This window comes from Nycticebus coucang, chromosome 12 (assembly GCF_027406575.1).
Source record: "Nycticebus coucang isolate mNycCou1 chromosome 12, mNycCou1.pri, whole genome shotgun sequence".
In the NCBI taxonomy this organism is placed as follows: Eukaryota; Metazoa; Chordata; class Mammalia; order Primates; family Lorisidae; genus Nycticebus; species Nycticebus coucang.
Genome location: NC_069791.1, coordinates 71,291,479 through 71,362,183, shown reverse-complemented (window position 1 = coordinate 71,362,183; position 70,705 = coordinate 71,291,479). Strand labels below are relative to the sequence as shown.

Sequence of the window (70,705 nt, the reverse complement as noted above, 5' to 3'; positions counted from 1 at the left end):
TGCCAGCCCCGGTGTATGTGGCCGGCGCCCTAACCACTGAGCACAGATGCTGAGCCTTTGGTAGCATTCTTTATTGGCACAGTATGGGCATGTCTGTGGGGCTCTGCTCATCTGTGCATTACCTATCTGTGTACTTGCTAAAACTTTGGTCTAGGAGGGACTGAGGTGGGTGTGATGTGATGGGGGGTAAATAAGACCCCAAAGGGTGAGAGGATTGAGTTTCTAGGGCAACAGGAGAGTGGTGCCAATTGCAGTGTCCTGCACATGCAGGGTGGACAGGGGCAAGGTGTGATATGGGGCCATTGTTCCTAGTGTGAGACCTCTCTCCAACCTAGTTTTTTTGGGCTGTCCTAGTGATTCCCTGAGCTCCCCAATTTCCTTTTGTGCTTTAGTTAGCCAGAGGTGGCCTCTGTTGCTTATAGCTGAGAACTCTGTCAGGTGAGAGTCACATGAGTCGATGTCACATTGTCCATTGGCCACATATGTGGGTCTGCCTTGTTTCTTCAGTTGACTGTAAGCTCCCTGTGGGATGGAATCATTTACATCTGTCATGTCTTCCTGGCACTCAGCACAGTGTTTGTTGGTTAGCTTCAATTATGATCTGTATAGATGGTTACAGGTATAGATAAATATCACCTGTTATCTAGCATATGCCAAATTCTATTTTCATATTTAATATTAGGCATTTTCTATCTGTTATTCCTGCTAAATGATAAAACTGTCTTCCCCTGCTGTTTCTGTTGTGCCTAGTGTGGTACCTGACATGTAGCAGGTACCCAATATTTGTTGAATGACTGTATACTGGCCCCCCAGTGAAAGTTCCTTTGTCATCCTAAACTTCACTTGCCAAAAATAAGTCATGTCTTCCTTCCGTTTCCCCCTGAAATCCTCCCATTTCTTGGTTTCCTGCTGTCATTGACATTGCTGCCTTCTCTTAGATTGCTGCCTGTAAGCCTGGGACATAAAGGGTAACAGGAAAGCTAGTTGACTTGCCCAACTAGATTAGAAGAGGGCATGGAAGAGTGGCTGGATTCTTAGAGCCGGGAGAGAGCAGTCTGAAACTAGCCTGGCACCTTGAGACTTCATCCTCACACGTGTCCCTTGAAACTGCCTTGCTATATGTAATCTTTCCTCTGTGATTTTATCATACTGCTTTTTGGAATGCCTTACCAGTAATTCCTTCCTTACAGACCCAAATCCACCTTATTTATCTTTTAAGGTTTCAATGAGCTAATACTCTGATGAGCTTTTATTTATTTATTTGCAGTTTTTGGCTGGGACTGGGTTTGAACCCGCCACCTCCAGGCTATGGGGCCGGTGCCCTACTCCTTTGAGCCACAGGCACCATCCCTGATGAGCCTTCAGGTTCTAGTTCAGACCATAGCAACTGTTTCTACAATGTTACTTTCAATTTAAAAAATTATTTTATTTTTTAAGACAGGATCTTGCTGTCACCCCAGCTAGAGTGCAGTAGTGTCCTTATAGCTCACAGCAACCTCAAAGTCTTTGGCTCAAGTGATCCTCCTGCCTCAGCCTCCAAGTATCTGGGATTACAGCTATGAACTACTACACAGCAAATTTTTTTTTTTTTAATTTTTGTAGAAATGAGGGTATCACTGTGTTGCCCAGGTGCTTTTGAACTCTTGGCCTCAAGCAGTTCCCCTCCTTGGCCTCCCAAAGTGCAATTATAGGCGCAAGCCACCACTTCTGGCCCCTTTCAGTTATTTTTGCAGTGACTTGCATAGCTTTTCATTCAGCTTTTTGGTGTTGGTTCTCCTTAGGTACTTTATATAAAGAAGCATCACTTAAGACACTTTCTTTGTCTTTACAGCTGAATGGCACCTGTGGCTCAAAGAAGTAGGACGCCGGCCCCATATGCCGGAGGTGGGGGGTTCAAACCCAGACCTGGCCAAAAACTGCAAACAAAAAAAAAGACACTTTCTTTGTAATGCTCCACGATACCCAGTATAAAGTTCGGCTTTTAAATAAATGCTTGTTAAATTGAATGGAATTTCAGCTTGGCAAGACTTTGGTTGAAGCCACAGCTGCTTTGCTTCAGAGAAGAGCTTTCCATTGGAGTCAAAGCGACATCTGGTGGCAAAGGGATCAGTGACTCTGTTCAGGAAGTGGCTGTCAGGTCCGAGAGACAGCCTGTATAAATGTCGAAGGTGCTGGTAACTGGGACTTGAGGACAGCACTTGGCGCCGGACCATGCGTCCTTTTTGGTGTTCAGAGAGACTTGTTCCTGTCACACCTGCCACAAGGAGAAGCTCCCATGGTGTGGTGAAAGGAACAGAGGTGCCCAATTACTTGGGACTGTTAAGTAATAACAATAATAAGTTACCCAACCTCTCTCTGTCTTAAATTTCCTTATAAATGTTTGCTACTATTGTTATAACTGAGACTTACTTGAGGAACCATCTTTAAAAAATGCTTTGGAAAACAGATGATGTCACCTTGACAAGTTTCATTTGCATAGAGTATTTTTTGCCATGGAGGGATTTATGACCTTCATACTCTTTGCCCATGTGTGGGCAGATAGAAAATTCCATTGGGTGAGGTTCCGTCTTCAGGATGATGGCTGAAGGCAGATCTTGTTAGTTTTTCATTTCTTTTTTTTTTTCTTTTGGCAGGGGCTGGGTTTAAACCCGCCACCTCCGGCATATGGGACTGGCGCCCTACTCCTTGAGCCACAGGCACCACCCCTAGTTTTTCATTTCTAAAGACTGAGAAAGGAAAACTAATATAGAACAGCTGAGGAAGGATCCCAAGGCAAAGTCAAACCAAACAGGGAGGCTGCACCCGGGCTTTGTGCTCACAGTGTCTGAGAGGAGCAGAGAGCTCTGTTAAATCGGCCACTTCATCTATGGTGAGGGGGCCTTTATTTTATTGTATTTATTTGAATTAAAAAGTTTTTTTGTCTTTTTTCTTTCTTTCTTTCTTTTTTTTTTTTTTTTTTGGGACAGAGCCTTTTACCCCTTGAATTTGAGGGTTTTTTTTTTTTTTTTTGTAGAAACAGAGTTTCACTTTATTGCCCTCAGTAGAGTGCCGTGGCGTCACACAGCTCATAGCAACCTCCAACTCCTGGGCTTAGGCGATTCTCCTGCCTCAGCCTCCCGAGTAGCTGGGACTACAGGCGCCCACCACAATGCCCAGCTATTTTTTTTGTTGTTGCAGTTTGGCCAGGGCTGGGTTTGAACCCGCCACCCTCCATATATGGGGCCGGCGCCCTGCTCACTGAGCCATAGGCGCTGCCCGAATTTGAGGGTTTTTGTTTTGTTTTGTTTTGTTTGAGACAGAGCCTCAAGCTGTCACCCTGGGCAGAGTGCTGTGGCATCACAGCTCACAGCAACCTCCAACTCCTGGGTTCAAGTGATTCTCCTGCCTCCGTCTCCCAAGTAGCTGGGATTACAGGCACCCGCCACAATGCCCAGCTATTTTTTTTTTTCTTTTCTTTTTTTTTTTTTTTTGTGGCTTTTTGGCCGGGGCTGGGTTTGAACCCACCACCTCCGGCATGTGGGACTGGTGCCCTACTCCTTGAGCCACAGGAGCCACCTGCTATTTTTTTTTTTGGTTGCAGCCATCATTGTTGTTTGGCGGGCCTGGGCTGGATTCGAACCTGCCAGCTCAGGTGTATGTGGCTGGCGCCTTAGCCACTTCAGCACAGGTGTTATTTTTTTATTTTTATTTATTTATTATTATTATTTTTTTTTGTAGAGACAAAGTCTCACTTTATCACCCTCGGTAGAGTGCAGTGGCGTCACACAGCTTAAAGCAACCTCCAACTAACTCCTAGGCCTAGGTGATTCTCTTGCCTCAGCCTCCCAAGTAGCTGGGACTACAGGCACCCGCCACAATGCCCAGCTATTTTTTTGTTGCAGTTTGGCTGTATATGGGGCTGTTGCCCCACCCACTGGGCCACAGGCGCCGCCCGAGTTATTTTGGTTTTTTTTTTTTGCAGTTTTTGGCCGGGGCTGGTTTTGAACCCACCACCTTTGGCATATGGGGCTGGTGCCCTACTCCTTTGAGCCACAGGCGCCACCCAAGTTATTTTGTTTTAATTGGTTTATCATCTACTAAAATTAGCAACTCACATGCTATTTTTCCACTTTTTCTACCAATTACTGATAGAAGATTAATGAAATCTCCAAATATAATTGTGAACTTTATATTTCTCTCCTTTTAGTTCTATCAGTTTTTGCTTCAAATATTTTGAAGCTCTGTAAATCGATGTATAATTTAGATTATTGTCTTCTTGGTGAATTGACCCTTTAATATTAGACAATGGTCTTCTGACATCTACCTTGTCTGATACTAAAATAATCTTTTCAGGGCTGGGCAGGGTGGCACCTGTAATCCTAGCCCTCTGGGAGGCAAGGTGGGTGGATTGCTTGATGTCAGGAGTTCAAGATCTGCCTGAGCAATAGAGAGACCCTGTCTCTCCTAAAAATAGAAAAACTAGTCAGGCGGCACAGGCCTGTAGTCCTATCTACTTGGGAGGCTGAGGGAAGAGGATTGCTCAAGCCCAACTTTTTTTTTTTTTTTTTTTGTAGAGACAGAGTCTCACTTTATGGCCCTCAGTAGAGTGCCATGGCATCACACAGCTCACAGCAACCTCCAACTCCTGGGCTTAAGCGATTCTCTTGCCTCAGCCTCCCGAGTAGCTGGGACTACAGGCACCCGCCACAATGCCCGGCTATTTTTTGGTTGCAGTTTGGCCGGGGCCGGGCTTGAACCCACCACCCTCGGCATATGGGGCCGGCGCCTTACCGACTGAGCCACAGGCACCGCCCAAGCCCAACGTTTTGAGATTGCTGTGACCTATGATGACTCCATGGCACCCTACCCAGGGTGAAAGAGTGAGACTTTGTCTCAAATAATAATAATATTGGCAGCGCCTGTAGCTCAGTGGGTAGGGCGCCGGCCCCATATACTGAGGGTGGCTGGTTCACACCTGGCCCCGGCCAAACTGCAACAAAAAATAGCCGGGTGTTGTGGCAGGCGCCTATAGTCCCAGCTACTTGGAAGGCTGAGGCAAGAAAATCGCCTAGGCCCAGGAGTTGGAGGTTGCTGTGAGCTGTGATGCCACGGCACTCTACCTAAGGGGACAAAGTGAGACTCTATCTCTAAAAAAAAAAATAAATAAATAATATTCTGGGTGCAGACACAAAACAGGGACTCTTCCTAACAAATGCAAACATTGTAACCTAATCATTTGTACCCTCAGATTAATCTGAAATTTTTAAAAATCTCATTAAAAATAATAATAACAGGGCAGCACCTGTGGCTCAGTGAGGAGGCCACCGGCCCTGTATACTGAGGGTGGCGGGTTCAAACCCAGCCCTGGCCAAACTGCAACAAAAAAAAAGCCAGGCGTTGTCATGGGTGCCTGTAGTCCCAGCTACTTGGGAGGCTGAGGCAAAAGAATCGCCTAAGCCTAAATGCTAGAGGTCGCTGTGAGCTGTGACTCTAAGGCACTCTACCGAGGGCGACAAAGTAAGACTCTATCTCAAAAAAAAAAAAAAAAAATATATATATATATATATATAATAATAACAATGTTTCCAGTCTTTTTTTTTGGGGGGGGGACAGGGTCTCAAGCTGTCTCCCTGGGTAGAGTGTTGTAGCATCATCACAGCTCACAGCAACCTCCAACTCCTGGGCTCAAGCAGTTTTCCTGCCTCCGCCTCCCAAGTAGCTGGGACACAGGCGCCCACCACAATGCCTGGCTATTTTTTGGTTGTAGCCGTCATTGTTGTTTGGTGGGCCCGGGCTGGATTCGAACTTGCCAGCTCAGGTGTATGTGGCTGGCATCCTAGCCGCTTGAGCCATAGGCACTGAGCCTTTTTTCTTTCTTTTTTTTTATGAGACAGAGTCTCACTTTATCGCCCTCAGTAGAGAGCTGTGGCATCACAGCTCATAGCAATCTCCAACTCCTGGGCTCAGACAATTTTCTTGCCTCAGCTTCCCAAATAGCTGGGACTACAGGTGCCCACCACAATGCCCGGCTATTTTTTTGTTGCAGTTTGACAAAGGCTGGGTTTGAACCCGCCACTCTTGGTATATGGGGTCGGCGCCTACCCACTGGGTCATGGGCGCTGCCCGTTATTTTTTTCTTTTAAACTTTATTCAAATTAATATGAGGGTACAATATTTAGGTTACATTGTTCTCACTTCCCAGGGCAAAGTTCCATTTGTAGAAGAGTCCCTCACCCGGGGGCGTGTTATACACCCTCACACTGTGCACATTAGGTGAGATCCCGTCTTATGCCCTCCCTCATGATGGGGCTTTAAGAACAACTCTTTTTTCTTGAATCTTCTTAGCATGTATGGACAGTTTTTGACCTGTATACTGCACAATTAGGGCTAACATTTTGTGCAAAAAAGAGGCTTTTTAGATTTCTAAGCAAATTGGTTACAGAGGGGTAACTTGTCAGCCACTGACCCAGGGCCTGGAATTGGTCGTATTTTCAGAGCATAAGGAGATTGAAAGATATGCCTATGTCCCAGTGTCCTGGATTTCTTGGACTATGATTGCCTTCATGACTTCAGTTACCCCCATGATTCCAAAGGGGGCATCTGTATAAGAGGGTGAGGCAGGAAGAGGAAGGTTTTGGCCATAAATCTCAGTGTAGAGTGACCTTGTGAACCTGATTGGGCCACATGAAGTGTTAGCATCTCCAGGCTAAGCTGGCTGAAAGCAAGCCGAGTGGTCTTTATGACCTTTTTCCCTTCAAGTTCTACAACCATATTTTGGTCCTGCATAGCTTGCCAGTTGCATACTGAGGATAGAAGAAGAAAGCTGAAACACTCATTGAGGTTAAAAGAGAGCATCTGTCTCCAAAGCTGAGAGTAGTACTAGCAAGCTACACATTCCAAGCCTCTTGCCCTGGTTCCCACTGGCTTTCTTTCTTTTTTTTTTGAGACAGAGTCTCCCTTCTTTGGCATGGGTAGAGTGCTATGGCATCATAGGTCACAGCAACCTCAAACTCTTGGGCTCAAGAGATTTTCTTGTCTCAGCCTCCTGAGGAGCTAGAACTACATGCACCCACTACAACACCTGGCTAATTTTAGAGGTGGGGTCTTGCACTTGCTCAGGCTGGACTTGGACCCATGAGCTCAGGCAATCCACCCATCTCAGCCTTCCAGAGTGCTAGGATTTCAGGCGTGAGCCATCATGCCCGGCCCCACTGGCTTTCTAAGGATAGGGTAAGACTCTTCCTTCCAAGCTCAATTGGACTTTGGGGCCTCTCTTATGGCATTGGTGTCAGGATAGAAGAGAAAGCTTGAAGACGGCAAGACCATTCTTCAGAGGCATTCAACACTATCTCCTTTGAGACATCACATTGGAGGCACTCAAGAATGCCCTGGGATTGACCCTTGGAAAGGAACCAGGAATGGGAGGGGCAGGTATAAGGCCTTTTGTCCATGTTGAATGAGTAAGGAGTGAGTAAATGAATGAATACCCCTTCTGGATTTATTTTCAAAAACACTATGATCAGAATTTTCTCCACGGAAGTCTGACATCATTTTAGAGAAAAAGATAATGTGAAGGTTCTCTCAGTTCAAAGTCTAAAATCTATCTTTAATTGACGGCAGTGGGACTTTGCAAGAAAGTTGTGAAGTCTTATTTAAATTTGAGAAAAATGTAAGATTCTAAACAGGTGAAGTGATCACTTTTGATTGTTTTGTACCCTTTGAAATGTTTGTATTACCAGAATAACACAATTTCAGTATTGGAAGGTTGTCGAAAGAGACACTTAGTCCCATCTCTTGAAAGTTACCCTACAGGTACATGAGCACATGAGCACTGGAATGAAATTGTAAGGATGGCACTGTTGGCAACAGTACCAACCATGACAACGGCCATGAAACAATTAAAGTGTCCATTATGGGTGATTAAGAGATTATAGTACATCTATATATGCAGCTGGTAAAAAGAATTAGGGACAGGTGTCTAGGATGAATCATTAGGCAAATAAGGCAAGCTGTAGAATTCTATATATATCTATGTATCTATATATAATATTTTTGTGTGAAAGAAAAGAATATTTAAATATGCTTGTTAAATGCTTAGTAGAGTTCTAAAACAACACCCAAGAAACTGAGTGCTTATTATGTTTCTACTTTTACCTTTTTGAACTATTTGAATATCTTACTGTTAGCATTATTTTTCATAATTTAAAAAAGTCACTTCATCTTATACCCTAGTCACTGAAGAATCCCCATCAGGCAGTCATCTCAGCCGTCTGTCAGTATTTCCAGTGACAGAGAACTTACTACCTCTTAACTATCAGACATTGTTTTGACCAAGAACCCCCAGACCATAACTACCCATAGTTTCCATTAACAAATGAGCCAGGGGGTGGCACTGTGGCTCAGGCGGTTAAGGTGCCAGCCACGTACACCTGAGCTGGCAGGTTCAAATGCAGCCCCTGCCCACCAAACAACAATGATGGCTGCAACCAAAAAAAAAAAAAAAAAAAAATAGCCGGGCATTGTGGCGGGTGCCTGTGGTCCCAGCTGCTTGGGAGGTGGAGGCAGGAGAATTGCTTGAGCCCAGGAGTTTGAGGTTGCTGTGACCTGTGATGCCACGGCATTCTACCCAGGGCGAAAACTTAAGGTTCTGTCTCAAACAAAAGGGAAAAAAAAAAAAGAAAAGAAATGAGCCAGGGGCTCAGCGCCTATAACTCAAGTGGCTAAGGCACCAGCCACATACACCGGAGCTGGCGGGTTCGAATCCAGCCTGGCCTGCCAAACAACAATGATGACAACTACAACCAAAATAAATAAATAAATAAATAAAATAAAATTCATGATAGCTCACTGTAACCTCAAACTCCAGGGCTCAAAGGATCCTCCTGCCTCAGCCTACCATGTAGGTGGGACTACAGGCACCTTCTATCACACCTGGCTATATTTTCTATTTTCCGTAGAGACAAAATTCCATAGAGACCAGCTCTTGCTCAGGCTGGTCTTGAATTCTTGGCCTCAAGTGATCCTCCTGCCTCAGCCTCTAATGTACTAGGATGACAGATGTGGGCAACCACACCTGGCCTATTTTTTCAGTTTATACACTTATTTATTTATTTTTTTTTTTTTGTAGAGACAGAGTCTTACTGTACCACCCTCGGGTAGAGTGCCGTGGCGTCACACGGCTCACAGCAACCTCTAACTCTTGGGCTTATGCAATTCTCTTGCCTCAGCCTCCCGAGTAGCTGGGACTACAGGCGCCCGCCACAACGCCCGGCTATTTTTTTGTGGCAGTTTGGCCGGGGCTGGGTTTGAACCCGCCACCCTTGGCATATGGGGCTGGTGCCCTACTCACTGAGCCACAGGCGCCGCCCTATACACTTATTTTTAAAATGAATAGAAACTAATGAGAGGAGTGTGTCCTCTGCTAAGAGCCTTTAAGATACTAGAGGAAGAGAATAAAAGACATTTCAGAAAGCCATTTTTGGAAGGATAGTATGAGTATATATCACAAAAGAGTCTTGTTTTTAAGGAATCTGATGTCTAGATTCGATTTGTAAGGTGTGTACACAAAATTAAAGAGCAGACATGAGTGTAAGTATTGTTACAGTAAATAAAAACCAGTAAGGTCAAGTTGGGAGTGATATTGTTGGCTAGATTCATGGGGATACCCGAGGTGGAGGAAATGGAACTTGGACTGGGTTTAGAGAAATGGGGGGTGGGGTGGGGATAGGTTTTGGGGTGGTATTTGGTGGTGGGAAACAATGGCATGAACAGAGTTAGGAGTTAGGAGCCCAGAGGGACAGTGACCATGAGCAAGCCTGACTGGGTAGCGGGGTAGTATTTGGGGAATCCCTTTTTCCTTTTAGAGGGTGATGCTTGGGGTCTTGGGAACTTGTGGCAGAGCCTTGGTGACCAGTCTTGTGGACTTACCCATGGTAGGTCAACATGCCTATGCCTGTGGGTGTAAGTTTCACAAAGGTCCCTTTTACCAAGAGGTCTATGAACCAACAATATTTTGATTTCTTGTACTGCAAACAAAAGGCAAGGACTGTTTTGGCATACTCTTTGTATTTATTTTATTATTTTTAAAAACATTTTTATTGGTTTATATATCAAAAGTGAAAAAGCATACAATTCAACACAATTTTGATTTGGCCCCACCCTCTGTAGGTACTATGTGTGTGGCTGTCACTGTCCAGTGCATAATTTAAAAAGGAAAAAGAAACAAAGTATGAAGATTTTTTCAGTGCAGAGTATGGTGGGATGATTAGGTTTCTATTCGAGTACATTTGTTTGAGATTTATGTGCAATTCTTCAATAAATTAGTCTTCGTGCTATTCCCTCTAGCTTTTCAAAGAAAATGTCTAACTAAGGTAGTTGAATCTGAGCTCTCTGTCTCTTTCACTCACCCCCCCTCACGTGTCCACTGCTCACACACAGCAGCAGGAAATGACACATTGTAGTGAGTCACCAATGCAGTTGTGAGTCACCCTGTAATTGGGGAAAGTTCTGTCCTGGTAGGTCGTGCAGCCCCTTGCATTTCTGTTCCTAAATATATTGAAAAAGTTTGAAACCACTCTGTCCTCACTGAAGTGTCTTTCACCCACCCCAACCTTTTGGTCCCTAAAGCAGGCTGAAGTTGGAACGTCTTGGCAGGGGCCCTGATCCATCAAGTAGAAAAAGACCAGGCAAGGAGAGGAGTGAGGGGGCTCTGGCAGCCACAAGGTGGCAGTGCGGGCCCTATCCTGCTTGCCGCCCAGAGGGGTGTGACAGTCAAGTGGCCAGACTCCTGAGATGCAATGACACAGACCACAAAGCAACACTATGAGCAAGTTTAAATAATGGTTTTTTTTTTTACACTGTTTATAGTATTATTTCTCACTAACAAGGGCAAGGATGTGATAAATATTTGAGCATACCCCTGGCATCCCACCGTCCCCACAACAAGATTGGGGATGAAGAGCCAAGCACACATCTGACATTTCTTCCTCTATTCCTGTAAAATAAAGGGAAGCAAAAACCTGCTTCCATGAGTAAACAAGTCACCTACACTCCAAAATAATATCTGTACACTGTTTCTGTATGTGGGGATGTCTCAGCACCCCCGCACTAGGAAAGGGTGGTCAGTGCCAGAATGGGCCTTGAGATGAAAGGATGTTCCTCCTAGTGGCCTTCTTTGGCCTGTAACCAGCCTCTCTGGCAGTGGCAGACAGAGCAAGAGTGACAGCAACATGACTGGAACGCAGATCATTTCTACCAAGCACATAAAAGGTCCCGTAAGCTTGGTGGTTCCATCCTGCCAGGGCCCCAGTAGGAACCAGGTCTGAAAACCTGAGTGGGCAGAAGCAGCTGCACCGATGGTTCTGTGGGTGTTACAGTCAAGTCTGGAGACCTGCAGGCCTTTGTGCTCCAGGCTTCTCTCCCAGGGTCCCCATCAGAGACTAAGGAGTTTGACCTGAAGGGCCTCTTTCCAAATCCTAGGAGAGACTGAGGTCTAGGAGACAGATTTGAAAATTTTACCATTTTTAAAAGGCAAATATCTTCTCTTTCTCCAGAAAGAGTCAATAAAACTAAAATTCTTTCTTTCTTCATTTCTTCTTTTCTCCAGTTTTCTTCCAGATGAAGGCTGCTTTTCCCAGGGTCAGGGCTCCATCACTTGGCCCATGAAAAGGACTGCACCTAAGGATGGGAGAGTCATGGGGTTGGGAATTTGAAGGGACCATATAGCTCCCCAAGCTCAATGTAGATGGAGGGACTACGATTCAAGAAAACTGAGAATTATCTGGAAATGCTGCTGCCTAAGGGATGTGGTTGGGACTGGCGTGGATAGAGGATGCCTCCTCTGAAGAGGCAATGGAATAGGACTATGGACTCTCACCCAGAGTTCTCTTGGGGCTATCTGAGGGGTGTCTATCTGTGTTTGGACTGGTGTCGGAGATAGGTAGAATGGGTGGGGGGGGGACATGGGATGTGGTGGAGCTCTGGGCTTACCTGTGGGGTTGTGCCGAACCACAAAGAGGAAGGGTCTGTCCATAATGATCTCCTCAGGGGCCATCCGGGCAGAGACTGAAATGGCTGGAAGAGAAGGGACAACATCTTAGAACAGAGGGACATTGGCTCTGGTGCCTGAGTTGATCGCAAGTGACATGTGGACACTAGCTTTCCATCTGATGGAAATGCTGGGAGGTGATTTGTAGGAGGCTTTTTTGTTCTCTTGAATATAAACCCTAGAAGTTTAGGAGTGTTCTCTGATACCTAGTTTCCTCCAGGAGTTTGGTAGAGATAGATCAGTTATTCACTCATCAATATTTATCTAAATGCTTTTAGGACAAGTTTCTTAAGTTTATTGCCTGTTGTGGGAACAACTGGGGCTTTTCGTTGGGAGGGCTTTTTACCTTGAGGGGCCTTAGGAGCAACGAGGTAAGAGAAAATTATCCAGGGGAAGTAGGCCCATTTGCAGGCCAAGAGAGGCCCATGCAGAGCTACAGAGACTGTTCTGGGTTCCGGTACTAGTTATCCTGAAGGGTGATTGGGGCACCGGGCAGAGGCCCCTCCCGAAGCCCTGGGCTGAGACTCACCGGTGGAGGAGGATGCTACCGTGCCACTCTCGTTCACCTCAATCTTAACTTTCTGCAGTGCCTGCGAGACGTGGAGAGGCTCTTGTTCTAAAACAGATACGGATACAAAGGTAGATCAGCTGGAGAGAAAGAAGCTTCTTTGTCCTCTTTGGGGCCCCATAGTCCACTGGGATAAGAAAATGAGAGGGAAAATCCTCTCACCTGAAAGACTCGTGAAGTCGGCCTGGCCTGGCCTGAACATGTTGGTCATCCCCAAGTTCTCCAGAGGCCTCCTGAGGTCAACTTCACTCTCCAGGGAGAACCTGTAGACAGCAACAGGAGGCAGCTCAAGCTGTGGTCTCCTCTGGGCACAGAGGAGAGGGCAGCCCCTCTTCTCTTCCCTTACCAGATCTCCCCCAGAAGCAGAACTGACGTGCAAGTTGAAGAAGGGCTGTTTTATCAAATCTGTTTGCAAAGTCTCTCTTGTTGCTAGAGATTTCTAATATTCACAATCATTCTTTTGAAATCTACCCACCCCCTCAAACCTATGACTAATTACTTTCCTCAAATAAGACAGTAGTTTCAGCATAATTTTATTCAATCTAGCTGGTGGGGGTGGAGAGACGAGGGCAAATTCCTCAGCAAGGATGTTTGAACAAAAGTCTAGTCTGTAGATTGTGTTCTGAGAGCTAACCGTGAAGAGGATTCAAGCAGTGAGGCTTTGGCTTTGGGGGCACTCTACTTCTCATCAGGGTGCAACCATTTACCTCGATTTTTATGAGCTAGAGAAAGAGAGCGCATGCAAGTGAGAGCACGCACCAGCTAACAACTAAATTCCTCTCTTTCTCCAAGCCTGGCGTTATAGCACCTGGATAGGCATAGTGGGAGGCTTCCCCGTAATTCAGGAATTACCTGGCCTCTCCACTCCCTTTGCCTCTCCACTCCCTTTGCTTCTACAGAAGCATTTAAAAAACCTACTTCTGGCCAGGGGAGGAGGTTCACCCCTGTAATCCTAGCACTTGGGAGGCCAGAGTAGGTGGATTGCCTGAGCTCACAGGTTTGAGACCAGCCTGAGCCACAGTGAGACCCCTGTCTCTAAAAATAGCTGGGCATTTTGGGGGATGTCTGTAGTCCCAGCTACTCGGGTGGCTGAGTCACTTGAGCCCAAGAGTTTGAGGTTGCTGTGAGCAATGACGCCACAGTACTCTACCAAGAATGACAAAGTGAGACCCTGTCTCTAAAAATAAATAAATAAATAAATAACCTGTTCTGTTGCAACCCCAGCCAGAAGCTGTGATTTGAGCTGGCCCGTCTGCAGAAGTGATTCCTTTCGTTTGTGTTGTTTGGATATTGACTTGGGAGAATGGTGGTGGGAGTACAGGGCATCATAAGTGGATGTAGACTGATTCAGCCCCTCATCTCCATCCTTTCCCTGACTTTCCTTTTGGCTAGCTTTCACTGGGTATTCTGGGGGTGGCCAACGTGGGGGCATGGTCTAGAAAAGCTCTCCCCTGCTCTCCCACAGAAACAGGATGAGGGATCATTTAAGGAGTCATAATCAAACCCAGGCCTGAGTGTTTCCCATCAGCCTCCCACACACACACACATAGCCCCTGCCCTGCAAGCGTCATGGATCTGGGAAATTTAACATGGGGGTGGTGATTTCAGGAAGCCAGGAGAGAGGGGAGGGGGAAAGAGGGAGGTCTGAGGTGTTGGTAAATGTGGCAGGAGCCTTACTTGGGCAGAACCAGGAGTCGGGGCACTCTGGTCATGTTGCCTTTCCACTGACTGATGAGCTGAGCATCGAGGATGTTGGTGAGGGCAGAGAGTGGCACCTTTTTCTCATAGGGAGCAGCAATGAACATGCTGAGGGTGTCCCCATGGTATGGCAACTCCAGGATATCATAGTAATGGCCACCAGGGGTGGTAAACTCGGCTGTGAAGACACCAGATGGAGCATTGGAAATGGCTGCGTCTCTCATTGGCTCCCAGCCAACACTAGTTTTCACCTAGTTCTCTTGTCCACTCACTCTTTCTGGACCCCAAGCTCTCCATGGTGGCTTTTGGGGCTCCTCCTCCCACTGCTCCCTTATTCAGTACTTTCACTTCCACTTCCCTTCTCTCCCGCCAGTTCAGGGCCTTCTGGTTTCTCTGTCTCCTTGGGGCTTCCTCACCTTCACTCCCTTCACCCCAACTCCCAGCCACCAACTCATTCTAGTCCCCATCCTCTTAATCCCACCCTCCCATATCCTCTCTCAGCAGAATTTGCTGGCTCCAGGCTATCACACTTGAAAATCAGAGACAGCAGTCCAGTGTGCAAGTGTTGGCCTGAGGGAGTTTCTGGATTTTAGCTGCCTCTTATATGAGATAAAGTTTCTTTCTTCTGTTCCTATTATCCCTGTGGCTCCCCTTGGGAGATCTGTGTCCCTTGGGGATCTCCCCCTTGGGGAAATCTGTGTCAAAGCCCAGCTGTATTGTAGGTTTTTCTTCCCTTTCAGGGGAACATTCCCTGTGGTCTTCCTCCCTCAGGGGGTGACACTTTGGGTGCTCCTTGGGAAACCCCAAGGATGAAACACAGTGGCCATGGGTGACAGGGAGAGGGGCTCTTGTACTTACTGTAGTTGAACTTGTTGGTTTGAGTCATCATGGGCACAGAGACAGTGCTGCCGTCGGACTTGTGGAAGAGGCGGTGGTGGGTGCCCTTGGTGGGGAAGGGTGTCTTCCAGTGACCATTGAAGTAGAGGGCGTTCACCAGCACCAGGCGAGTCAGCTGGTCCACTGCCCCTTTCCCAAATAAGTCACTGATCATACCTATGGGAAAGCCATTGACCAGGAAATCAGATTTTTTTTTTTTGAGTCAGTCTCACTATGTTGCCCTCTGTAGAGTGATACGGTGTCACAGCTCATAGCAACCTCAAACTCTTGGGCTTAAGCCATTCTCCTGCCTCAGCCTCTCAAGTAGCTGAGGCTGCAGGTGCCCACCACGACGCCCAGCTATTTTTATTGTTGTTGCAGTTGTCATTGTTGTTTAGCTGGCCCAGGGCCGGGCTTGAACCTGCCAGCCTCCGTGCGTGTGGCTGGCGCTGTAACCACTGTGTACAGACGCCGAGCCTTTTTTTTTTTCTTTTTTGAGGCAGAGTCTCACTTTGTTGCCCTTGGTAGAATGCTGTGGTGACACAGCTCACAGCACCCTCCAACTCTTGGGCTTAAGTGGTTCTCTTGCCTCTGCCTCCCAAGCAGCTAGGACTGTAGGCGCCTGCCATAACGCCCGGCTATTTTTTTTTGTTGCAGTTGTCATTGTTGTTTAGCTGGCCCAGGCCGGGTTTGAACCCGCCAGTCTGGGTGTATGTGGCCGGCACCCTACTCACTGAGCTACGGGCGCCACCGGAAATTAGATATATTTTAAAAGCCTTTTAGATGGTTCTCTTCAGCTCCTAGTCCTCAAATGGACATGTGTTGAAAGGATCCATTTCCCTTCTCTCCTGCCAATTCAGGGTCTTCTGGTTTCCCATCAGAGGGCAGAAGGGGATTTAAATAAACCCATCTAGCTGCTGTCAACCTGTTCCATCTTCTCATAGTCTCAGAACATCTTCTAGTTCATCCCAGTTTCTTGTTCTGTCATCCCGTCCAGGGTCAGAGCAGGAGACTTACGTACCTCCCTGACTTTGCCCCCTCACTGTAGTTCTGAGGGCTGTGTGTACATCCTTAAGCTGTTGTTATTAAATCTCACAGGACTTCTTAGGAAAGCCTGAGAGCTCACAAGAAAGCCTGAATATGAAAGCTACTAGCTATTATACTTTGGTTCTTAAGGCATTTGGCCTTTTGTCCACAGAGAAGAGAAGGGAGAGCTTAAAATGTATGAATTTGTTTCCAAATTCCCTTTCTCTTTGGGCCCTTCAAATGGGCTTTCTCCCTGCTGCTCACCTTTTGTGTGTGTCTTCACCCAGTCGTTGATGATGAATCGAGCTCTCTCCACCTCTGAGAAGTCCACCTGCTTGATTGTGGTTCGGAACAGCCTAAAGAAGTGGGCCATGAAGCCCTGGACCAGCTTCAGATCCCGCTGGACGAAGATGGCGTCAGTGGTGCTGATCTCATCCTTGTTCCATGGCCCTAGGAGCTGTTTGTGCAGGTGCCGGAGGGCAGGGGCCACACCTTTCTCTGTGCCAGGAAGGGAAGAAAGGATACATTGGGCCTATGGTAGACCCAGAGCTCCCATCTGGGGCAACTTCTTCCAGGAGGGGCTCAACCCTGCCTGGATGGATGGGGCTCTTCTGCTGTCCCAGGGCTCTCTGGAAGAAGACTTCGTTGCACACTTTAATCTCTTCTCTGCCTCTCTTACTTTTCCTCAAAACTCTCAGGTCTTGACCTTTTCTTGGGGTTGGAATATTTTTCTCTTTCCTTAAGTTATGAACCCTAACTTTTTTTTTTTTTTGAGACAGAGTCTCAAGCTGTCACTCTGGGTACAGTGCCGTGGCATCACAGCTCACAGCAACCTCAAACTCTTGGGCTTAAGTGATTCTCTTGCCTCAGCCTCCCAAGTAGCTGGGACTGAAGGTACCCGCCACAATGCCTGGCTAGTTTTTGGTTGTAGTTGTCATTGTTGTTTTGGCAGGCCCCTGGCTGGATTTGAACCTGCCAGCTCCAGTGTATGTGGCTGGTGTCCTAGCCGCTGAGCTACAGGTGCTGAGCCCCTAACTTTTTTCTTATGAGAATGGCTGTGCTAAGCATTTCATGCGCATAATTCTATATAATCTTTGCAGCAGCCCTTTGTGGCAAGTAGTTTTTTTTTTCTTTTTTTTTGAGACAGAGTTTCACTTTGTCACCTTGGGTAGAGTGCTGTGATGTCATAGCTCACGGCAATCTCAAACTCTTGGGCTCAAGTGATTCTCTTGCCTCAGCCTCCTGAGTAGCTGGGACTACAGGCACCTGCCACAATACCCAGTTATTCTTTTAGAGGTGGGGTCTTGTTCTGGCTCAGGCTGGTCTCAAACCTGTGAGCTCAGGGCAATCCACCCACCTCGGCCTCCTAGAGTGCTAGGATTACAGGTGTGAACCACTGCGTCTAGCCTGTGGCAAGTATTTATATTATCTTCATTTTATAGATGATGAAACTGAGGTTTAGAGGGGTTAAGACTACAGTTAACAAGTGGCAGATCCATAGGCCAGCATCCCCTTGGTGGGTAAGGGGTCAAGTGGCATAGGGTGTGGTGGGAGGAAGATGGGGTGGACCCCATAGCATGGCTGTCCATGGGTGGACTTGGCTAAGCCGGAGTCAACTTTTCCTCAGCTTCTGGGTGGTTCCATTACTGTTCTGTGAAGACGGGGCTACCCTCTCCACCCCATCTCTCACCCTCAATATTGAATCCCATCGCTGTTTGGATCTGCTGCCGGGTTTTTCCTCCTGTTGTCACCTGCAGCATGGCCAGCACTGAGGCTACCCCGTAAGGGGAGAAAATCACATTGCGGTCCTTGGAGTCCTGCGCCACCTGCTGAAATACCTTCACCCCAAAGTCTGTGGCCAGTTGGGTCTCCCGGGACTGGGGAGGATACAGGGCGGACACTTCATCAAAGATTAGAGCCAGGCCCAGGGTGAGACAGGCAAGGACTGGAGACATCTGCATCCTAGAGCAAGAGGAAAAATAGCTGATGAGGGAATCGTGCTGGAAGAGTGGTGAGTGGGGAGGGCAGATGGGACCCCTGTCATGAGCCAGGATGCCTTTATTTGCTGGTGGCAGGTGAACATAAGAGTGTGATATGTTTGAGAAACCACAATACATTTAGATTCTGAGCCCTTCCTACTGTCTCAGACGGTGAGACACTGTGTATCCCCAGTGGTCAGCCCAAGAGAGTTTTAAGCCCATTTCCCCCTGTCAGAATCTTGGAAACAGCTCCAGTTCATTTCTCTTCCCCTCCAGGGGTTGAAAGACTAAGTTATAATGACATCTTTGATTTGCATGAATGAAAGGCCTCTTATAATGCTTTCCCAATGACCATTTCATTCAAGTTAGCAGGCATGTGGTGGGAAAATGGATTATCTTGGCCGGGCATGATGGGTTACACCTTTAATCCTAGCACTCTGGGAGGCCAAGGTGAGCAGATCACCTGAGCTCACAGGTTTGAGACCAGCCTGAGCTAGAGCAAGACCCTGTCTCTAAAAAAAAAAAAAACTAGCCAAGCATTGTGATGGGCACCTGTAGTCCCAGCTACTTGGGAGGCATAGGCAAGAGAATCACTTGAGCCCAAGAGTCTGAGGTTGCTGTGAACTATGACACCATGACACTCTACTGAGGGCAACAAAGTGAGACTCTGTCTCAGAAAAAGAAAGTAGGGTAGGGCGGCGCCTGTGGCTCAGCGAGTAGGGCACCAGCCCATATACCGAGGGTGGCGGGTTTAAACCCAGCCCTGGCTGAACTGCAAAACAAAACAAAAAAATAGCCGGGCGTTGTGGCGGGCACCTATAGTCCCAGCTACTTGGGAGGCTGAGGCAAAAGAATCACTTGGGCTTAAGAGTTTGAGGTTGCTGTGAGCTGTGATGCTACAGCACTCTACAGAGGGTGATAAAATGAGACTGTCTCTACAAAGAAAAAAAGAAGAAGAAAGTAGGGTATCTTGATAGAGAAGGACGGAGTCTTTATTTCTGGGTGAAGGGCTTGTTGGTGGGGGTTACATGACACTGCTCCTCTGTGTCATTCCCAGGGCAGGATTGACTCAAGTCTGTAGGCCCCTGGGGGGTCATGGATGGAAGAAATTCTGGGGAGGGGTGAGCTCTGCATTAAGGCCAAGGTAAGAGGCAGAGGAAGTTTGCTTTTCTCCTACCTGAAGTTCCCAAGGGCTCCTGGTGATTGGCAGTATGTCCTGCTGCTGTTGCTGCTGTTGCTGGAGGCTTGTGGAGATTTGGCAGCTGGTAGAGGGGGCGTGGCTCTCTTTCTTGACAGCACTCTTGGCCCTGCAGCCAGACACAGCTGTGCTCTTCCTCCGGCTGCTGCCTCCCTTTATACCAGATGTGGACAGGAAGTAGATTAACTCATGTTCCAGCCCCACCCACTTTCTGGCTCTGGGAGTTTGTCTGCACAGCTGGCCAGGCCCCGTTGGCGCCTCCCTCTCCAGGACTTGCTGAGGCATGTGTGTGCGTGCTGCTCCGCGTGTGTACGTGTGTAAGAGGGATCGGGAACAATTGAGCAAACGCTGATTACCTTGGCCCCAGGACCTCCTATGATTTTGCTGCCCATGTCCTTCTCTTTGTAAGTGTCCTGCTAGCTTGACCCCTGCAATACGAGATGGCCACAAAATGCCCGATATTCAGGATCACCTTCCCCAGTGCTCAGCTTAGACACTCTTTTCCTCTTTCCCCTCTTTGGGGGAAAGAATAAGGATCCTGCAGACTTTTTAGGCTAGTGCTGTCTGCCGTGCCAACCTCCAGAGAGAATACCACTCCCTCCACTTGGCCCCTGCCCAGCAGCCAGAGGGCATGCAGTGTGCCAGGTGTTTGTCTGGGTTTTATCTGTCTGGTACTAGGACCCAACAGAGGACTCCCAGTCTTTCCCTCGTCCCTGCCATGTGCCTGCCCAGCTGCCTGTGATGATGTGCAGCTGACTCCCCCACGTGTCCAGACTCTCTTGGTGCCCCTTAGGGCTCTCTTTGTGTCAACACCCCTGTCTGGCTGGGTTTTGAGGTGTGCTGGGTGGGGTGGTGGTGGCTGAAAGGGACCAGGGCAGGGGTTACCATAGTAAAGCCTTGGGGAGGAATTAGGAACCTAATGTGTAAGTTTTGTTTCTTTGAGCTGCTGCTGTGACTCTGGAGACCTCATAGACACTGTGGGGCTGGAAGAGCAGGAGGAGGGATAGAAGGAGTGTCAATTCATAGGGTTTGTGGGGTGTGCTTTTAGGGCAGGGAGTTTAGGGGAAGAAGAGCGATGGATTTTATTGAGGGTGGAAATTGGCCAGTGGTGAGTGAGGGTGTAGGAACAGACTAGTGCCTTTAAGGTTTGGGCAGGGTCAGACACCCTTGGCCATGTGGCCTGGCTGTTGTGGATGGAGGGGTAGCTGGGTGGTGCCAAAGGGGCCCTGCAGAGGGGAGATGGTACACTTGACCTTGGGGTCCACACACCATCATGCTCTGTTTGGGGGTTCAACTGGGTGTGTCCATGGAGACGGCTGATAGCCGAGTCACAGGAAGTTTAAGTGGGTGGTAGTGTCAGGATATTTGTTTGGGATTTTTCAGTAAACAGACACCAGGGGCAACCACAGCAAAACAGCTTTTCCATGTTTTTCCTCTTTGGGCTTTGTTTTCTCACTGCTTCTGGGAGTCAGGTGGAGGTGGGGGTGCCAGGGAAAAAGGGGAAACCTTGGTTGGAAAGTCCAGCTCACAGACACATTAGAGATCTGTTCTTGGGAACTGCCTCATGTTTATGTCCTTTTCTTTTTCTTGGTTGTGGTTTGGAGTTCCTGAGTGTGGTTAGTGGTAAGAAGCAACTGCCCCTGACCCCTCAGATGGAGAAGACAGAAGTCCAACCCTAAACCCATCTCTTGCCCAAGGCATTGCCCTCTACCCTAGGGCTCAGGGGGGACACGGGGATCTGGACATCTGGGTTGGGAGTGACACACACCAAGGACCTAGAGGAGTGGTGGGTCTAGGCACAGCTGAAGATGGCTTCCCATGTGCTTGGCACCTCTCCAGCCCCTGAATCTGCCTCATCTGTCGTCCCAGGGGCCATTGTCCCACACCCTGCCCGGCTTCAACTGTAAAAGCCCTTGCTGTTTTTTGTGGACAGCCTGGGCCTGGTGAGGGCAGTGACTAATTCTGTCCCTGCTCATGGACCTGGTGGATGGTTCCAGTGTGTTCTAAAAAAGACACTCCGCTCTCAAGCACAGGAGAGAGCAACTTTATATCCTGGTTGGAGTGGGGGCTGGGGAACAGAAGGTTGACTTACTAATGGGTCTCCTCCCAAACTGGAGGAACTTGTAGGCACATGGTGGGAACTCATAGGTACATGGTGGGTGTGTATTAGAAACTGAGGCAGGCTCAGTGCCTGTAGCTCAGTGGCTAGGGTGCCAGCCACATACACTGGAGCTGGAGGGTTTGAACCCAGCCCAGGCCTGTCAAACAACAATGACAACTACAACCAAAACATAGCCAGGTGTTGTGGTGGGTGCCTGTAGTCCCAGGTACTTGGGAGGCTGAGGCAAGAGAATCGCTTAAACCCAAGAGTTTGAGGTTGCTGTGAACTGTGACGCCACGGCACCCTATCTAGGGCAACATAGTGAGACTCTGTCTCTAAAAAAAAGAAAGAAAGAAAGAAACTGAGGCAAAACCATAACGGGGTCCCACACTGGTGTTTCCCATTGACTCTGAAGACCTGGGGCTGCCTCTGCTCTGGAACCCAGACTCGACAGTGGTCCCTGCAGCTCCTCTCCACGCACGTAGCCCACTCGGGCTCAGCTGCCTGTGGGCTGCCAGGGTGGGGTGTGCTGTTTCGCGGTAGACCTCCCTGAAACACCCTTATCAGAACCTCAACTGACTCATGGGGGTGTCACTTTTCCCTTTCCCCAATCCTCAAACAGACTGCTTTGACCCAGGCCTCTCTTTCAAGCCTTGCCTCTTTTGTAAAAGGTCAAATGGACAGAGAGTGAAAAGTCCCTGCTGTTGAAATCGGTGGATTTCTGATTTCCAGAGGGTCAGAGATAAGAGCATAAGTTACAGGACTGTGGATTTCTGGGGGAAAGTTCCAGTTCTAGCCAACTGGGAAAGATGTCTCCATCTGTCCCTTAGCAGGTATGCATGACAAGACCAGAGTCATAATTTCCGTGACTGTCCACTCCCAGTCCAGCCTTCATGCCCCCGGCTCAGCTGGAGCCTCAGCGCCAGGATCTTCCCCTACCCCTCGACCCCTGCCCTCCTGCCCTCCTGCCTGCACTCTGCACTTCCTCTTTGTTCTCCCTCAACTAACTGTTCTCTTTTTCACTTTCCCTTTCTCTCCCAGAGCCTCCCTCTTCTGGTTTTCTTCATCAGCCTCCTGCTTCCTGGTCCATCCCCCATCTCCTCTCCTCTGCTGCTTGGGGTCCTCCCCAGGTTCACACTCTCTCTTTTCCACTCTCTCTGACTCAATCCCTCGTTCCCTCCTACCTTCCAGCGACCCTTTTACAGTCAAATGCTCAGCTCCGGAACCTTCCTGTGGGGAAGGGAGTTACACAGCCTCCCTGGAATGTAGGGCCCGGCCTCCCAATTCTTGGTGATTTCACTGGGAGAGCTGGGGGTGGGAGAAGGACAAGGTCCTGCTAACTCATGGCACTATTTCTGGCCTGGTTGCTCTCCAAACAACACAACACCAAAAATAGCCTGTGTTTGGGCTCGGCTGTCTCTGCCCCTCTCTAGGAGTGAGCTGTGTGTCTAGTCTGCTTTTCATTTAAGCCCATGGCCCTGGGACAGCCAGACATCAGGGAAGCCTTGACCTGTCCAGAGCCCCCTCCTCAGATTGGACGCAGACCTGACTCCTCTGCCCTGCACCCTCTCCCCATTAAATTCCCATATAATGGGGCAGCGCCTGTGGCTCAAAGGAGTAGGGCGCCGGCCCCATAAGCTGGAGGTGGCGGGTTCAAGCCCAGCCCCGGCCAAAAAGAAAAATTAAATTCCCATATAATGCTCAAACCTGTGTTGCATCCAATCCTCAAGTTACTCTTACTTGTCCAAGATGTTTTCCTCCAATTATATCAAGAGTTTCAGAGCAGGGAGGGCTCTAAGGTTCATTTAACCTAGTGCTTTTAATTGTCCTTAAGGCCACACAGTGACTATACCATAAATGGGAGAATAGTGGTCATCAGATCACACAGTCCTGGCCTCCAGTCAGGGAACTGACACTTGTTGACCATGGACTAGGCAAAACTTGACCTTTTGGAGTCTCCATTTTCTTTCTGTCTTTACGTTTTAGACTATGATTGAAGGATTATGGCCTCAGTCTCCTTACTTATAAAAGGCAGATAGTGGTTCCCATCCTTTAGGGCTGGGGTGAGGATGACATGCAGTATCATCTGTCAAATGTCCGGCACATTCTAGGCTCTCAGTAAGTGGCAGCTGCTCTAGGTGGGCGGCAGAGGCAGGAACCCAGATGACCTGAGCTGTTCATTTCCATATAACAGGAGCTCCTTGAGGGAAGGATGTATTAGGTATTCATTTTTCCTTCTCTTAGCATTTATGCAAGTGTGGACACTAAATGCCTTAGAAGTGAACTGGCCAGTTACCCAAGAGGACCTGCTAGGCCCTGGTGTCCATTTAGAACCAGAGCCTCCGGCTTTGACAAACTCACAGCGGCCAGTTCTGCAGGTTTTAGATCCCAGGAAAACATTCCTCTCTGGGCTGGGGCTCATGTGTAGACCCTGCTGACCTTCCACTGGCATCCTGATCCTTTGAGTGTGCTGGGGAGAGGGGTACTTTTCTTACCAACAGGTGACGATGAAACTGAGCTTGATGTGCTCCTCTAGGGCAAGCTCTCTGGGCAATTCTCTGCCACCCCCATGTCCCATCCCTTCTTGATTTCTTATGACACCCTTTGCCACTTTGGTGAAATATATTTGTACACTCCTTTGTCTTGCAGTCATTCCTATACTTAAATGTCTGTATGTGGCTTTTGTCATGTCTTATTTATCTTTATTTCTTAAGGGCATTTGGTGCTGGGCTTCTCATGGTGTCAGTGTGCAATGAGCACAAATATTCTTGAATGTTTTTACATCCATCAGGCAAGATGAGCTTCCTGGGGCCCAGTGTGGCCACCAGGAGGTAGTTCAAATGTCAGTGGATGGTGGAGCACAGGTTTCTGGGGTAGATGTGACCACGGAGCCGATGGCATCAGCGATATGAGGCTATGCAGGCCTCAAGGGCACATCCAAGCCATCTGGCCAGATTCCATCCCTCCATTCACTTCTCTTTCCCCACATCTCTGGCTGGTCTGACTCTGATTCACTTTCATTCATTGACCAGGACGTGTTCCTCATTCTCTGCATTCTGAAGTCTCCCTTTATGTCTTTCTATGGACACATCCTGCTTTTTTTTTTTTTTTTTTTTTTTTAAGACAGAGCCTCAAGCTGTCACCCTGGGTAGAGTGCTGTAGCATTATAGCTCATAGCAATCTCTAACTCCTAGGCTCAAGCGATTCTCCTGCCTCAGCCTCCCAAGTAGCTGGGACTACAGGCACCCGCCACAACACTCAGGCTGCACTGGATTCGAACCCCCCAGCTCAGGTGTATGTGGCTGGCGCCTTAGCCACTTGAGGCACAGGCGCTTAGCTGACACATCCTGCTTTATTTTATGCTGGCTGGTGGGTGGATCTTGGCTTCTCCAAAATGGCCAGATACTCATTGACAATCAGTGCCCAACACAGATAAATAGCAATTTCTCCCTTCCCCGAAGGAATGTACATACTTACTGAGGCAGAAGATCAATGTTCATGAAATAATTAGATAGAAACAGAAAACTGTATGTAAATTGTAAGACTTAGGGACAGCAGGGCATTCATGTGGACTTGAATGTGGGGGAAAGGCTTCTAGAAAAAGTAAGACTAGTGCTTTTTTTTTTTTTTTGAGACAGAGTCTCACTATGTCCTCCATGTTAGAATGCTGTGCCATCACAACTCACAGCAACCTCCAACTCTAGGCTTAAGTGATTCTCTTGCCTCAGTCTCCCAAGTAGCTAGGACTGCAGGCGCCCACCACAACGCTCTGCTATTTTTGTTGTTGTTGTTATTGTTGTTTGGTAGGCCCGGGCTGGGTTCGAACCTGCCAAACCTGCCAGCTCTAGTGTATGTGGCCGTCGCCCTAGCCACTGAGCTACAGGCGCCAAGCCTGGCACTGGATTTTTTTTTTTTTTTATGTGTCTAAACAATTTAAAAAACTGTTTATTTATTCTGGCACTGGATTTTGAGGGAGAAGCAGGATGGCCTTAGCAGAGGAGCCGGAGGGCAGCACAGATGGAGTGGGCCCAGGAGGCACCTCCAGGGAACAATCTTCCCAATTCCAGCTTGCTCTTTGTGAACTTTCATGTTGTGGGTCTCTGCTCTCTCTCTCCCTAACCATCTCCTAGATGGAGGAGGATGTATTAGGTGTTCATTTTTCTTGTCGAGATGTTCTTGTTCTTGTTGAGATCTGGCTCTAAACGTGAATATTTTACTGAGCTCCCTCAGAGCTGGGCAGACTTCCAAAGAGACGGTGACTTCAGGTCAGTGGGGGGCCTTGGGCCCCAGATGAAGAAGCCTGCATGATACAGTACAGATGGAATTTGCCACGGGGCGCCAGGGACTCCCGAGTCACCATTCCTTTCCCCCCAGCTTCCTCCCCTTCCTCCCAGCATAGGAGCCAGCCTCTTGCCTGTCTCTTCATCTGACTCACACTGGGCCCCCTCTGCTGTCTTCCCACTGCAGTGCAGCTGGGCTGCTGGCTTGCTTGGATATGCCTGGGCCCAGAGCTCTTCCCCTGTGCCCTCATTTGTTTCTGGGTTGTAAGGGCTGGGAGAGCAATGAGACCCAGCCTGGGAGCCACAGGGTGGCTGCCTCCCCTCTTCCTCCAACACAGCCTACTAAAGCATGGAGCAGCATCTTAGGGTCTGCCCTGGGAAGCGTTTCATGGGATCTTCAGAAATGCATGGGGTGAATAGTCTTTGTCCTCAGGGGCTGGCGCTGTAGGTGCCATCTAGCGCAGTCACCGTTACCCTCAGGCAGCTGGGTACCACATGGGAGGATTTTCCCGACTCCTCATGCCTGGCTTCCTCCCGCATGTTCTATGCCTGCTCTCTCTGCTCTAGAGCACCCAAATACTCCTTGCCACTGCCCCACCACCTGTGTGGCCCTTGGAGTTCTGCTTTTGCCCTCAGTATCCTTCTTGCCTGCTTTTCCTGACCTCAGGCAACCCACCCTGATTGGACCCCCACCACTAAGAGACGACCCTCCCCTCCTACTAAGCTCTCGATCCATCCTGGTTGAGCCCGATGTGCTTGCTCTGGACACAGGAGTCTGCAGTGCGTATCACTATAACCAGGCAGTTCCAGCTCTAATGATCTGGGTGGTCACAAACAAGTCATTTATCTTCTTAGAGCTTCAGTCTCCTTTCATAGATATCTTGAGGCTGAACAAGATGCTTCCTGAGAAAGAGGCAGATGTGACTGGCCCCCACACAGCAGAAACCTCTGGGCAGCTCCCTTTGCTCCCCTGAGCCTTAGTTTCCTCTCCGCAAAGTGGGGATAATGATGCCACTTCCATCACAGTGTTGTTAGGACCTCTAATGATGGCATAAATGGAATGACCAACTCTGTTATTTATAGAAAGTGGTCAGCAGGTTGAAGTTGATTTTAAAAATTGTAATTTTTTTTTCTTTGAGATAGAGTCTCACTTGGTTGCCCTCAGTAGAGTGCCGTGATGTTATAGCTCACAGCAACCTCAAACTCTGGGACTCAAAGTAATTCTCTTGCCTCAGCCTCCCAAGTAGCTGGGACTACAGGCACCTGCCACAATGCCTGGCTATTTTTAGAGACAAGGTTTCGGGCGGCGCCTGTGGCTCAGCGGGTAGGGCGCCGGCCCCATATGCCGAGGGTGGTGGGTTCAAACCCGGCCCCGGCCAAACTGCAACCAAAAAATAGCCGGGCGTTGTGGCGGGTGCCTGTAATCCCAGCTACTTCGGAGGCTGAGGCAAGAGAATCGCCTAAGCCCAGGAGTTGGAGGTTGCTGTGAGCTGTGTGAGGCCACGGCACTCTACCAAAGGGCAATAAAGTGAGACTCTGTCTCTACAAAAAAAAAAAAAAAAAAAAAAAAAAAACAACAAAAAGAGACAAGGTTTCGCTCTTGCTCAAGGCTAGGCTCAAACTGGTTAGCTCAGGCAATCCACCCACCTGGGCCTCCCGGAGTGCTAGGACTACAGGCGTGAGCCACCGTGTTGTCCAGCCTAATTTTTTTTTTTTTTTTTTTATGTTTTTTCTCTTGAGCCTGTTGGTTTCTAGAGGGTAGAGCTTGGGACTCCAGTGCTAGAGGGGAGAAAGGTTAACCAGTAAGGTCCTGAGGCGAGGAAACCCCAGAAATTCAGCACGTGTGGCCAGGCCCTCCTGGGGCAAGGAAGGCCAGCAAGGGTCTGGCACTGGCATAGAAGGACCCGGCTTGTTACCGAGGAGGAGGCCCCACTAGGGCATTATTACCATATTAAGAACTTCCAAAGGAACCCTCCTTGCTGGCAATCCTGCTTTCCCCCTGCTTTCTCCTCCTGGGAGGCCCTGCTGTGTCCCTGCTGAATCCCCCCAGCTGTGTCAGGAATTAACAGGACTATGTGAGTAAGAGCTGATTTGGGCAGGAGGGCAGGAAGAGTAACTGTTATTCATGTTGTAGCACTGACTGGCCTTGGGGGGGTTGGTGGAGGGAGCTGGAGGTGTTGATGGGAGGGGAGCTGAGGTGGCAGATATGAAGCAGCTCAGACCTGACAAAGGGCTTGGGGCCTCTTCTGCTTGGGACCTGGGAGGGCAGGCTGACCTGGGTGCATTTGACATGCCAGGGATCTGACTTTCACTCTTTTCTGGAATTGGCATATGGGGTAGGGTCTGGGATAGGTAAGGAGAGGCCTGAGCTGCAGGCCTCCTCTTTCTTCCCCATCTTGTGAAACCCACAGGGAATGCCGTGGGCAGGGGAGTTGGCACAGGTGCTGGGCAGACCCATCTCTTGGCCATGATGACATTGGAGCTTGGTCTTGCAGCCTGTCAGTCTGAGCTTGTGGCCTTCCTCTTAAGCCAAGAGGGTGTTGCACCAAACCAAATTGAGGGATGTCGATTTGGGAGTATGACATTTAAGGTGGTAGGGTGTGTCCCCATCTGTGTGGAACCTCCTTATGTGTCTAGCTAGGCTTGCTCTCTGGGGTCACACTGCAGACGGGAGGGCTTGCCACCCAAGGTGGACACACTGCCCATGGGGGATACCCTGCTCATGGTGGCCATCCCTCCCATGGTGGACATCATGCCCACAGTGGACACACTGTCCATGGTGGACACGTCCATGGTGGACACATCACAGGTTTCTGCAGAAGAGGCGCTGGGGCCATGACTGAAGAGGAACTCAACTTCCCTCTTTCTGCTCCAACCCTCTGTTGTTCTTAGCCTCTATCCTCTTCATGAATTGTCAGGTTTCTGGCTGGTGGCCAGCCCTGTCTGGACAAGAGGAAACCGGGATGTGAGGAGCAGAACACTGAGTCCTCAAGAGCAAAAATTCCACCGGAAAGGAAACAATGTGCAGGGGACAGAGTCACCCCTCAGAGAACAAGAGGCAAGGGAAGGGACAGGGCCTTCCTGCCCTAGCAGGGTAAACAACTCCAGCCCTGGTAAAGGCCCCATCATTGTCTTCCAGGCGTGGATGCTGGAGTCCAGGGCTGGAGCACATGGCAGGGCATGTGCTTTTTGCTTTTTTCTTTTTTTTGAGACAGAGTCTGACTATGTCGCCCTCGGTAGAGTGCCATGGTGTCACAGCTCTCAGAAACCTCAAACTCTTGGGTTTAAGCGATTCTCTTACCTCAGCCTCCCAAGTAGCTGCGACTACAGGCGCCCCCCACAACACCCAGCTATTTTGTTGTTGTTGTTGTCATAGTTGTTTTTCAGGCCCGGGCCAGGTTCGAACCCGCCAGCCCCAGTACCTGTGGCCAGTGCCCTAACCACTGAGCTACAGGCGATGAGCTGGGGCACCTGCTTTGGACCAACAGGAAGAAGTGGTGCCCTGCATCCTCTTCTGGCATTCAAAAGCAGATGAACTGCTGTAGGGAGAAACATGGTCCACTGCCAAGGCCAGCAGGATCAGGGCAGAACTAAGGGAGCGTGTGGCGAACAAAGCCCCAGCTGTGGCTGATGCTGGGATGGCCATAGCCTTTGATGGGCACACAGCTGCCAGAAACCAAAGAAGATGGCTCTGGGTTTTAGGGCAGGTATTCAGGTGCTGGAGGTTGCAGACAGCAAAACTGGGGGCAGAAGAGGCCAGCCCAGAGCCACCAGTCTGTGACCAGAGAGGAAATCAACTTCCTCCTTCAGGGCCCAGACCAGGCTAACTTTTGGCAGAGCAGGAATGAGGCAAATTACAAGGCTGGAAAAGAAGCCTACATCCAGAAGGGACAGAACAAATCCCTCCCCTCCCTAATAAGCTACAATTCCCCTAGGATGCCCGTCCCTGCCTCCCCTGTGGGCAAGGCCAGAGGAATTGTGGATGCTGAGCATCTGCAGACTCGTGCCTATCAAAGATGGATCTGTGGTTGCCCCTGTTAATTTGTTTAGGTGGCTTCCAATATGCAAATCCATTTGTGTTCAAGGTTTGGGGGCCTGTTTGCCTTTTCTTTGGAGTTTTAGAAGTTTTCTCCCCAAACTACAGCAATAACGAGAGCTGGGACATGTAGAGCAGCTGCTGTCTGCCAGACCCTGTTCTGTTTTTCCTTTTCATACTACTCAAAGCCTGATATCCCCATCCTGCTCAAGGTCACTCAGCTCAGACAGGAGCTGGCCCTGCTGCTCCAGCTCTCAGCCAGATCCCATCCTGTTTCTCCGTGCCTCAGCTGTCCCCCAACTCCCAATCCAGCTGTCCCCCAATCCCAATCCAGGATGGGCCCAGGGTCTTCACTCTATGTCCCCCATGTTACAACCAGATCCCACTGAATCACACTTGTTTTTCCTTGTTTTTGAAAACTTTTATTATTTCAGAATATTATGGGAATACAGATGAATTGTGACCTGTTATAGCTTGGTCCAGTGGTCCTAACCCCAATTACACATTAGACTTACCCAGTAGCTTTAGAAAAACCTGAATCACAGGCCCATCTCTGATGACTGGAATTGCAATCCTGGGGTAGAGGATTTGTTTTTGGTTTTCAATTATTTAGCTTGTCAGGTGTCTCTAGGATTGAGATTAGGCCTCATCTGATGAGTGTAAGGAATTTCAGTCACCTGCTCTTTTGGGGTCCTTTTATCATGCTAGAAGGAGCCACCTGAGGGCTGGTCATTCTTTCCCACATCATGGAGGCTGGGTCACTGGGTGTCAGGGAGCTACAGCCTGGTGGGAGGGCCGGGGGTGTTTGCCCAGTGAGCAATTTTTTTCTTGAGACAGTCTCATCTTGTTGCCCTCAGAGTGCCGTGGAACTTCACAGCAACCCCAAACTTTTGGGCTCAAGCGATCCTCTTGCCTCAGCCTCCTGAGTAGCTGGGACTATAGGTGACCACCACAACACCTGGCTAATTTTAGAGATGGAGGTCTTGCTATTGCTTAGGTTGGTCTCAAACTCGTGAGGCCAAGCAATCTTCCTGCCTTGGCCTCCCAGAGTGCTGGGATGATAGGGGTGAACCACCGTACCAGCCTTAATGAGCAGTTTTCTTTCCCTCTCCTTTGCCTTTTTCATGTCCATGGACTTGGGACTAGACTCTGAGATGAGTGGAGAAGGGAGGTGGAGAGGGAGAGAGATGGTCAGACGCTGGTGTGGGAAGCTGGGGGGGTCTCTGCACCCTCAGGACTGAAGGCTGAGATCAGTATCAGATACCTTGAAAGAGCTACCAGTAAAATGCTCAGGAGGGTCCTTGCAGGAGGTGGCCTGCGAGACAGAACTTGAAGAATTCTTGTCATTAGCATAATTGTCATCTGCTACAGTTGTGGAGAGTCTGCTTTCAACCACCCAGAGCATAGAAAGATGTTGGGGCTGGATATATGACTTTGCCCTGGACTTTGGATGCTGTTTGGTAGAAAGACAGCCATTTATTATACAGATAAGACGGTTCCAAGGAGATTTATGTCAAAGTCCTCCTGAGGACAAGTGAGATCAGGAATCCAGCCAAAGGAATGAGTGAGGCCTTGGGCGGTGAGGAGGGTCCATGGGCCTTGGCACAGGGCAGAAGGCCTGGGGCAGTGGTGGTGGCAAAGGACATCTCAGCCTGGAGGAGCAGAGTTGTATACAGGAACTCGATAGTAGGCCTTGGAAGTAGGGATTCTTTTTTTTTTTTTTTTATTGTTGGGGATTCATTGAGGGTACAATAAGCCAGGTTACACTGATTGCAATTGTTAGGTAAAGTCCCTCTTGGGAAGTAGGGATTCTTTTTTTTTTTTTTTTTTTAAAAATAGCCAGGTGTTTTTTTTTTTTTTTTTTGTGGTTTTTGGCCAGGGCTGGGTTTGAACCTGCCACCTCCGGCATATGGGACCAGTGCTCTACTCCTTGAGCCACAGGCACCGCCCGGGAAGTAGGGATTCTTAAGAGCAGGCCAAGATTTTTGGTGTGTGGGAACCTGGAAGAGCCATCCTGTTCCCTGCTCCGACCTGCTCTCTTAGTCACACCTAGGTGCTCCCTCCCCTGCAGCTCTGGGGCAGTGATGAGGCCCCCGTTATTCACAGCCTGGACCGACAGCTGGCTCCCCAGGGCACACTCGTAGGGTGCAGCCTGGGCTGCCAGCTCACTGCCGTGTGAGGCTGGCCCCAGACCCAGACAGCCTGGGTCGTGTCAGGGTCGACAGACACTCAGGGCCCTACAGGCAAAGACCTCTCCTTCCTCCAGAGCACTTCAGAGGGGACACCAGTGGAATTAGAAAGAAATCAAAAGAGGGGCTTTGGGGTCTGGGAAATTTGGTAGCCCCCCACCCCATCTCATTCTGAGCTCCTGCCTTAGACTAGAGGGAACAGAAACTATTCTGCTTTGGTTGTATTAAGTGTCTTGTCCCTGAACCTAACTCCCAGGACTGGGCTCAAGGAACTTCATTCTGAAGTCCTCATTATTTCAGGAAATGGTGTGCCACACTGCATTTGTCCTTGTCTGCCCTTGGTAGCAACTCCCTCAGGGAGACAGAGGTATAGGAAGGAGGCCAGGGTTAAGCACCATGGAAAGCCCCAGACTCGGGAACTGGCATTTCTGAGAATACTGAGGGGCTCGCATGTGAGAGGTTGTGTTATGTCTAGAACCCGGGCTGGCTTTCCGGGCTGAATCAGGAATATGATTGGATCCTGCAACAGGTGGAAGGCAGCAGGGCTATCCTTCCTGGCCTGGGTGGGGTTGGGCTTCCTGGTCCCTCTCTCTGGCTTTCCTGCCCAGTGAACTGTTAATTTTCCAGCTGGATGAATGATGTGTATGTGATGGGCACTTGCCAGGGCTATGTTAGTTATAGGGCTTCCCCAGGGTTCCCTGAGTTTCTCAACAAGCCCACGCTTCCTATGGGAAGATCCGTAGGAGTGGTGTGAGCAAGAGGAAACTGGGAAGGCATCCATAAACGATTCGCCACATCTGCCCCCCATTACACCGTCTGAGGTTTGGTTTCCCATCCACCTCTTGGAGTGAGGCAGGTTCACCTGCTGTCTCCTCCCACTTCTCCTTCTGTGGGGGTCCTCTCAGCCATTGCCTCCTACATACACGCACCCTTGGAATCTTCCACCTCCTCTGCTGTCCATGGGGCCTCCCAAGGCCTGGCCACTTAGATTCCACCCTTTCCCCAAAGCTACCCTTAGCTGTCTCTCCTTTGAACTTGAAAGTTCTTCCAATAGGACCCACACTGGTTGCTCTAAGACTGGAGCACCTGCATTTATTTTATGTACCCTACTGAACACTAAGCAATTTAGGGGTAGGAACTCTTTGTGTCTGCCCTTTCCTCCTGCATTCCTTAATCCTGCACCTCATTTGCTGTCTTGGGCCCTTCAACATTGCCTTCAGAGAATTCAATTAGGAAGAAACTCAGTTTAGGAGAGGATATTAGCCCTCTAGAAATTACCTAGGAGACTGTCTGTCTGTGAATATCCCAAATACAATTAAGTAGACCTGGGTGAAGCCTCAGAGGAGCTGATAAGATTGTGATGCAACTTAGTGGGGTAACTGCATCATCCTCATCTGAAGGAAAATGCCAGCTCAAGGAGGAAGTTCTAAAAGCCTTAAGAAGTGGGGAGAGAACAAATTTAGTGCTTGGTTTCCAGGCTGTCCAGGAGAGTTGGTGCCCTGTACCAAAAACATCAGTGGTCAGGCCATGGGAGCTGTGTATCCTGAGGTAGGGAGGATGTCTTAGGGTGCCGTTAGTAGACAACAATAACCATTAGGACCGGGCAGTGCCTGTGGCTCAGTGAATAGGGTGCCGGCCCCATATACCGAGGGTGGCAGGTTCAAACCCGGCCCTGGCCAAACTGCAACAAAAAAATAGCTGGGCCTTGTGGCGGGAGCCTATAGTCCCAGCTACTCGGGAGGCTGAGGCAAGAGAATCGACTAAGGCCAAGAACTGGAGGTTGCTGTGAGCTGTGATGCCATGGCACTCTACCAAGTGAGACTCTGTCTCTACAAAAAAAGAAAAACCATTAGGACCACCCAATACTCTGCCCTGGCCTTGTTCTGATCTATACTCAGTAATTCTCCTGAGGCTCCCAGGAGAGATGTGTCTGTCTGGGCCTCTGGGGACTGTGGTTCTGTCTCTAAGTTAATAAGCTACGATTCTGGTTCCATAGACTTGTTTTTTGTGTGACCAGGACCATTTCCTCTCAGCTCCCATGGTGTGCACACTGTTGAATGGGGCTCGTTTACAGGATTGTGATGAAATCACAAGAAAGCTACTTCATCTGGGTGACCAGCCATATACCCCCACCCACCAGGGGGACATGTCTTCTCCCTACATTTTTGCACTTGCTATTTGCATTGGTTACTTAGAGGCAGGGCCCAGTAAATACTGCCTGCATGGTGGGCTGATTGATGGATGCATGAAGTGGAAGGAAGACAGCCCAGCCCGGGGATTTTGTCTTCCAAAAGAATAGGGAGAAGGCACAGGGTCCCAAGGGACCCAGGGAGGAATGAATAAGTGGGTGTTGGCTGAATATCTCCTGTGTGCAAGACACTGGCTGAGTGTGTTTACGTACTTGATCTCATTTATTTATCCTAGGAGCTCTGTGGTGTATCTTAGGATGTTCACCTTACAGATGAAGAGTTGGTAAGAGGTGGAGCTGGGGTTAAATGCAGCTCTTCTCACTCTGAATCCCCTTCTTGGAGGAAAGGAGGAAGGACCTGAGAGGGGGAGGAAGTACCTTCTGTACTAGGATAGGGGACTGCTGGAGGGAAGGTAGGACAGGGTATGGAGTTGTTTGTGATTCTTGCCCTCACCCAGCATTTGCCTGTGGGAGAGACTTGGCAGCTGTGGTCCTCGGCTGGGAGTTAAATGATAGGAAATGAGCTTTTGGGAAATTCCAGTCTTGATCTTTTGATGAGACAGGAGCTGGCATGGTGCCCCTCCTGTGAACACCCTGACAGACCACAGAGATAAACTCCCTTCTCTCATCTTACCATCAATGAGGATCCCCTTCCTCAGCCATGTTCAGGAGCCCACGCAAGAGGTTCTACAGAGCTTTCTCCAGCACCTGGAACTCAGCTGTTGTGTGGCTGGAGATGGGGACATGCACAGCCAGGTCTGCATGCCCATCCCTGTTACTGATGTTCTTTCCTCCAGGGATTGTACAGGAGCAAGTCGCTGGGCAGAGGCCATGGCCATGTGGTCAGCCTGGGCAGACTCTTCACCACACCCTGGTAAGGGCTACACATGAGGCCGTCCTGGGAAGCCACACCCTGTTTAATCTCTTCTGGCCAATATTTTTCTCTGTCTTCCTCCCCATCAACCTCCCACATGACCCTATCCCATCCCCCAAATATATTTCTGCCCTGAAATGCAGCTTCCCCTCAGCTGAGATCTTAGTCCTGGTGGGAGAAGAGTTGTCAGAGGTTTGGGGCAGAAGGGGAATTGGGGAACAAGTTGGGAGGAGTGGGGTGCCTGGCTTCAACTTCCCCAAGGCTGTGAGGGGGGACTCTCTCTGCCCTCCACCTGCAGAACTGGGGTGTGCGTGCACTGTCCCCTAAAACTTCATTGCTGCCCCCCACCCCCAACTGCATGGGAGGCTCCCAGGACCAAGCACAGGGAATGGGGACTCCCCAGATCACTTTTCTGTGGGCTTCCTGCTGCCTGGAGCTGAGTTCAAGCCTAAGGGAGGACCTGCCTAGCCCAGAACTTCAGTGCTCCCCTCAGGGACACGGCTCCTGTCAAAACCAGTTCTTCAGATCAAGGGCGAAGAGAACCCAGCCCCTCCCCCCAGCCTCAGGCCAACTTGCACCCTCGCTCCCTCCTCTCAGGGTGTGTTGAAGAGTCTACCAGGCTGGCCACAGGGACCTGGCCTCTGCCCAGCTACTTGTCGGAGACTGGTGACCCTGCAAGCATTGCACAACCTCTCTAGCCTCACCTTCATCCTCTTTAAAATGGGAATGAAAGTGATCCCTCCATCACAGAACTGCTGAAAGGATGAAAAGGGAGAATCTATTCAGTGTGCACAGCCAGCCCAGAGTAAATCCTCAGTGGCTCCCACCCATGCATCTGTTCATTCATTCAGTGCATTCATTCATTCCTGCAGTGTCCACTGTAGCTCAGCTACTGTCCTAAGGGCTTAGGACCCATCAGTGCACAAAACAAAGTCCTCTGCCCTCATGGTCTCACATGAAGTGGGGAGGGGAGATAAACAATAAGGCAGACTAAAATAATGGAATGATCAGGCATGTTAGAAGGGTAAAGCACTGTGGAAAAAGAAAAAGCTCAGGAAGGCAAGGTTATTTTCTTTTTACAGATTTTGGATGTCTTCACTCTTAACTCATACCTCCCTTTCAAGGAAAAGATATAAACCTCTTTTGCTCCAGAACCTTGCCCCATAGAGAGAGTCGCCAGCTCCTCCCAAGTTTGTGTACAACTTGGATGAAGATGAGTAGGTTTAGGATAAATTTGCTTGCTTGTTCTTTCTCTCTCTCTCTCTCTTTTTTTTTTTTTGAGACAGAGTCTCACTCTGTTGCCCAGGCTGGAGTGTCGTAGCATCATCACAGCTCACTGCAACCTCAAACTCCTAGGCTCAAGCAATCCTCCTGCCTCAGCCTCCCAAGTGGCTGGGACTATAGGTGTCTACCACCATGCCGAGCTAATTTTTCCTATTTTTAGTAGAGATGGGGGTCTCCCTCTTGCTCAGGCTGGTCTCAAACTCCTGAGCTCAGGCAATCCACCCACCTTGGCCTCCCAGAGTGCTGGGATTACAGGTGTGAGCCACTGCAACTGCCACTCACCTCCTGTTTGTTTTTTCAACCAACAGGAGTCTACAGAATCGCTGATTATGGAGCTCAGCATGAAGCAAAAGCCCTCGTGCTGAAGGGTTTTGTAGGTGAGGAAAGAGCTGCATGTGAACAATCTAAGTTAGACACTGATCAGGCACCCAGGAGCAGTGGGCGTAGGTGGGGAGATTGAGTCAGTGTGTTCCCATCAAGTGCCATGGCTTCCTGCCCACAGCCCCTCTCTGGATTTGGGGGGCAGCTTCCCCCTTGGCTTACTCTTTCTGTTTTCTTCTGCAAGTTGGTGGACAATCCCTAGCTCACTATTGGAAGTAAGGATAGATACCACTATTTCTGAATGTGAAGACCTAGGTTCTGACTTGGCCCCTGGGAAAAATCAAGCCATTCCTCACCCCCAGGAGCAGGGAGGGAGGGTGTGGCCATCAGTCCAGCTGCGTGCCCAACTCCATCCCAGCCCTATGAAGTGTGCTGAGGTGTGTCTTCTCTTGCTGTCTGGGGAGGCTGACCTGTTCAGGAGAGCAGTGCAGAGGAGGGGGCTGAAGAGTCTGTGTCGACAGCCTCTTGCTGCAGACATACTGTTCACCAAGGCTGTCAGGGAACAGAGGGGACTCCTGCCCCTTTGGAGCTGTGACAGCTCCAGTGGAGAGATCAGATCTGAGGAAGGAGGCTTGGCCACATGGCTGGGAACCCAAGGCCCGTGTGTGTCTGACCACAGTGGCAGATGCTTTGCCTTGGGGTTTGGAGCTAGGAACAGGCTGTTCTCCCCACAGTCACTGCTCACATGGACTACAGCAGTCTCTCCTACTACCGGCCCCCTCAGCTGCTGAGTCATGCTCCCTGGGGTTGGCAGAGGCGCTGGTCCAAAGCCGGCTGAGTCATTAGATGATGAATTGCAGAATTCTTGTTCAGGCTGTCACTGCACCAGCAGTGGAGGGCCCTGCTCCCCTGCCAGACCATTCAAAGCACTGCCTCCTCAGTTGTCATTCCTTCTCCATCCTGGGGGCTCTGGCGATGAGGACAAGAGGCAGGGGGTTGCATGGGGGTGTCTCTGAGGAATTTCCCTATGTCAGATTTACACAGTTACTCTGATAGGGACAGGGGCCTCACTGTTTACACAGGGAAGAATCTGAGATCTCATTTTGTTCCCTCTCTCATTTTATAAAGGAGGAAACTAAGATACTCGAGTGACTTGGCCAGGATTCAGAACTACTTGGGGAGGTAGAGGACCAGAGGTCAGCTTGGGAGTCAGACACTCCTTAGTCTGAATCTGAATCTGTTTTTCATGAGCAAGCCTCGCCAACCCTTGGTTTCCTTGTCTGTGATATAATCTGGCAGCTTCCGGAGCTGATGGCTGTGATGCACGCGTAGGCAATCTCTCAGTCACTGCTATTTGATGGGGAGGCCAGAGGCTGAGGTCTTTCCTCTTCCTGCTCAGGAAAACTTGGAGTGGAGAGGTAGGAGACTCCTTGGGGGTGGGTGTCTTAGAGACTGTATCAGGGGAGTGGGTTCCTTAATCACCGATACCCCGACCCTTCAGGGAGGCTCACAATGCAGCATGCCAGAAAGTCCCCAGACATGCTCATTTAGCTCCCCTAAACCAGAAAACAGGCAAAGCCCAATGCAGTGGGCATAGCCCCCCTCACCTGGGCTTCCATATCACACCTCCACTCCTGCATGCAAGTCACCAGGTCCCCTGCTGGCTCCATCCAGGTTTAGCCTGGGAGGTACACATCTCTGTCCAGAGCTGCATCTGTCTTGCAGGAGGGAGTGGCCTAGGATGAGTGTGGGCTCACAGATGATACCTGTGTCAGTCACTCCTGCTCCTGCAGTGTCCCCAAGGAATCTGTGTGGCCCTCCTGGGAGCTACTGTGGAGTGGCCTTGCTGATCTGATTCCCTTTGCTGCCTGGGTCTACGTGGGGAAGGTTCCCCACATGCATGAATCCATCTGAGAAAAGATTTGGCTTTTTCAAAAGAACTTTATTAAGAAACAGGAAAGATAAAACACGCAACCAAAGGAATGAACCAGTTTATAGCACATGTGCTTTATTCCATGAAAACCCCATTTGGGCTGGGCTGGCACCCAGTCCCTGGGTACCGACACCACAGTATCTTGTTTTCAAGCCTGTCTCTTGTGGCCACTAAGCCACCCAGTTCCAGGTTTCTCTGGAGACAAGTCAGACTATCTCCCAATCTCATAATGCACAGGCCCTCCTCCTCCTGGTCCCTGAGATTCCTTGCCCAGTACCTCAGGTGAAGTCTTCTCTGGCCTGGCTGTATCTTCCCTGCCTCTCCAATCACCCTCCAATCACAGGAGTCCTGGGTCCCTAGAAGACCTATTTTTGCTCCTGTCTTGATCCGCGTAATTAAACCCTATTCACGATCCAGCTTGGTAACCGGGTTCTGCTACCTTCAGTCAGGATGCCTATTTTCCCAAGCCTGCATCTGAACTTGGTCTTCCTCCTGCTGAGTCCTATCTCTAGCAGCTCTCTGCCCTGCCTTGTCCAAGACTGTTTTCCCCTCAGCACAGAGGTCTCCAGCCCTGTCCAAGCTCCCACTTAATTTATGGGCAGCTCTAGTTCTCAGCTTGCCTGCCAGAGAGAGACAGACAAACACCTACCTGTCAAGCCCTGCCCAGCTCAGGTTAACAACCTCATCAACTTCCTCGGTATAACCTTTTGATTTCTCTCTTGGACTTCTGCCCTCTGGAATCTTCTGTCTGTGGAATTAGGATATAACATTGCTTTATAGATACAATAATAGTAAGACTACAGTGGAAGGAGAGCTATTCTCTCCCAAATCATATTTCCTCTAAACTATCAAAAGATTGGAATACTTTTGCCATTTGTAACTTTTTCTAAACATCTATGGTCATAGGTCCTTAATTAGTACAGTCTGATTCTCAATTGGCTTTTAGGAATGACATTGAATCTCAGCAGGCTGACCAGTGGTCCCTTCTGCCCCCTCAGACATTGTTGTGTCTTCAACTATGGCTTCTTCACATAACTGCTGAAAGCAAAACAAGAGTCTCCTCCAAAGAAAATGGTTTGGAGGTAACATCTTCACCCAGATGTTCTTCGGTCCTTACTGCACAATACTTGCACATAAAATCCTCATACAAGCTTACACTGATGGAGGGGTATTTGGTCAGTATAAGTCAGTTGAACTTTTTCCTAACCAATACCTTGGATTTGAAATTCATGTTGTACAAAATACTTCTCTCAACGCTTCTCATCCAATCCTCACCCCAACCCTGATGTACAAACTGAGGCTCAGAGAGGTCAAGGAACTAGACCAAGACTACACGGCTATTTTCTTTCTTTCTTTTTTTTTTTGAGACGGAGTCTCGCTATGTCGCCCTGAGTAGAGTGCCGTAACATCATAGCTCACGGCAACCTCAAACTCTTGGGCTTAAGTGACTCTCTTGCCTCAGCTTCCCAAGTAGGGAAGCTACTTGGGACTACAGGCGCCCCCACAACACCCCACTATTTTTGTTGTTGTTGTAGTTGTTGTTGTTTAGCTGGCCCGGGCTGGATTTGAACCTGCCAGCCTGGATGTATGTGGATGGTGCCATAACCACTGTGCTGCAGGCGCCAAGCCTACACAGCTATTTAGTGGAAGAGCCAGCACTCAACCCAGGTCTCTTCTATCTTAATCTCTTTCTTTTCCTCTTTTTTTGATACAAAGAATATAAAAGAGGTTTTCTATTCCCCTCCTCTCTCCCACAATGGAATTCTCCTTTCACCAGTCTGTGCATGGCCTGGGCAGCTCCTAACAGAAAAAGGAACAATTTAGCAAGTTAATTGTCATAATCCCCAGGTGGGGTGGGGGTGGAGCATTTTGTTTCTTTCATGATGTTCCTGATTGCTCTGCACCTGTAGTGTAATTGAGATCTTGCCCCCTCTCCCCCCGCCACGTGTTTGGTGCTTTCTATGGGATTCTTGATTCCCAGGTAACGTTGAGAATTTTGCCTCCATGCTTGATGCTACACTTCCCATCCATCTGTCACATTTTGCCAGGGTCCTGGGCCTTCTCACTCCTACCTCTTCATAAAGAAAAGCTAGTACTTTCCTTCATCTTCCCAAGATTCTGATAGCTTCTTGGGAAGCCACTTGGTTCTCTCATCTCTGGAGCACCCGCGGGTCTCTTATTGCAGCCAGGTGACTTTTCATTTCAGGTCTCTATTCCTGTTTTGCCCCCTGAGTGGGCCATATGGCTAGAGACATTTCACCAGCCAAGACCTGTGCCCATTGCTCCCATGCAACTCTGCAGAGCTGCTGTTCCAACCTGAGGGTGTGTGATCCCCATCTCCCAGCTCTTCTTGTCACACACACAGAAGCAGGAATAGAGACATAATCTCTCCGTGGAGCCCAGCCTTGGGAGGCATATGGTGGACTGTGTCCACAGTGCCCCCTAACGGAGAATTCTCACACACCAACGTTTTAGACAGCTTGGTTGGCCAGGATGTGGCATTTAAGGTGGGAAATCTCTGTAGAGTCACACCACTGTCTTATCCCTTTCTAAGTATTAATTCACTTCACAGATACTGAGCTGTCAACATGCTAGCTCTGTAGACAGAGCTGCAGTGAAGACGGGCACCGCCTATGCCCTCCTGCAACTCATCCTATACTAGCTGGTGCTCTAGAACTTTGGTTTCTTGTTGATTTACTTGGTGAACTGTGACATGCCCCTGGCCTTGCAGACACTCTATAATAATCCAGTCACTTGAGGAGCCTGCTTGACCTCTGAAAACCATCCTGGAGAGGTTTATTGGTCTGTGGCTCTGCCCAGACAGGTCCCTGCTCTGACAGCCCTTTGTCCCAGAGAGCCCTGACCAAGCTAGCTGACCCCCATCCCTCGTTTGTGCCTCTTCTCTTGCAGGACAATCTCATTTGTTCTGACACATTCATTCTTAAATCCAGTAGTTATGCTTCAATATCATTTGCACTGAGTATTGCCTTGAAGTAAATATTCAAGCATGTTATGTAATGGATAATCACTGAAGTAGAAATGTGCATATGAAAATAAGAGCACAAAATAACTCCCAAATCACTGACTATTTACAAATTCTGAATCTATTTCAACATGGCAACTATTCAGACTAACTTTACCCTTGTTGCTGTCGCTACATGATTATAATTCCAGATTCTCCACTTTTTTTTTTTTGGGATTATGATTGTATCACATAGCTATTTCTTCTCAATAGTTTTCGTCATTATCATACATGAAAGCAACAGCTCATTCCTCTAACGGACCACAAGCCACTCAGCTACCATTGAGCAGTTCCAGTTAATGACTGTACAATATAGGGCAGTCACAAATATCTCTATGCAAATATTTCTTCTTTCCCAGAACGTATTCCCTAAAGTGAGATAACATATTCTTACAATCATTTCCCCCCTCCTCTTGTCAAGTATTGCCAAATTGTTCTCCAGGAAGCCTTATTTTATAGTGCCAGAAGTCTTTTTCCCTACGATATATTTTTAAAATTTATTTTTAACGAATGCAAGTGATTTCATTTTGGTTTTTCATTTTACTAATCCTTGCCTGTGTGCATTTCCTCCAGAGTGCACAGACTGTTAGGCTCTTGGACCAAATAGCCTCATAGTCACTGCATATATCAGACACTTAGCTTTTCCTCACTGAATCAATTCTACGTAGTTTTCTCATCTTCTTGGTTTTCTTATAATCTTTGTTATTCTTCGCTATGCATACATCTTTCGTTTTTATATAATTTGTCCACCCTGACTTTGACGATTTCCCCCACCATTTCAATGAATAAGAGATAGCCTTTTTAGTTTCTTTTCCCTACCCCTGCACATTCCATCTGGTCTTGTCCATAATCCCTCTGGTTCCTATGAACACTCCATCATCCATGATCCCTACCTTAAGATCCCCTTCCATCATCTCTCAACAGCCCTTAGCTAAATATGTCCTTGCAGCCCACCTCAGTCCCACAGCTGCCACCTCCAAAAAGGACCAGTGGTCCCAGCCCAGCTCTGACTGGGTCCTTCCCTCCTGTTTTTATACTTCCTTCCATCCCAGTCCCGCTGTTGACTTCTCAAGTTTCCTTAGCGCCCCCAATCCCACACCTGCCCTCTGGATTCACTTGTTTCTCCCAGCAACAGTGCCCTACAGAAGGATAGATTAGATTCCTTCACCTCTTACTTCAGCCAGACGAAGGCCAACACTTCTCAAAATGAATTTCACAGGAAAAACTAACGGAGAAAAAAAATAGACTCCAGGAAATGTAAAGACATCAAAACAGAAGGATGGCCTCATGGAGATTTTACATCCCACATTTGTCTTGCTGCAGATTGGCTCTGTGGAGGGCATGGAGGGCTCCCTGGCTCTGATACTCAGAACCTGGTGTCTTAGATGCCAACTCTGCAATGTTTGATTTTCCCAGGCTATTCCCTTCACAGCTGTTGAGGCTGACACCTCTTGGCCCCAGCTGATGGCTGCATCTGTTCCCACCTGAAGCGCATCCTGTACTTCCCTGGGATGGATGTCACTTGTTGCTGATTTGAAATCTCAAGCCTCTTCTGACCCCACACAATGCTGTGCAGTCTGAGGGGAGCCAGATTCCCAGTTCTGTCCCAGAATGCACATCCAACCACCCTGGGCTACTTTTGCCACCTGCCCCTCAACAAAACCCTTTCCCTTAGCTACCTTATGAGGAATGATTTTGAAGAATGTGAATCAGGACAAGTTTACACATCTCAGAAACCTAAACTGCAGCAGCAGCAACCACCAGAAGAAAGCAAGAGGCTGAGGAGCCCCCAGTACCCTTCCCACCCCTCCCCTCTGCTCCTGCAGTCATGGCCACACCACCACCCTTGGTCCCCATCCCTGCACACCACAGAGGAGTTAGCAGTTTGGCACTTCACACTGAAAAGTCATCAACCCTGCCCTTCAGGAAAACATCCTCAGCTGCCACATCCCACAGGCAGCTCTGCCTCCCTCCTACTAACCCCTCTCCTTTCCCCCTTCCCAATCCTGCTCCCTTTAGCTGTCAGGAGAGCGGATCCGAAAAATGTGGATGGTCCCGTTACTGAGGGACATGACCAGGTATCTGCCATCCACCATAGTGGTCACCCGCGGCTTTTCCAGGCCGTGGTAGGCTGTTAGGAAGTCTCCAAGAAGTGACCCCTCTGGGTCCAGGATCACCACCTTATTGAGCTCTCGAAGGGTCAGAAAGATGTAGCCCTTCTTATCCACAGACACGGAGCCCGGCTGGCAGCCGTGCAGGCCTGGCCCCCTGTATTCTCCAATCACCTGGCCCAACCCATCACAGACCACCACACTATTCTGCTGCCAATCTGACCCCACAAAATTGCCCTGGGGGCTGGTGGTCAGGAATACCAGTGCCCGGAGGCCCCGGTTTGCCCTCCCCCCAGGGATGAACCGAGTGGCCAAGCTGCCTTCCATGTTGTACACCTCCACATGGCCTGCCACACTGACAGCCACGCGGTCCCCACTTGGCAGTGCAGCCACAGCATGGCTAGCCTGGGAGTGGCTCAAGGCCCGCCGCCACCGCACCTCACCATCATGGCTGATGAGATAGAGCCTTGCACCAGCTGAGAAGGCCACGGCACCCTGCAGAGCTGCCACACTGCAGGGGGAGCAGCCCTCAGGGACTGGCACAGTGCCCCTGTAGTCACCATTGAGGGAGAAGCGTTTCAGCACCCGGTTCTGCTCATCCGCCACCAGGATCTCCCGGGAGCCAAAGGGACACAGTCCAGTGATCCTGGGGGACCACCTGTCTCCAGGCATCCGTGTGGGGAAGCTGCAGGAAAAGATGGGCCTGGGGAGGGGGCCAGAGCCTTCCAGGATTGGCCCAGGTGCTGGGCTGGGCTCCCGGGAAATTGACTTGAACCTGCCTTTGAACTTTCTCCTCTTCTCAGATCTGCCACCCTTCTGGTTCTGGGCTCCTCCTTCACCTTGGGATGTCTGGGCTCTATCATCTTCTGGGATCTGGGTTCCACCTTCTTGGGGTGTCTGGGGTTTGTCCTCTTTCAGAGTCTGTGCTCCATCTCTAGCCTGGGGCTGGACTCTGCTCTGTCCCTCTGCCTTGGCCACATACTCTGTTTGTCTCTGTGTCTCAATGTCCCCTTGGGCACCAGATCCATCTTTTCCACTATCTATCTGTGGCTGCTGCTCCTTAAAGGAGAGCCAAAGCAGGCGGCAGTCCTTGTCCAGGAGCCCAGGGTGGAGCTCTAGCTGGGGCTGCACAAAGGGGGCTGGCCCAGGCATCCAGTGGCCGGAGCCTTGCAGCTGTCGGAGCCTCTGGGCAATTGCCCCCTCCAGAGAGAGGATCTCAGCCTCTCGACCCAGGCTGAGCACACGGCGGGCAAAGGCAGCCGCCTCCTTGGCTACCTGTTCACGGCCCTCAAGCTCCACCAGCCTCTCCCGAACAGCCTTCTCAACAGCCTCCACATGGGCCCGCAGCAGCCCCAGCACCTCCTGTTTCTGGGCCAGGAGATCCCGCAGGACCCTCTCAGTCACTTCCTCCACATGTGTCCCTACCTGGGCTGCCTGCTCCCGCAGCTGGACCAGTGTTTCCTTCTCTACTCTCCGCGCCGCCTCCAGTTCAGCCAGATTGCTGTCCACGCCCGCCAGCAGCTCTTCTAGGCCTGGCCTCCGGGCCCGCACAGCCTCTGCCAGGGGAAGGCAGGGGTGGTCCAGATGGGGATCCAGGCGACACTCTCGGCACAGCAGCTGGGAGCAGGGCTGGCACAGGAAGCGCAGTGCCTCCCCAGGGTGCTGGGGACACTGAGCCGCCTGGCGCTCACGGGCCTCCTCATCATACCAGCCCGCCCTGTAGCCCACCAAGTCCACCACCCGGTGGGTGTGGGTCTGGCGGGTGCAGCGGTGCCCGTCGGCACAGGCCTGGCACAGGTCATCAGCACAGTCTAGGCACCGGGCTGTGGCCGGCCCTCCAGCGCTGGTGCCCCCCACCAGGGGACACAGGGCACAGGCCGGCTTCCCCACACGCAGGTCTCCAGAGCCCCGGGCCTTCACCAGGTCCAGCAGCCCATTGACAAAGAAGTTGGTTTTGAAGGCAGCCACACCTGTGGGCGGCACGGGCACAGTCTCACGGCACTCAGGGCAGCGGACATGGCCACCCTCAGCCAGCTGGGCCAGGCAGTCCTGGCAGTAGGTGTGTAGGCAGGGCAGCGTCTTGGGCATCTGCAGCTGCTCCAGGCAGATCTTACAGGCCAGGAAGTCACTGCTTAGGGCCTCCAGCAGGGAGGGCGAGGAGCCCTGGGAAACCATCCTGCAGGCAGAAGGTCAGGGCCAGTGGTCAGAGGGCACCTCCACAGGGCCTGAAGCCCACCCTCCTACCTCTCCCCCGGGGTCTCCTATCCTCTCCCCTCAAGGATAGGAATTTCCTTCTGGTCTTCTGGGGTCTCAGGCTATTTGCTCTTAAGCTAGGGAGCTGTTCCCCTCTCCTCTTCCTCCTGGTGTACATTCTGCAAATGTAAAAATGTAAATGCTCTTATAGTGTCAGACGTGTGAGAAATGACAAGATCTGAAGTCCACAGGCCTCCTGGCAAGTGCGTTCCAAGCCCTCTGGTGTGCACAGATCCTGGGGTCCCTCTGTGTGGAGTGCTGGTGTGAGGGGCAAGCAGTAAGGACACAGAAGGGCGTCTGCCACCTTGATCCTGGCAGCTGGGGTGGAGTTTTGCAGTAAAATGGGCCCTAATCCCCCAGCCCCACACATCTACCTAGGGCAGCATGGTGGGTGAGGAGGCCCCATTTCCTGCCCCAGACTTTTCCTGAAATGAATTGTGGAGATGACAGAAAGAAGGCTGAGGGTTGGGGTTCCTCTCCTTCCAGCTGCTCAACCTAGACCTTGGGCAGAACTCAGGCCTGGGGGGAGGGGGGTGCCACCTAGGACTTGGCCCAACACCTGGAGTTCTCCTCTCTTAGCTTTCCCTGCTGAATGCCTTCCGGAAACCCCTGAAGGGGAGTTGTGAGCCCCCAGCACAGTGGCGGAAAAGTACTTCATAAGGAGACTTGCTGAAGAGTCTCCTTTGCCGGGGCTGCGGGGCTGAGAGAGGAACTCTCTAAGTGGGCAGGGGTCTTTCTGGGGCGACCCCCAGGCCTCCGGCCTCAGAGGGGTAAGGGGTGCTGCTTCCCGCCTGCTCTCCTGCCTTCTGCCTTCCGGGTGCCTCTCTCCCCTCTCCCTCCCACTCTTCCCCTGCGCTCTCACTCCCCTCCCTTTGCCTTTCTGCCCCCACTACTCCCTCCTGGTCAGCTCCTTCTTTTAGCCACCCCCTGAGCCCTTACCTAGCCAGAGATGACCTTGGCCTTCAGGACTGCAAGGGGGCTGGGGTCTGGACTCCGCTATTGCAGGGCTCCTGAAAGAGAAACAAAACTGAAACTAATTGTGCTTGTGGTGCAACTTCCGTCTGGGGACACTCGCACAGGCTCAGGCCCCGCCTTCCTCCCCACCCCAGCCCGGACCTCTCCCTCCAAGTCCCCTCCGCCCCCAGCTGCCGACCAGGTCTTCCAGTCTGTCCAGCTTCAGCCAATTGCCTGAGGGTGTGTTCTCTGAGAGTTTGTATGGAGGGTAAGGGAGGTTATTTGTAGGAAGAAATTAGAGCTCATCTGTGACTCAGAGGCTAGTGTAACCACGTCCTCAGGCCAGGTCTGCAGGGCTGATGCCTCAGGTAGGTATTTATCTGTAATTCCAGCACTGGGTGGAAGATTCCAAATACCTTTTCTGAAATACTGGAGAGGTTGTGGGGGCCAGATAAGGAACCTCAGTCTCAGAGATCAGGGAAGTCTTCCAGAGTAGGCATTGGTTGAGATAAGTCTGAAGACAACACAGAAGTTGGGGTTTACTAGGGAAAAATCAGGGCAGAGCTTTCCAGGAATCAGGAGCCTCCAGTTTGGGGACAGAGGGATGCACCAACACAACCCTCCTGATGGCTTCGGGTGAGCTCCCACTCTAACAGTGTGTGTGAAGGGGACATAGACATGGTGGCAGATGAGGTTACCCAGGGAGGCAGCAGCCAGAAAAGATCTTAAAAGGCCTTATGTTCTATGTGTTGGGTTTGCATTTTATCCCCAAAGCCCAAATAACCGTTGAAGGACATTTTATTTATTTATTTTTTTTTGTAGAGACATAGTCTCACTTTATCACCCTCGGTAGAGTGCTGTGGCATCACACAGCTCACAGCAACCTCCAACTCCTGGGCCTAGGCAATTCTCTTGCCTCAGCCTCCAGAATAGCTGGGACTACAGGCGCCCGCCACAATGCCCGGTTATTTTTTTGTTGTTGTTGCAGTTTGACCGGGGCTGGGTATATAGGACTGGCGCCCTACTCACTGAGCCACAGGCGCCGCCCATTGAAGGACATTTTGTCCAACATTTTATGAAAAATTTGAAGAACAGAAAAGTTGAGAGAATTGTAATGAATGCTCATAAACCCACCACTTAGATCCTACAATGATCATTTTTCTGTAGTTGATTCATGTATGTATGCCTTTGTCCACACAATGGGATTTAAGTAGGAAACTGAACTGATGAGAACTTACAATGTCCACAGCCTGGGGAACAGAGGGGAGCCAGGGCCCATGGGAAAAGTGGAAAGGCTGAGATGCAGGTGCCAGACAAGTAGGTGGAAATCTAGGAAGAGCGGGTCACAGAGGCCGCAGAGAATGCTGTAATTCCAAGAGGAGGAGGTGGTCATCACTCCAGACCAGAAGGTTAACCAAGATGAAGACAGACAGTACATTGGTACTGGTATGTCCATAAGTCGATGTGTGCACCTCCCTGGTGGCCCCTCTGTGTGCTCATTTGTGTACCTTTAAGGAAGATTGTTGAATGCCTACTGTGGCCAGCCAGCATGCCATGTACCGTAGAATATGCAAAGGCAAACAAGATGCCTTCTCTGCTCACAAAGAGCTTCAAATCTAATAAGCAGGTGCAACAGAGGTGGGAAGACAAAGGCCATGTAAAGGTGTCACAATAATCATTCCAGTAGATTACTTTATTAGGTGTTTACTATGTGCTTGGCGTGGAGTGTTATAAACATAACCCGATTTAATCCTCACAATGGCCTGGTAAGCTAGATACTATTATTGACTTCATTTTTGCAGGTGAGGAAATTGCCATATAGATAAATCAGTACCTGTGTATTACTCAAGGTCATATAATGTGCTACAGGAAAGTTCAGTTTCTTCTAGGAATGGAGATGGCATGGGAATCAAGAAGGCTTCATGGAAAAGAGGCATTATGATGGTTGCCCTCTACTCCCACTGCCCCACTGAACAATTGCTTAAAGTGTCTATGCTGTGTAGCAGGCCCCAGAGAGAAAGGTCCCTGAAGTTTCCCACCCTCAGGGGAACAAACTACTAGGTCCTCAACTACAGCCCAGGAATAAGAGCTACCTTGGAGATGCGTAGAAGAGGATGCCCAGGAAGAGGAGGAGCTTGGTGCTGCTGGGAGGCCAGGGGGAATCTTGTAGATGCTGCCAATTCCTAAGGGTAAGTGGGAGGAAGACTTCCCAGCAAGGACCACAAGTGGTCAGTTGGCTAGAACCAGAGTGCAGGTGGGTGCAGGGAGTGGCTTTAAAATTTCCTTTTGAACTAGGTATATACCCAGAAGACCAAAAATCACATTATAACAAAGATATTTGTACCAGAATGTTTATTGCAGCCCAATTCATAATTGCTAAGTCTGGAAAAAGCCCAAGTGCCCATCGATCCATGAATGGATTAATGAATTGTGGTACATGTACACTATGGAATATTATGCAGCCTTAAAGAAAGATGGAGACTTACCTCTTTCATGTTTACATGGATGGAGCTGGAATATAGTCTTCTTAGCAAAGTATCTCAAGAATGGAAGAAAAAGTATCCAATGTACTCAGCCCTACTATGAAACTAATTTATGGCTTTCATATGAAAGCTATAACCCAGTTAAATAACCTAAGAATATGGGGAAGGGGGAGAAGGAGGGGAGGGGACGGGGGAGGATGGGCGGAGGGAGAGTGATTGGTGGGATTACACCTACAGTGCATCTTACAAGGGTACATGTGAAATTTACTAAATGCAGAATATAAATTTCTTAACACAATAACTAAGAAAATTCCAGGAAGGCTATGTTAACCAGTGTGATGAAAATATGTCAAATGGCATATAAAACCAGTGTATGGCGCCCCATGATTGCATTAATGTACACAGCTATGATTTAATAATAATAAAAAATTTTCCTTTTGAGAATCCTGTAAGACCTTAAGGTCATGGGACACCCTTATAGGATTTTCATCAGGCAAGTTTGGATTTTGTTCTCTAAGTATTACAGGCAGTGGCCCGCAGAGATTTTTAATTTTAAATTATAAAATGATGATAATTTAAAACAAGATTCAAAACGCTGATATCATCATTGTAACATGACAACCATTTCTTTCCTGTGTGTATTTCCTTTGGTGTCTGTCCATATGAACGTATTTTATATAATTGTATTTATAGTGTACATATACAGAGGGTGCCAAAAATGTATACACATTTTAAGAAAGTAAAAAAATGGTAATAAAAATGTACTCAAGTCACATTGACTTTTGCAATTACAAGAGAAACAAGATACGATATACCAGATAACAAACGTTATTGGTATATATTGAGCATTACCATTTTAATACTGTTTTTCCTTTATTGTGTATACATTTTTTTTGCACTGTTCTTTTTTTAATATAAAATAATGTTATGTCATCTGTTAAAATTATGGGAGGTCATTGTTTTGGACTGAGCTCCTGCACTGAGTCCCAACAGACCAAATCAAACCAAAATGCTAAATGCCACATAATCAAACTGAGACTTTAAGGAAGCAGATAGATAGCCAAACAGACCAGTTTTTAAAAACAAGAGATTCCAGTCTACCTGAGTCAGTGTAATAAGGAAGTTCCCCTCTGGTTTAACCTCACAAAAAGTAACCCAAAGTAACTTGATGTTAACCAATCAGGTTTTTTTTTCCTATTATTGTTTCCTTATTCATACTGTTGCTACTAAAATCTACTGTTCTCATATTGCCCAATAGGAGCTCTCATTCCATTTTGCAGAATGCCAGGCTGCCCCATTCATGAATAACAAATAAAAGCCAATAGGATCTACAGCTAAATTTGTAATAATTTTGTCTTTTGACACATTTTCTGTTTCTACATATTCTTCAGCATTATTAGTGTTAATGGCTACATAAATTATATACCTTAACTTATTTAACTATTTAGTAATATGCTTTTAAACTGACCCCCCCCCCCCAAAAAAAAAACCACCCTTGATTTGTAGCGTTTGCCAATTTCTTTAATACAAACATGGTGTAAATACTCCTAGTGTGGCTAAATTCACATGTGGCTAAGCTACCCATGCTTTAACAATCAGTCTGCAAAATTCCTAAAATATAACAATGAGGTCTCAGGAGCCGATGCTCTTGGGAAGTTTTTAGAATGTACTCTTTTGATCTCAGGGGTCTGAACTTCACAGTTTTATCTTGTGGTTGTTTTTAATCTCCCAACATGTGCCCTTAATGTCTGGGAAATTATCCTCTTTTAAGTATTTTGTTGCTATCCTCCTCAGCTGTTTCCTCCCCTGGGACTCTCCTTGAGCTGTTCCTTCTCCTGGAAGGCTCCTCTCCTTTTATCTTTTCTCTTATTTTCCATTCTTTTGCTTTTTGTACTGCTTTCTGCGATGTAAGCCTTCTACCCTTCTATTACATTTTTCAAATCTGCTGTTGCAATTTTAATTCATGGGTTCCTTTCCCCCCCTTTTTTGTACTATGTTTTTACTTCATGACGTCAGTATCTTACCTCTCTGAGGATTAATGATAGTGTAAAAGTGTGTTTCTTTTTATTACTGAGTGATAATCCATTTTTTGAATGTAGCACGGTTTGTTTGTCCATTGGCCTTTTGGAAAACATTTATATTGCTTCCGAGTTTTGGTTATTACATTTATAGCTACTGTGATCATTTGTATACACCTTTTTGTGTAAATGTAAATTTTCATTTCTTTGGAATAAATGCTCAGAAGCATGATTGTTGGATTGTATAATAAAGGTATGTTTAGTTTTACAAGAAAATATCAATCATTTTTTCCTAGAGTGACTGTACCATTTTACCTTTCCTCTGGTAATGTATAAGACATCCAGTGTCTCCACATAGTCACTGCTTTTAGTATTGTCAGTATTTTTATTTATTTTTAATTTTTTATCCATATGTCCTTTTTGGTAACATGTTTGATGTTATTTTGTTGATTTCTTAAATTGGATTTTTTTTTTTTTTCTTTAGAGACAGAGTCTCACTTTGTCACCCTTGGTAAAGTGCTGTGGCGGCACAGCTCACAGCAACCTCCAGCTCTTGGGCTTAGGTGATTCTCTTGCCTCAGCCTCCCCAGGAGCTGGGACTACAGGCCCCCCTGCCACAATGCCCGGCTATTGTTTGTTTTGCAGTTTGGCCGGGGCTGGGTTTGGACCGCCACCCTCGGTATGTGGGGCCAGTGCCCTACTCACTGAGCCACAGGTGCCGCCCAGGATTTTAAAATTACTGTTGAGTTTGATCAGCTCTTTGATAATCTTACATATAAGCCATTTATCAGATATGCAATTTGCAAATATTTTCTCCAAGTCTGTAGTTTATGTTTTCATCCTATTAACAATGCTTTTCATAGGGCAAGGCTTTTATTTATTTAATTTTTGGAGACAAAGTCTCACTTTGTCACTCTCATTAGAGTGAGTGCTATGGTGGCATAGCTCACAGCAAGCTCAAGTGATTCACTTGCCTCAGCCTCCCGAGTACCTGGGACTACAGGCGCCTGCCACAACACTCGTTTATTTTCTTAAGGCGGGGTCTCATTCTACCTCAGGCTGGTCTTGAACCTGTGAACTCAGGGCCATCTGTCTGCCTCGGCCTCCCATGAGCCACCATGCCCCACAAGGTTTTTAATTTTGATGGAATCCAGTATATCAGTTTATTACTTTATGGCTCAAGCTTTTTGTGTCATGGCTAAGAATTCTTTGCTTAAAGGTCAAAATGTTTTGGGGGAACGCCTGTGGCTCAAAGGAGTAGGCACCGGCCCCATATACCGGAGGTGACAGGTTCAAACTTGGCCCTGGCCAAAAACTGCAAAAAAAAAAAAAGTCAAAATGTTTTCTCCTGTGTTTTCTTATAGATTTTTAGCTTTAGGTCTTAAAGCTAGTTAGGTCTTGGATTCTAGTTAGGTCTTGGATTCATTTTGAGTTAACTTTTCTGTGTGTTTGTTTGTTTTACTTATTTATTTATTTTGAGACACAGTCTCACTATGTCGCCTCCGTAGAGTGCTATGGTGTCACAGCTCACAGCAACCTGAAACTCTTGGGCTTAAGCAATTTCTCTTGCCTCAGCTTCCCAAGTAGCTGGGATACAGGCACCTACCACAACTCCTGGCTATTTTTTGTTGCAGTTGTCATTGTTGTTTAGCTGGCCTGGGCTGGTTCGAACCTGTCAACTTCGGCATATGTGGCTGGCACCATAACCACTGTGCTATGGGCGCTGAGCCCCCTTTTCTGTGTGTTTTGAAGTAAGATGTAAGAGTTTTTAGCATTTTTTTTTTTTTTTTTGCATATGGCTGTCTCATTGTTTCAGCATTATTTGTTGAAAAAAAATCCTAATTTTCACCATTGGATTTTCTTTGACCATAAATATAAGTGTTAATTTCTGGACTTCGTATTCTATTCCATTGTCCTAAAAGTCTATACTTATACCAGTACGATACTATCATTAATACTGTGGCTGCATAGTAAGTTTTGAAATTAGATAGAGTGAGTCCTCATACTCTGTTCTTCTACTTCAAAACGATTTTGGCTATTCTAAGTCCTTTGCATTTCTATATAAATTTTTGGATCAGCTTGTTAATTACTAACAAAAAAGCTTTCTGGAATTTTGGTAGGCATTACATTGAATCTATAGGTCTATTTGGATATAATTACTATCTTAACAATATTGAGTCTTCTTTTTTTTTTTTTTTTATAGAGACAGAGTCTCACTGTACCGCCCTCGGGTAGAGTGCCGTGGCGTCACATGGCTCACAGCAACCTCTAACTCTTGGGCTTACGCGATTCTCTTGCCTCAGCCTCCAGAGCAGCTGGGACTACAGGCGCCCGCCACAACGCCCGACTATTTTTTTTTGTTGAAGTTTGGCCCGGGCTGGGTTTGAACCCACCACCCTCAGCATATGGGGCCGGTGCCCTACTCACTGAGCCACAGGCGCCGCCCACTATTGAGTCTTCTAATCCATGAATATATTATATCCCTTCATTTATTTAATTCTTTACATTTTTCTTTTTTTTGAGACAGAGTCTCACTATGTTGCCCTTGGTAGAGCGCCATGGTATCACAGCTCACAGCAACCTCAAACTCTTGGGCTCAAGCAATTTTCCTGCCTCAGCCTCCCGAGTAGCTGGGACTACAGGTGCCCGCCACAACACCCAGCTATTTTTTTGTTGCAGTTGTTTATATGGCCTGGGCAGGGTTTGAACTGGCTACCCTCGGTGTATGTGGCTGGCACTGTAACCACTGTGCTACAGGTGCCAAGCCTATTTAATTCTTCTTTAAATCTCTTAGCAATGCTTTTTTAGTTTTGATGTGCAAATTTTAGCATTTTCTCTGCTAAATTTGTTCCTTAGTATTTTATTCTTTTGTGTTATTGTGAATGGAATTATTTTTTAATCTCTTTTTTATTATTATGAAAATACAACTTGTCTACTAGGGCTTTTTTTTTTTTGTAGATTCCTTAGGCATCTACAAAAGGTCATGTCATCTGTAAATTTAAAAGTTTTATTTTTTTCTTTCAAATCTGTATGCCTTTAATTTTTTTCTTGCCTTCTTGGACTGGCTAGAATCTTCACCAAAATGTTGAATAAAAGTGGTTAGAGCAGATATTCTTGTCTTATATTTGGTTATAGGGAAGAAGCCGTCAGTCTGTCACTGCTAATTAAGTATGATGTTAGCTCTAGGTTTTTTGCAGATGACCTTTATTTGGCTGAGAAAATCTCCTCTATTCCTAGTTTGTTTAGTTTTTTTCTTTCTTTCTACTTTCTTTTTTTTTTTTTTTTGTAGAGACAGAGTCTCACTGTACCGCCCTTGGTAGAGTGCCGTGGCATCACACGGCTCACAGCAACCTCTAACTCTTGGGCTTATATGATTCTCTTGCCTCAGCCTCCCGAGCAGCTGGGACTACAGGCGCCCGCCACAACGCCCGGCTATTTTTTTTTTTGTTGTTGTTGCAGTTTGGCCGGGGCTGGGTTTGAACCCGCCACCCTCGGCATATGGGGCCGGCGCCCTACTCACTGAGCCACAGGCGCTGCCCTCTTTCTGCTTTCTTTCTTTTTTTTTAATTTGGCCGGGGCTGGGTTTGAACCCGCCACCTCCGGCATATGGGACCGGCGCCCTACCCGCTGAGCCACAGGCACTGCCCTTTCTGCTTTCTTTCAATCAGGAGTGGGTGTTAGATTTTTTTCAGATACTGTTTTCTGCATAGATCAAGATGATACATTGTTTTTTCTTTCTTTTTTTTTTTTGTAGAGACAGAGTCTTACTGTACTGCCCTCTGGTAGAGTGCCATGACGTCACACGGCTCACAGCAACCTCCAACTTCTGGGCTTACGCGATTCTCTTGCCTCAGCCTCCCAAGCAGCTGGGACTACAGGTGCCCACCACAACGCCCGACTATTTTTTTGTTGCAGTTTGGCCGGGGCTGAGTTTGAAGCCGCCACCCTTGGCATATGGGGCCAGCGCCCTACTCACTGAGCCACAGGCGCCGCCCCATTATTTTTTCTTTATTCAATTAATGTAGCATAAAACATTAATTGATTTTCAGAGTTATGTCAATGTCGCATTCTTACAATAAACCTCATCTAGTCATAGTGTATAATCTTTTTTATATATTGTTGGATACAGTTTGCTAATGTTTTCTTTTTCTTCTTTTTTTTTTAGAGGCAGAGTCTCTTTGTTGCCCTCAGTAGAGTAGTAGAGTGCTGTGGCGTCACAGCTCACAGCAAACCTCCAGCTCTTGGGCTTAGGTGATTCTCTTGCCTCAGCCTCCTGAGCAGCTGGGACTACAGGTGGCTGCCACAATGTCCGGCTATTTTTTGTTGCAGTTTGGTGGGGGCTGGGTTTGAACCTGCCACCCTCAGTATATGGGGCCAGTGCCCTACTCACTGAGCCACAGGCACTGCCCAGTTTGCTAATGTTTTGTTAAGGATTTTTGTGCCTATGTTCTTGACTTATGATGGTCTGTTATTTTATTTTCTTTCTTTTTTGTGGGAGAGAGCTGGGGAAGTGGAGTCAGTTGGGCCCTGCCTCTCACTACACTGTGAGGCTCCCCCCACCTCCATTTATTTTATTTTCTTGTTATGTTTTTGTCTAGCTTTGATATCAGGGTAATACTAACCTCACAAAATAACTCAGGAAGGCTTGGCTCCTGGGAGCTGGCCATATACACGCAGGCTGGCAGGTTCGAATCTGGCCTGGGCCTGCTAAACAACAATGACAACTACAACAACAAAAAAATAGCCTGACTTTGTGGTGGGTGCCTGTAGTCCCAGCTACTTGGGAGGCAGAGGCAGGAGAATCGCTTGAGCCCAAGAGTTGGAGGTTGCTGTGAGCTGCAATGCCATGGCACTCTATCCAGGGCAATAGCTTGAGGCTCTGTCTCAAAAAAAAAAAAGAATTTGAGTTTGTCCAGGCTAGACTCAAACTCCTGGGCTCAAGAGGGCCTCCTTCCTCAGCCTTTAGAATAGCTGATACTGCAGGTGTTTACCACTGTTCCCAGATATACCTTCCTTTTTTTATTATAAAATATCCCGCTTTGTCTTGAAGAATATTTATTTTCTTAAATATTGGCTTTTATTAATATAGTCATTCCAGCTTTCTTACAATCACTGTTGCCCAGTATGTTTTCTTCATGTTTTTATTATCAACCAATTGGTGTCTTTGAATCTAAGCTATGTTTCTCATAGACAGCATATAGTTGGATCTTACTTTTTTTAACTTTTTTTAATTAAATCATAAACACATAGATTATACATTAATGCATTTATGGGGTACAATGTGCTGATTTCGTATAGAATTAGGAATCTTACAACACACTCATTAATATATACCTCATCTTGTTTACTTAGTTATTGTGTCAAGACATTTATACTCTGTACTAATAGTGGTTCTTACTTTTTTATCCAGTCTGACAATCTCTGCCTTTGATTGCAGTGTTTAGTACTTTCAAGTTTAATGTAATTATTGACATAATATCTGTTATTTTGTTATTTGTTTTCTATTTGTCTCATATCTTTTTGTTTCTCCATTCCTCCTTTATTGCTTTATTTTGTGTTAAAAATATTTTTAGCATATTATTTTAATTTTACTATTTAATTTTACTATTTTACTATATTTAAAAATTATTCCTCAAGTTGCTCTGCAAGTTATAATACTTACTCACTTTTTTTTTTAGAGACAGAGTCTCACTCCATCACCCTTGGTAGAGTGCTGTGGTGTTACAGCTCACAGCAACCTCCAGCCCTTGGGCTTAGGTGATTCTTTTGCCTCAGCCTCCCAAGTAGCTGGGAGTATAGGTGCCCGCCACAACGCCTGGCTATTTTTTGTTGCAGTTTGGCCGGGGCCAGGTTTGAACCTGCCACCCTTGGTATATGGGGGTGGTGCCCTACTCACTGAGCCATAGGTGCCGCCCTATAATACTCACTTTTAACTTATCAGAACCAATTTCAGGTTAATGTTAATTTGAATCCAATAAAATATATCAAAATAGCACATTATTTCTTTCCTTTTGCTATTTTTGTCAAATATATTACCTATATATGTAAAAACCCAATAATATAACATTATAATAATTTCATTTTAAAAACAAATTAAAGGAAGAAAAGATACAGATGAGAATCTTTTGTAATTATGCCCCACCTCCATCTTGCTGGGGGCTTTCAACACTCCCCCTTTAAGGCAGGAAGCTTAGGTGAGTTTAGTAATAACTGCAAAACCCCAGTTTCCCTTGTAAGGACTCCCCTTACCAGGTGTTGGCTCTTGTCAAATTCGGCTTGCATTAAGGACTCCCTCTCCCCTACCAAAAGCCCCTTATGAAAGGTTTCCATCTCTGCTTCTAGGGGTTGAGAGACTTTGAGGTGTGAGCCTGCTCTCAGCCTAGCTGATCAATAAAGGACTCTTGCTTAATTTGGACTCAGTGTGCTGGTGTTTCTCTATTCCACTGGCTTCAGGTATAACATTTGGAGGCCCCAGCGAGATTCACCAGCTGGAGGGTCAGCCTCCCTCTGTAGCCCACTGGAGAGGACAGGAATTATAGTACAGGCACCCCCTGGGACATTACCTGTAATTCCCTGAACTCCTCCTGAGGGCTTCAGAGGGACTCCTTCCAACTCCTTACCCCAATTCAGGTCCTCCAACTTACTCTTGAGAGGTAATTGTGGTGTTTGTTTGAATCTCTGATGTTTATTTGAAATTGTTTTTTTGTTCCTAGAAGGGCCCTTAGGGACCTCCAAGTGGAGACCACTGGACAGGAGCCTCAGGGGTTGGCCCTGGGCTTTCAGAGACACTAGGATGCTAATGCCATTGGGACGATGGTGCTTTGGTCTTTTGGCCTGGGGGAAGCTTGGAAGCAGAAGCTCATGTGAAAAGGGAGCCTCAGGGGTTGGCCCTGAGGACAGGCCAGGAAACCTGGTCTATCTGTTAAGGCAAGAGCCTCAGGGGAGCCTGGCCTGTCTGGGACTCTCAGACACGTGTGTCAGTAGTGTGACCTGTCCCTAGAAATACCAGGATGCTGGCGGGGAGCCTCAGCCTCAGATGTGTACTTTGTTTCTTTTGTTTGGAGTTGTGTGTGGTGTGTGTTTCAAGGACCTCTGAGGGGAGGCCACTGGACAAGAGCCTCAGGAAACCTGGTCTGTCTGTTAAGGCAGGAGCCTCAGGGAAGCCTGCCTGTCAGAGCTTTGGTCTTTTGGCTTTGGGGGAAGGTTGGATGCAGAGGCGCAGGTGAAGAGGGATAGTCTATAAACCTGTAAGACAGGAGCCTCAGGGAACCTGGCCTGTCTGTAAAGGCAGGAGCCTCAGGGGAGCCTGGCCTGTCTGGAGCTCTCAGAGATGCATGTGTTGGTACTGTGAACAGTCCCTAGAAACACCAGGACCCTGGTGGGAAGCCTCAGCCTCAGAAGGGCACTTTAGACTTGTATGTATGTTTGTTTATAGTAATCATTGCTTTTTGGGAATTGTATTATAATGCATTTTGTTTGTTCCGATGATGTGTCTACTTTTGTTTGTCTGTAAAACCATGAGATCTCATTCTGTAGTCCTTCTTGGCTGTCCCTGACCAAAGGATCAGCAGACCTCACTAGTCCTTGCCCCATCAGGGAAAGAGGATTTGCCACCTCCTCACAAGGTAGGAGGGCTATCTTCTCCCACAGTCTCTTTAATAGGAAAAACTCCCTCAGCACCCCCGCTGGAGCCTTCCCCTCCCCAGCTCTCACCCCCAGCATCTCGCCTCAGGTCTCACAGGAACCCCAGTCTAAGGGAGAGGCCTGGATCCTCCCCCTTCAGGGAGCACCTCCCAGGGAGGGAACAGGAAGAAGCGTCTGCCCCTTTGTCTATGTCCCGTTTTTCAACAGGGTTCAAACCAAAGCTAAGAAAACCCTTCTTGGCCAGTTTTGGTGATGCTGGGGAGGAAGGGCAAAGGGAGTTTAACAGAGTTTTGCAGCAGAATGGCCGGATTGGGACCCCAATACCTTAGCAGGATCCCAGGCTCTAGAAGCTTTTTACTAGTCTCTTTTAATTGGCCTACGGGCAGCAGCCCGGAAACCTATAAATTTATCAAAAACAACTGAGGTGGTCCAGAGGAGTTGCCTGGGGGCATATTTGGAGCAACTCAGAGTCCTTCTGAATCTATACCCCATTTGATCCCTCATCTCCAGAAAATGCCAGGGCAGTGAACTTAGCCTTTGTCTCTCAGTCAGCCCCAGAAATCAGGAAGAAATTATAGATTATTTCTAGATATGGGCTACCTCTTTCAATTGGCTCAGATACTGGGCCAGCTGTCTTTTCTACTTTGACCCAAGCAATTAGTAAAGCCCTAGGTATACAGTGGAACCTCCATTGTGCCTACCAGCCCCAAAGCTTGGGACAAGTAGAAAGAATGAACTGGACCCTAAAAGAAACTTTAACCAAACTCATTAATGAGACTGGTAGAACGTAGATAGAGCTCATGCCCTTGGCAACTCTCAGAGCAAGGTGTATTCCATATAGAACAGGTTTTAGTCCTTATGAAATCATATATGGGAGACCTCCCCTTCTGCTCCCCTGCATGCCCTCAGCAGACATAACTAACCATACTCTCTTAAAGTATCTCCAGTCTCGCTCCTAGATCCACAGGGCCAGCCACCCTCAGATTTGAGATACTTACCGGGACCCCAGAGGGACTGAAAAATGTCTTTCAACCTGAAGACCGAGTGGATGTTAAGTTGTTCCAGAAAGAAGGCCTCACCCCCAAGTGGAAGAGTCTCTTCACCAGCATCCTGGCCACCCCCACAGCTGTGAGAGTTGACAGTTCTTCAGCACGGATACACCACACCCGGGTGAAGAAGACCAAAGACAGCAGAGCCCACTGGACAGCGGCCCCAGGAGCAAACTCTCTCAAGCTAAGACTGTTAAAATCTTGATTTCTTTCTTGTACATGCTGACTCGATATAGTTAATTGTGCTGCCCAGGAGCCCCCTAAGACCAGTGGGGCCATTCGCACAACTGAAGGATCCATGGTAACACCTTTGCTTTCTATTCTGTTAAGTATGTTAAACGGTAGGCATCATCTTTTTTTTTCTTTTTTTCTAGAGACAGTCTCACTTTATCGCCCGTAGTAGAGCACCATGGCGACACACAGCTCACAGCAACCTGCAGTTCCTGGGCCTAGGCGATTCTCTTGCCTCAGCCTCCCAAGTAGCTGGGACTACAGGCGCCCGCCACAACGCCCGGCTATTTTTTTGTTGCAGTTCAGCCGGGGCTGGGTTTGAACCTGCCACCCTCGCAGGGGCCGGCACCCTACTCACTGAGCCACAGGCACTGCCTGGCATCATCTTTTATTTTTTTTAATTTTATTTATTTATTTTTTTTGTAGAGACAGAGTCTTACTTCACTGCCCTCGGTAGAGTGCCATGGCGTCACACAGCTCACAGCAACCTCCAGCTCTTGGGCTTATGTGATTCTCTTGCCTCAGCCTCCGGAGCAGCTGGGACTACAGGCGCCGGCCACAATGCCCGGCTATTTTTTTGTTGTTGCAGTTTGGCCGGGGCTGGGTTTGAACCCACCACCCTCGGCATATGGGGCCGGCGCCCTACTCACTGAGCCACAGGCGCCGCCCTCATCTTTTATTTATTTATTTTTTTTGAGACAGAGTCTCACTATGTTGCCCTCAGTAGAGTGCTTTGGTGTCAGAGCTCACAGCAACCTCAAACTCTTGGGCTCAAGCGATTTTCTTGCCTAAGCCTCCCAAGTAGCTGGGACTACAGGTGCCGGCCGCATCGCCCGGCTATTTTTTTGTTGCAGTTGTCACTGTTGTTTAGCTGGCCGGGACCGGGTTGGAACCCACCACCCTTGGTGTATGTGGCTGGCGCTGTAACCACTGTGCTACAGGCGCCTAGCCGGTATGCATCATCTTTAAATGTAACTCAATTAGATTTAGCTTTTGATTGTTGGTTATGCCTACAACCCTGATCCCCATATTATGTAGGGTTAGGCAAGCAAGACCAGACAAAGAGTCAAGGGTTTGACTCGGACATAAGACCTGGCGGGGGGGTGGGTGGTTGGGGGGGAATGTTATGCTCCAACTCCATCTTGCTGGGGGCTTTCAATACTCTCCCTTTAAGACAGGAAGCTCAGCTGAAAGAGTTTAGTAATAACTGCAAAACCCCAGCTTCCCCTTTTAAGGACTCCCCTTACCAGGTGTTGGCTCTTGTCAAATTCAGCTTGAATTAAGGACTCTCCCTCCCCTACTGAAAGCCCCTTATAAAGGTTTCCATTCCTACTTCTAGCGGTGGAGAGATTTTGATACATGAGCCTGTTCTTGGCCCAGCCAGTCAAGAAAGGACCCTTGGCTTAATTTGGACTCAGTGTGCTGGCGTTTCTCTATTCCACTGCTTCAGGTGTAACACCAACATAGTTACCATTTCTAGTACTCTTCCTTCCCATAATTTAAAGATACCATCTGGTAGTTTTCCTTCTGCTAGCAACAGAGTCCCTCTGTTTACATTTATCTAGGAATGTCCTCATTTTTGCTTTAATTTACAAAAAGTTTAAGAAATTTAAACAAGATGTGTGAATTGAAGTGAAAACTAAGATAGATTTCTTTCAAAGTAATTTATCACAACTTAAAGACATAATTGCCATACACGTCACAGCTCCATACGAAAAAGTTATAAATTTGCCCTTGATTTTACAATGACAAATGAAAAACACTGAAATTCTTTGCTAAAGATGTGCAGGAATTTTTTGGTTTTTGTTAAACAGCAAGAGCAAATAACTTACTGGAATACGAAGACGGGAGTTAAATGGGTATGTTCCTAAGGGAGAAAGGGAGTATTTTCACAGAAACAATGTTTTTCCTACTTCATCTGCGTTTGCTGTTAATGAAAATACATCACTGGCCATTTAATTAAAACGCTTGTACACAAGCACTACTTACTTATGCACAATAAAGGAATGAGGAAGGGGGAAAATGAAAGAACAAAGAGAACTGGTCAGAATACGTGGAACCAAATCAAAGTTTTCTCGTGGAGAATGAATTCTTGGTTGTGTGAACAGAGCTCTGGAATAAAGTGCTACTTTTCCTCCCGTGCATGCTTCCTGTCTGCTATAGGAACATATCAATTGTCTCTTTGTCTTTTAGTTCGAACTGTGTAGATGTGGCTTTACTTTATTGACTGGCTGCCCATTAAATCAGAATCTGATCAGTCTCATCGACAAACCTTGTCATTCTAAAATAAACTTTCATTAGTTTACTAAGTGGTATATGCCTCTTAATTTTTTTCTTTCACTTTATATATTTTTCTTTTTTAAATTATTTTTATTAAATCATAGCTGTGTACATTAGTATGATCATGGTATATTTTTATTTTTAATTGAGAAATAACAATTGTATATATTCATGGGGTAGAACATGATGTTTTGATACACCTATACATTATAGAATGATTAAGTGAATTAACATATATATCACCTCATATATACTTTTTGTGGTACAAACATTTAAAATGTACTTTAGTAGCAATTCAAAAATATATAATACATTATTAACTATAGTCATCCTGCCATGCAATAAATCTCAAAAACTTATTCTTCCTAACTGAAACTTTGTATACTTTGACCAGTATCCCCCAACTCCACCCCCCTACCCGCCCACCCCCACCTCTGGTAACTACTATTTTACTTCCACTCTATCTCTTTTTTTCTTTTTTGTAACAAGGTCTCACTCTGTCATCCAGGATGGAGTGCAGTGGTGTAATCATAGCTCACTGCAGCCTTGAACTCCTGGGCTCAAGTGATTCTCCTTCCTCAGCTTCCCCAGTAACTGGGACTACAGGTGTGCAGCACCACACCCAGCTTATTTTTTAAAATTATCTTTTGCAGAGATGGCATCTCGTTTTGTTGCCCAGAATGGTCTTGAACTTCTAGCCTCAAGCGATCCTCTTGCCTCAGCCTCCCAAAGTGCTAGGGTTACAGGTGTGAGCCATCATGCCCAGCTACTCTCTACTTTTATGCGTTCAAGTGCCTCTTAATCTTTTTTATTTATGTACTTTTTTTTGAGACAGAGTTTCACTATGTCACCCTCAGTAGAGTGCTGTGACTTCACAGCTCACAGCAACCTCAAACTCTTGGGTTTAAGCGATTCTCTTGCCTCAGCCTCCCAAGTAGCTGGGACTACAGGTGCCTGCCACAATGCCTGGCTATTTTTTTGTTGCAGTTGTCATTGTTGTTTTAGCAGGCCAGGGCCGGGTTTGAACCTGCCAGCCTCCGTGTAAGTGGCTGGTGCCCTACCCACTGAGCTACAGGCACTGCCCAAGTGCCTCTTAATCTTAAACTGCACAACACAACCATCCTGCCCACCTACAAGTTAACATCATTTTCCTCAGTCTGAAATATTTACTTGGGTTTTTCATCACAGCAAGTGCTGGAATCTCCTCAGTTGTTGCTGCACAAAAGAGGTATCAGATCCGTATCAAGCTGATCCACATATCAGATCCACACAAGAGGCACCAGGAGGGGTATAAAAAGTTGTATCATTCCTGAAGGATATTTTTCTCTGTCCCTTTCTCTCTTTCTTCTCCTCTGGAGCCCTTGTTATACATGTGTTGTATTTGATATTGTCCCACAGGTTTCTGAGGCTTTATTTACCTTTCACCTTTTTCCTTTCTGTTCTTTGGAGTGAATAATTTTTATTGATCTGTCTTGGAGTTCACTGATTATTTTTTCTGCCATTTCAAATTTGCTGTCAAGCCCTTCCAATAAACTTTTCATTTCCATTGTTTTCTTTTTCCTTTTTTATTTTTTTGAGACAGAGTCACTTGCTCACCCTTGGTAGAATGCCGTGGCGTCATAGCTCTCAGCAACCTCAAACTCTTGGGCTCAAGTGATTCTCTTGCCTCAGCCACCGGAGAAGCTAGAACTACAGTCACTGCCACAACACCCAGCTATTTTTTGAGACAAGGTCTGGCTCTGGCTCAGGCTGGTCTTGAACCCATGAGCTCAGGCAATCCACCCACCTCGGCCTCTCAAGTATTAGGATTACAGGTGTGAGCCACCAGGCCTGGCCCTCATTGTTTTATTTTTCAACTGTTCTGTCTGGTTCTCCTTGTCCTTCTCCTCCTCCTTTTCCTCTTCCTTGTAACAGTTACTGTTTTTGCATAAAGTAATTGTCATCATATCTTTAAGTCTTTTTTTTTTGAGACAGAGTCTCACTTTGTTACCCTCACTAAGTGCAGTGGTGTCACAGCTCACAGCAACTTCAAACTCTTGGGCTTAAGTGATTCCCTTGCCTCAGCCTCCTAAGTAACTGGGACTACAGGCATCTGCCACCATGCCCAGCTATTTCTAGAAGTTAGTTCTCACTCTGGCTCAGGCTGGTCTTGAACCCGTAAGCTCAGGCAGTCCACCTGCCTCGGCCTCCCAGAGTGCTAGGATTACAGGCATGAGCCATCACGCCTGGCTTGTTTAATTCTTTGAAAATATTCATAATAGCTGCTGTGAAATATAGTCAGGTTCCACATACCAACAGTTATCACTCCTTTCTCCAGACTCGTTTCTAATGTTTTGGTCAACCGTGGGCCACATATATAAGAACCACATATATGACAGTGGTCCCATAAGAGCGCGATACTGTTCCTTTTCTAGGTTTAGATATATCCAAGTATACAAACACTATTGTGCTACAGTGGCGTATGGTATTCAGTACAGGAACATACGGTATAGGCTTATAGCCTCAGAGCCACAGGCTAATTCATATAGCCTAGGTGTGTAGTGGTCTACACCATCTAGGTATGTGTCAGTACACTCTGATGTTCACAAAATGACCAAGTAATCTAGCAGTACATTTCACAGAATTCATCCCCATCATTAAACAGCACGTGAGTATATTTGTCTCCTAAAATTTAATATCCTGTCCCACTCAGAATCAGTTTTTATTGACTACTTTTTTTTTCCTGTTTCTTTGCATGTCTTCATAGTTTTTGGTGTCAAGAGTTGCTGTTGTTAAAAACTTGATGCTATAGTTTGAACGTGTCCCCCCAATTTTATATGTTGGTGAGGCCTTTGGGGTGTAATTAGGATTACATAAGGTCATGAAGGTGGGGTACCTGTAATGGAACCAGTGGCTTTCTATGAAGGGGAAGAAACACCCGAGCAGACATGCACACTCTTGCCCTTGCACCATATTCTAATGCAGCAAGAAGGCCCTCAACAGAGCTGGCACCATGCTCTTGAACTTCCCAGCCTTCATAACCATGAGCTACAAAAACTGTTATTTTTTTTATAAATTGCCTGATCTCTGGTATTTGATTATAGAAACAGAAAACAGACTAAGACACTTGACTAGATTTAAACTGTGAATTTTGTCTCTCCGGTGGTGTGTGGTCACTGCTTTCTCTGCTACTGTTTGGATTCTTATTTTTAATTTTTGGTCTAACTTTGGGGTCTCCCTTGTGTCTGCATAGCTTAGGTGTCAGTCAGTGACTTGGGCAGAGGTCACACTTAAATCTAGAGCCCTCCAGGCTTCCATCTTCTGCCAAGTGACCTGTGTGTGGCTGGAGAGTACTTTTGAAGATCAGCTGTACTCCCTCGGCTTTCTTTTAATTTTCTCCTGGCTCCCTGGGGTTTCTCCTGTAGATGCAGGTCTAACAGGGTACTTAGCAAAATTTGCATCCCAGACAAGTATCATTAAATGGAAGTACTACATTCGGAGTTAGTTATGCTGCAAAATAATTTAGAATGAAATGATTGTTGAATATTAATTTAAAAGTAAAATTATAGCCCTTGGCCTAGCCCTCATTGCCCAGTGCCAAAGCCTCAGGATCCAATGCCTGGTGGTAGCAAAACCTGCGTAGTAGCCTGGGTTGAAAGTAGCCTCATTTTTGCCCTTTACCCTGCTCAACCTCTCTAACATTTGAAACGGTGATCACTCCTTTCTCCAGTCTCACTCCTTTCTAAGACTATTGCCTTTCTCCTCCTCCTCTGGCCATTCGCCTCTGCCAGCTTTCCCGCTACTGGACACACCCGCTGCCCACACCCACAGCGCCATCGCTTTGAGCTGTCTTTGCCACCACAGACCACCAGAGGGCGCTCTGGCCCCTGCTAAAGCTCCCTGCGTGCTCTGGGAGCCGCCAATTACTCAGTCGCGCATAAAAAGCACATCTCACTAATCATCAAACAGGTCCTTGTTTCTGCCCCTACTCTGGGGTTACGTCTAACAAGCCATAATGTTGCTATGGCAACTGCTGCCTTTCTGTCTTTTCCTCCGTGGCCAATTCTGTTGGCTAATTCAAGAACAGCTATCCTACGTGGTCCATCCCCCCTCAGTGCCTATCGCGGCTCTTACAAGATCCCAAGACAACTCACTGTCCTTGCACGGTCAGCAGCATAAGGCGGCCATAGATGGGTAGCGATGGCGCTTAGGCCAGGAGCCCAGAGCCCATGAAGTTTCCGTAGGCCTGTGGCTGTTCCCCACCATCATCAGAGGGCCTCCAGGCTGCCAAGGCCCAGGCCCTGCCCTCCACCGCTCTTTGGTCCTAGGTAATCTCCCTTGAAGGTTCCATTTTCTTCTTTCTGAGGAAAGATGGAAAACCTCTATCTGAGGCTTCACCAGAGCCCCAGATATCAAATCTAAAGGAGCACCCAGAATTTCATTAATCGACATACAAGTTCATGCCTATGTTAATGAATATTTTAAAAAATCAAAATGACTGTAAAAAAATCCATAATAAATATCACATCACCCTTTTAAGACAGGTCAGTGTTTCTGAGCTCTCTTTTGCCTCATGCTGCAACGGGTTCTGCTGGGCTTTCACCCTCCACTATTTATTCAAGGACCTCTGCTCTGTACCTTTCTCTCTCCTGCAACATCACCTTTCCTCTCTTTGCTGGATCCTCCCTTTAGCATATTTCCCACTTTAAAACACAAGGAAACCAGCCCCCTGCTTTCCCTTGCCTCCTCCCACCCCAACCTCCATTCCCCTTTTTCTCTGGAACTTGCCAGTCAGGTTTTCTGCCCAGGCGAAGGTCACCAACTATCTCTTCTTTGTCTCTTACTTGAGAGAAGCTTTTGACAGAGGAGGCCACTCCTCCTTGGAACTTTTTTCTCTTGATGTTTCAACTTTCTTGGTTCTTTTCCTACCCCCCTGACCACTCCCTTCCCAGGTTCTTTATCATCTTGATCCTAAATGTGGCATTCAGACCGCCCCTGTATCCACACTCCCTCCTTGAATGCTCTCACCCAGTCACTTAAATAATACTGTATCCTTTACTGAATGGTGATTCCCAACCCTGTATCTACAGATTAGACCACTCTTCTGACTTCCAGACTCATGTCCTACTAATATTTCCATGTATAGGCTTACCAGGCATCTGTTCTTTTTTTTTTGTGATTTTTTGGCCAGGGCTGGGTTTGAACCCACCACCTCCAGCATATGGGACCGGCGCCCTACTCCTTGAGCCACAGGCACCGCCCTTTTTTTTTTTTTTTTTTGAGACAGAGTCTCAAGCTGTCGCCCTGGGTAGAGTGCTGTGGCATCACAGCTCACAGAAACCTCTAACTCTTGGGCTTCAGAAATTCTCTTGCTGCAGCCTCCCAAGCAGCTGGGACTGCAGGCACCCACCACAACGCCTGGCTATTTTTTGGTTGTAGTTGTCATTGTTGTTTGGCAGGCCTGAGCTGGATTCGAACCGTCCAGCATCAGTGTATGTGGCTGGTGCCCTAGCTGTTGAGGAATGGGAATCACCATTTAGTAAAGGATACAGTATTATTTAAGCGAACACAGGCGCTGAGCACAGGCATGTGTTCTTAATATGACCCCATATGGAACTCCAGCTCTCTCCCCCTCCCTCAGACATCTCCCTCTCTGAAATGCAACTCCATCCATCTGATCACTCAGGCCTCTTTTTTTTTTTTTCTATCACATGGTGGATCCAGTCCATTAGCAAACTTCTCAGCTCTGCCTTCAAAATTGTGTCCAGGCTAGGCAAGGTGGTTCATACCTGTAATCCTAGTACTCTGGGAGGCTGAGGCAGGTTGATTGCCTGAGCTCATGAGTTGGAGACCAGCCTGAGGAAGAGCTAGACCACGTCTCTAAAATAGCCAGGTGTTGTGGCGGGTGTCTGTAATCCCAGCTACTTGGGAGGCTGAGGCAAGAGAATCACTTGAGCACAAGCGTTTGAGGTTGCTGAGAGCTATGACACCATGACATTCTACCGAGGGTGACAAAGTGAGACTGTCTCAAAAACAAAAACAACAACAACAAAAAACAACAAATTGCATCCAGAATCCTCCCTCAACTCCTCTCCTCCACCAATCTCACTGGAAGAAGCTAGGAATCCTTCTTGCCTTCCGTTGATGTTCCCTGAGATGTGCTTTATGGACAAATATGTGGACTTATGAATGTCTCATATTGTATGTTCTTCATACAGAAAAATGTATGTTCTTCAAATTTCTGGGATGAGAATTTCATATATATTTATTAAATCACTCTTATAACTGTCTTGTTCAGCTCCTCTGTGTTATTTATTTAGAGATGAAGTCTCACTTTGTCACCCTCAGTAGAGTGCCATGCTGTCATAGTTCTCAGACTTCTGGGCTCAAGTGATCCTCTTGCTTCAGCCTCCCGTGTAGCTGGGACTACAGGTGCCCACCACAACACCCAGCTATTTTTAGAGACGAGGTCTCACTCTGGCTCAGGTTGGTCTTGAACCCAAGAACTCAGGCAACCCACCTGCCTTGGCCTCCCAGAGTGCTAGGATGACAGGCATGAGCCACCGCATTATAAATCTTAAATCTTATATCTTTTTTGGTCCTCAAGATCTCAGTTTCCCTTTCATATCTTTCTACTAAGGAAATCTTTATTTTCAGCTTAATCAGAAAATGGAATATGTTTGAAGAAACTATTGATAAATGTGAACTAATGACCTTGCTACTCAGGCCAACGACTTCTTCCTTGGGGTGAGTGTGGACAAATATGTGGACTTATAAATGTTTCATATATGCTTGAGAAAAATGTATGTTCTTCAAATTGCTGGGATGAGAATTTCATATATATTTATTAGATCACTCTTATAACTGTCTTGTTCAGCTCTTCTGTGTTATTTATTTATCTGCTCAAAAAGCATATGTCAAGAGCCCACATGGGCCATTCACAGATGTTGACTGCACACTGGGTAACAGGGAATCACAGTAAATTGCAAAAGACCTGTCTGATTCAGATAATGGTCTCTCACTATCATGAACAACTTTAGAAATCAATAGCAAAAAACTAAGAAACACCTCACAGAGGTGAACTCTCCCAAAGCCCACCTAAATGTGAAAAATAAAATGGCAAACCTAACAGAAGACAATGTAGGAGAATCCCTTTGAGACTTTTGCATAGGAAAAAACTTTTTGAACCAAACACAAACTATATGGGAAAAAAGTTTTCTATTCAATTAAGGGTACCACAGAGACAGTTAAGATATGGATGTCTATCTGGAAAAAGACCCTTGCAATGTCTGACCTTGATAAGGGATTAATATCCAAGAAACTCCTGTAAATCCATAAGAAAATAACCCCTGGCTTGGCGCCTGTAGCTCCAGCAGCTAAGCTGCCAGCCATATACACCAGAGCTGATGGGTTCGAATCCAGCCCAGGCCTTCCAAACAACAATGACAACTACAACCAAAAAAATTGCTGGGCATTGTGGCGGGCACCTGTAGTCCCAGCTACTCGGGAGGCTGAGGCAAGAGAATCGCTTGAGCCCAGGAGTTGGAGGTTACTGTGAGCTGTGATGCCATGACATTCTACCCAGGGCGACAGCTTGAGGCTCTATCTCAAAAAACCAAAACCAAAACCTAGGAAACCAATATAAATGGGCCCCTCTCTGGGGTGTGTGTGAGGCCTTGATTGGTGTTTGGGGAGTGGCCAGGCCCCTCCATGTCCCAGGCTTAGCTGGACCCCAGTTTAAGCAGCAAAGACACAGTAAATCTGTGGCTGTTCTCACAGTAAATCGGTGGCTATTCTAGCATCAAATCAGGGTGTCTTGGACTTACCAGACAAAATCCCAGGCCTAGATATTTTCAGCATGGCTCTCTGCAAAGCCGACAGCCCATTCCAGTAAGCAAGGGAGATGAGGAGGAAACGCTGAGTATTTGAGCCTCCCTAGGAAGATTCTAGCTCAACCCCCACCTGAGTGCCCAGAACATTATCCCTGCTGTCCCCATCTGTTCTACCTCTGTGACAGAAAAAAATACTTCCCATGCTGTTGGCAGAGGTCCACTCTGCCCTGGGCAGAGAGCCCCATCCTCCTGTGTATCCGGAGAAAGCTGGCT

The 70,705-nt window shown here is 47.7% G+C and overlaps 2 protein-coding genes across 2 annotated transcripts; both read right to left on the bottom strand.

Moving 5' to 3' along the window:
- Nucleotides 1-11,491: 11,491 nt before the first annotated feature.
- Nucleotides 11,492-22,784, bottom strand: SERPINE1 (serpin family E member 1). Its single transcript, XM_053555222.1, has 10 exons — nt 22,656-22,784; nt 19,350-19,523; nt 17,884-18,155; nt 16,458-16,691; nt 15,150-15,344; nt 14,271-14,469; nt 12,756-12,856; nt 12,555-12,641; nt 11,968-12,051; nt 11,492-11,655 (listed from the first exon to the last, which is right to left on the bottom strand). The coding sequence occupies exons 3-10, from the start codon at nt 18,152-18,154 to the stop codon at nt 11,618-11,620; spliced, it is 1,209 nt and encodes a 402-aa protein (XP_053411197.1). The 5' UTR covers nt 18,155; nt 19,350-19,523; nt 22,656-22,784; the 3' UTR covers nt 11,492-11,617.
- A 15,786-nt stretch (nt 22,785-38,570) lies between these two features.
- Nucleotides 38,571-47,243, bottom strand: TRIM56 (tripartite motif containing 56). Its single transcript, XM_053556927.1, has 2 exons — nt 46,902-47,243; nt 38,571-45,885 (listed from the first exon to the last, which is right to left on the bottom strand). Exon 2 carries the CDS (start codon nt 45,882-45,884, stop codon nt 43,614-43,616), a length of 2,271 nt encoding a protein of 756 aa, XP_053412902.1. The 5' UTR covers nt 45,885; nt 46,902-47,243; the 3' UTR covers nt 38,571-43,613.
- Between the last annotated feature and the right edge of the window lie 23,462 nt (nt 47,244-70,705).

Coding starts and splice junctions, on each gene's coding strand:
- SERPINE1 (XM_053555222.1), bottom strand. CDS start 18,154: ATGCAGATGTCTCCAGTCCTTGCCTGTCTCACCCTGGGCCTGGCTCTA. Junction 15,345..16,457: donor GGTGAAGACACACACAAAAG/GTGAGCAGCAGG, acceptor GCTTTCCCATAG/GTATGATCAGTGACTTATTT. Junction 11,656..11,967: donor GGTTCGGCACAACCCCACAG/GTAAGCCCAGAG, acceptor TCCCATCCTTAG/GTGCAGTCCTTTTCATGGGC.
- TRIM56 (XM_053556927.1), bottom strand. CDS start 45,884: ATGGTTTCCCAGGGCTCCTCGCCCTCCCTGCTGGAGGCCCTAAGCAGT.